Source organism: Nicotiana sylvestris, chromosome 11 (genome assembly GCF_000393655.2).
Source record: "Nicotiana sylvestris chromosome 11, ASM39365v2, whole genome shotgun sequence".
Lineage (NCBI taxonomy): Eukaryota > Viridiplantae > Streptophyta > Magnoliopsida > Solanales > Solanaceae > Nicotiana > Nicotiana sylvestris.
This window is the reverse complement of record NC_091067.1, coordinates 107280232-107352320: the sequence shown is the minus strand read 5'-3', so window position 1 is coordinate 107352320 and position 72089 is coordinate 107280232. Positions and strand designations below refer to the sequence as shown.

Sequence of the window (72089 nt, the reverse complement as noted above, 5' to 3'; positions counted from 1 at the left end):
ACCTTGCCATTTTGGTGGCTTCAGTGGTGCCTTGTCTGGAGACAGATGTTCTTTTGGTAGAGGCCATGCTCCTAGGCCGATTCAATAAGCTCTTCAGGTAGCCTACAATGCTTCTGGCGGTTGTGGTTCTTATGGGTTTCGTCCTAAGAAGCCAACAATATTTAGTGCACCTTCATCTCTTATCACTGCACCACCTCTTCAGAGTTACTATGGCTGCTATCCGGTCAAGCAGGGTCAGTCTCAGCTTCATCAACCTCAGCAGTCGAGAGAGTGCTTGAGTGTGGGGAAATAGGTCATATTAGGAGGTATTGCCCTAGGTTGTCGAGCAGCAGACCTTTGCAAGGTTCTCGTGCCATCATACCGGTACCGATTGCTCCACTGCTTGCACAACCAGCTAGATATAGGGGTCAGAACGTTAGAGGTGGAGGTCAGGCCATTAGAGGTGGAGGCCAGCCAGCTAGGGGCCACCCGAGGGGAGGAGGTCATAGTGGTGGGGCCCAGCCTTATTTTTATACATTCCTAGCAAAACCTGAGGTAGAGTCATCTGATGTCGTCATCACAAATATTGTTCCGATTTGCCATAGAGATGCTTTAGTTTTATTTGATCCGGGCTCAACTTATTCCTACATGTCATCCTATTTTGCTTCATATCTGATTGAGCCTCGTGATTTCTTAAGTGCTTCTGTATATGTGTCTATGCCTGTAGGGGATTTTATTGTTGTAGATCATGATTATCGCTCGTGTGTGGTTTCTATCGGGAGCCTTTAAACTAGTGTAGATGTCCTACTTCTTGATATGGGGGACTTTGATGTTATCTTGGGTATGGATTGGTTGTCACCCTATCATGCTATATTGTACTGTCATGCCAAGGCGGTGACCTTTTCCATGCCTGGATTACCCCGATTAGAGTGGAGTGGAACTATTGGCCATTCTTCTAGCAAGGTTATTTCCTATGTGAAGCCTCGCCATATGGTCAAGAAGGGATGTCTAGCATATTTGGCGTATGTTCATGATTCTAGTACGGAGGTTCATTTCATGGATTCAGTAGCAGTTGTGTGTGAGTTTCTAGAGGTGTTTGCCACAGATCTCCCGGGATGCCACATGATAGGGATATTAATTTTTGTATTAACTTGGCTCCAGGAACTCAGCCCAGTTCTATTCCATCATACCGTATGGAGCCACCTGAGTTGATAGAACTGAAGGAACAGTTGCATGATTTTCTTGATAAGGGATTCATTAGACCTAGTGTCTCGCCTTGGGGTTCGCCAGTGTTGTTCGTGAAGAATAAGGATGGTTCGATTAGGATGTCTATAAACTATCGGCAGTTGAACAAAGTCATTATCAAGAACAAGTATTTGTTGTCGAGGATTGATGACTTATTTGATCAGCTTCAGGGTACCAAGGTGTTTTTGAAGATTGATTTGAGGTCTGCCTACCATCAGTTGAGGATTAGGGCCCTCGATGTCCCTAAGACAACTTTCCGGACCTAGTATAGGCATTATGAGTTTCTAGTGATGTTATTTGGCTTGACAAATGCCCCAACAACATTTATGGACTTGATGAACCAGGTATTTAAGCCCTATTTGGATTCTTTTGTGATTGTGTTCATTGTTTATATCTTGATCTACTCCCGTAGTCGAGAAGAGCATAAGCAACATCTTAGAGTTGCACTTCAGACTTTGAGAGATAGTCAGTTGTATGCCAAGTTTTCAAACATGTGAGTTTTGGTCTAACTCAGCTGCCTTTTTGGGGCATGGTGTATCGGTCGAGGGCATAAAAGTGGATCCTAAAAATATTGAGGCAATTCAGAACTGGCCTAGACCCACTTCACCTACAGAGATTCAGAGCTTCCTGGGTTTGGGAGGGTATTATCGTCGGTTAGTGGAGGGGTTTTCATCCATCGCAGCCCCATTGACTAGATTGACCGGGAAGGGTGCCCAATTCAGGTGGTCGGATGAGTGTTAGTTGAGCTTTTAGAAGCTTAAGATTGCATTGATTACAACTCCGATGTTGGTATTACCCACGAGTTTGGGATCCTATACGGTGTATTGTGATGCATCGCATGTTGGGGTCGGTGCAGTATTGATGTAGGATAGTAGGGTGATTACATATGCGTCGCGGCAATTGTTAAGTTCACGAGAAGAATTACCATGTCCATGACTTGGAGTTGGCTGCCATTGTTCATGCATTGAAGTTTGGAGGCATTACCGCTATGGTGTGTTGTGTGAGTTATTCACGGACCATCGAAGTCTATAGTATTTGTTTAAGCAGAAAGATCTCAATTTGAGGTAGCAGAGATGATTAGAGCTGTTAAAAGACCATGATATCACCATTTTGTATCATCCTGGGAAAGGCAATATGGTGGTCGATGCCTTTAGCAGAAAGGTTGTGAGAATGGGCAGCCTTGCGTATATTCCAGTTGGTGAGAGAACGCTAGCGTCAGATGTTTAGGCCTTATACAATCAGTTCATGAGCTTATATGTTTCAGAGCCCAGTCATGTTCTAGCTTGGATGGTCTTCATTGTATGAGCGCATCATAGTGCGTTAGTATAACGGGCACCATATGCTTGTCCTTATGTACACGGTGCAACACGATGATGCCAAACAGGTTACTATTGGTGATGATGGGGTTTTGCAGATGCATGATCGTATTTGTGTGCCAATATGGACGGGCTTCGTGAGTTGATTCTTAAGAGGGCCCATAGTTTGCGGTATTTTATTCATCCGAGTGCTGCCAAGATGTATTAGGATTTGAGGCAACATTATTAGTGGATAAGGATGAAAAAAGATATAGTTGCATATGTAGCTCGATGTTTGAAATGCCAATAGTTAAAGTACGAGCATTAGAGGCCTGCTGGTTTGCTTTAGAGGCTTGAGATTTCTTAGTGGAAGTGGCAGCATATTACCATAGATTTCGTTGTTAGGCTCCTACGGACTTAGAAGAAATTTGACGTTGTACGGGTGATTGTGGACGGGTTGACCTAGTTGGCATATTTCATTTTAGTAGCAATTACCTATTATTTAGAACGGTTGGTAAAGATCTATATTTGTGAGATTGTTCGTCTGCATGGTATGCTGGTGTCCATTATTTCTGATTGAGGCACGCAGTTCACATTTCACTTTTGGAGGGCGATACAACGTGAGTTAGGCACACGGGTTGAGTTGAGTACACCATTTTACCCCCAGATGGACAGATAGTCTGAGCGCACCATTCAAATATTGGAGGATATGCTTTGCACTTGTGTTATGGATTTCGGAGGTCATTGGGATCAGGTCTTGCCGCTCGCAGAGTTTGGCTATAACAACAGCTACTAATTGAGTATTCAAATGGCTCCCTATGATGCACTATATGGGAGGTGGTGTTGTTCGCTAGTTGGTTGGTTTGAGCTGGGAGAGACTCGGTTGTTGGGTACCAATTTGGTAAAGGATGCCTTGGAAAAGGTCAAGATGATTCAGGATCGACTTCACACAGCTTAGTCTAGGCAGAAGGGTTATGCCTATAATTGGGTTCGTGATGTTGCATTCATGGTTGGCGAAAGGGTTCTTCTCCAAGTTTCACGCATGAAGGGGTGATAAGGTTTGGAAAGAAGGGCAAGTTGAGGCCTTGGTATATCAGACCTTTTGAGATTCTTGAGAGAGTAGGTGAGGTAGCCTACATGATTGCATTGCCATCCAATTTATCAGCAGTCCATCCGGTGTTCCATGTGTCCATGCTCTGAAACTATCACTGTAATCCATCCCATGTGTTAGATTTTAGCTCAATCCAATTGGACAAGGATTAGACTTACGAAGAGGAGTCGGTGGCCATTCTAGCCCGACAGGTCCGGAAGTTGAGGTGTAAGAGTTATCCTTCAGTTTGAGTGCAGTGGAGAGGTTAGCCAGTTGAGGAATCTACGTGGGAGTCCGAGTCCGATATGCGGAGTAGAACCCATACCTTTTCACCAGTCCAGGTACTTTTCTATGCCCGTTCAAGGATAAACATTTGTTTTAGAGGTGGAGAATATGATGACTCGATAGGTCATTTTGAGATCCAACCTCTATTCTCATGTTCCATTACCTCGATTAGCTCCATTTAGCGTTTCTTGATTTGCATACACAATCCGTATCCCATTCCAGAAATCTTTTATGTGAAAAACATTAAAGAAAATATGAATTTTTGCCTTCAAAATGGTCTAAGTTGACTACGGTTAATATTTTATGTAAACGGACCCAGATCGATACTGTAACAATCCCTATTAGTGCGTATCGTGATTTGGGACTTGGGTGTATGGTCAGAACTGAATTCGGAAGTCCCTAACTTGTTTAGACTCATTTTGCCGAAAACTAGCATTTTTGAAAGTTGAAAATTACTAATTTTGACCGTAAGTTGACTTCTTAGATAACGAGTTTGGATTTTGATATTAGAACTTGTAATAGTTCCTTATTGCCATTTGAAACTTGTCTGCAAAATTTGGTTCAATTCAGAATTAATTTGACATGATTCAAACGCTTAAATGTGATTCTAGTATTCTTGAGTTTCATTTTTAAAGTTCATTCGTTTTGAGGATTGATTCATAGATTTAGATATTATTTTGGTAATTTCATTGCGCGAGCAAGTTCGTAAGATGTTATTACACTTGTGTGCATGTTTGGGTTGGAGCCTGAGGGGCCCGGGTGAGATTCAGACGTGTTTCAGATGAGTTTGGCCTAAGGCTATGACTGTTGGTGCAATACTAGTGTTGGTGATCTGCGAGCCTCACTTTTGTGAACAAGTGTTAACATTTGTGAGAATGGACTGGATTGGGTGGTTTCGCATTTGCGAGGATTTGCGAACTAGGCAATGATTGCAATTGAGATCTCAAAGTTGCATTTGCAACTCAGTAGTCTTCCCATTTGCGAGGAAATGGTGTGCAATTGCGAAGGTTGGGATTGTGCAATTGCGAACCAAATGCCGCACTTGCGACTACTATGAGTCTGAGACAATGTTTGCATTTGCGACCTCTTTCTCGCATTTGCGATGTTCGCAATTGTGAACAAGACTTCGCAATTGCGACATCCGTAGTTGGGTAAAAGAGGGGACTTAGCTCATTTCTCACAATCTCTCAACCCTAAACACCCTAGAGGCAATTTTAAAAGCGATTTTCTTACCTAAATTCATTGGTAAATGACTTTAATATATTTTTTTTCAATTACCCATTACATTTCATGAGGTTTCAATATCAAATATAGGATTTTCATAGTAGAAATTAGGGATTTGGGTTGAATTAGAATTTTTTGAAAACTTGAGATTTAGACCTCTAATTGAGGTCAGATTTCAAAACAAATTGCCTAATCGGGCTCGGGGGTGAACGGGTAATCGGGTTTTGGTCCGAATTTTGATTTTGACCAAGCGGGCTCGGGGTTGACTTTTTCAAAAATGATCTCAAATTGAACCTTTCCTTTGTGGATAGTTTCTAAAGCTTATTTTGGATCATTTGGTCAACAATTTGCTAGATTTAGTTGGTTTGGATGTTTGTTCAAAAGGCAAGGTCGTGGTTGATTGATTTTTTGAGTTGTGAGTGAGGCAAGTGTTGGATCTAACCTTGATTTGAGGGAGTTAGGAACCTTTGAGCTACGTGTTATGTGAATTATGTGTGGAACGACGTATATGCGAGGAGACAAGTGTATATGCATCGTTTTGTTACTTGCTTCAATGTTTCGTTACTTCTTATTATAACTTATTACATGCCTTAATTCCTATATGCTTATTTGAAATGCCATAAATGTTACTTGTCATTTAGTTATCCATGTATTAAATGATCCATCTCTCCTATGATTCCATGCTTAATTGTTAATTGTCTCTACTTGCTTTACTTGCGTATTTAAATTGTCTCATGCCTTACTTGTCTTTAGTTTTGTAATAATTGTGTTCCTTCTATAACGTAGTTACACCTGTATGAATACCGATGCGTTGTTGAAGTTGAGACACACGAATTGTTAGGGGTTACTGGGCTTAACGGGTTCGGGTTCATCTAGGTAAAAAATGAACCTTAAGGGTTACGGGTCCAAGGGGCCAGGTCGGGGCGGGTTAGTTTTTTATTTATTTATTTATTTATTTTTGTATTTTGTATAACTATTGTAATTTATATTAATATAAAGTAAAAATATAAAGAATACAATGAAGATGGAAAAAAATTACACTTATAAATTGCAAGTGCTGCATTTATTTCAAAATTCAAACTTACAAATTGAAAGGTTTACATTTAACAACAAGCAAATTAACGAAAAATGAGCAAAATTCAAAGGTTTGCATTGCCTTAGACTCTAAAACATTTAAAAAAATTAATAATTGAAATCTAGCCTTTAAACCGGTCTGGGCGGGGCCGGGCCGGGCTGGTTAACCGGTTCTACAGGGATTTTGGTTGATCGGGTTTGACCGGTCCGGTTAACTAAATGAATTAAAGTGAACGGACCAACCCCTCTAACCCTAGTAACCCAGCCCACCCGACCCCTTAAGTATCGGTCGGGCCGGCCCTGGGTCAACCCGGCCCGTTTGACACCTCTAACAATTACCCATACTACCCATGAATAATCAACAGGGATACAAGTCAAATATTCATGCACATATAGTTCTAATGTAACATTTGAGCTTCAAGAACTGACTTTACTCATCAAGGACTCTTGTTCTATCATGTAGGTCATGGTGAACTCCAAACTCTTCCTCCTCTACTTTTCATTTCCCAAGCTCACTTAAGAAATTATCACTCAGCCTTAGGAATCATGAAAGGTTCACTCATCATTCACAAGAGAATGTCACAAGTACGGCTTCTAGTTCCATATGCTTGCTCCTCATGTAGATCGCCATTAATGTAAGCTCACTCGGTTTGAAATCAAGTAGGACTTCTTTTGGGATGTAATGAAGGATTTTGGATTAGGGTAGGATACCATATGGGTAAGTGGTTATACCTTTTCTTGAGCACTTCACATTTACTTTCTCGGATCACAATTGCCAATTCTTAAAGGCACTTTCTTTTCATTAGGAATTAGAGAGACTTAACATCACTCTTTCTTGTTCATTTCATTCTTTTTCTCTCTTTTTGTTTTCTCATTGCTTGGGATCATTACTTCTTTTTTTAATCCAACAACCCTTCCACTTATTCACGTTTTACATTTTTTTTTTGTTCTTTTCTTTTCTTGCCATCTCTTTCATAGAGATCATTTCTTTCCTCTTTTTGTGCCTTTATACCTTTTTAAAATTCCCCATCTCTCCCTGAAACTTAAGTTCTAAACCACTTGTTTCACAAGAGTGTTATGGAAAGTCCGGGTTCCAAGAGAAGGTCACGACAAAACGAGTAAAGGCTTATAACATGGTTATCAAATGAGAAATACTAGAGGCTCAAAGTGGTTGACTAGGGATAATGACATTATTTTGCAATAGAAAGCTAAAACAGGCCAAGGAAAGCCAACAATCACTTCTCAAACCAAGTAAAACTTAGGATTTCGCCTTAAAACACATGCGAGGCAAGTTCTAGACTCTTCGCACGGATACTTGTACTAGCAACAATTCATTTCATCCCTCACGCAACTAGATTGTAAAAGAGGACAGAGTCGAGAGCCTACAACAACCACATTCAAGTTTAAAGATCATTATGGTCTAATTAAACCACTCGATGATTGCCAAAGTCAACTCAAGAGTCACAAAGTCACTAACTAGAGCTATTTCTTTCAAAAATCTTGTTTCTAACCGTAAACACGTAGTTAAGTGTGTTGGTGCCAATTGAAGCATGGTTGACTCTTTGTGCATGATTTAATTAGGTTTTTTTATTCATTACTATAGTATTATTACCTAAACATAAAAATAGATTCATTCCCTTAAGAAGGTTCTCATGCCATCCGACGTTGGGACGTGTCACCCGGTTCACACAATAATTACCTTTGGAAAGGCCGTGGTATTAAGAAAACCGAAGGCTTATTATCTACAAAATCATAAAAAGAAGCTACTTATTAAAGCAAGAACTAATATGGAAAAGATAAAGAAGCTAATAAGCAAAAACAAAGATAAAGAAGTTAATGAGCAAAAACTATTAAAGATAGAATATACATAATAAGAGAGAGAGAAGATAGATAAATACAAATAAGAAACGGAAAAGTATCATCAAATTATTACTGACCAAATATATCAAAATGTACCAATGTGTCAAATAGACTCCTCCTCTCCCCCCGAACAAAAATAAGCATTGTCCCTAATGCTTAACAAAATAAGATTAAAAGAGGAGAGGGTGAAGAAAACTCCCTATGGATCCTTGAAAATCTCAGTGTCCCAAGCAATGTCATCACCCTCAGGATCATCCAACTGAATCTAATCATTCTTACGCACAGCCTCAGCAATGTCGGCGAACATCTCACGTATTGTCTCAGCAGTGTCGGCAGCAAGGTCTGGCTCGTTAGACTGGCCAACTGGTACGAATCAAGTAGCATGTTAAAAGGAAGGTCGCCAGCTGTAGCAAGTCTAATTACCTCCCTCGGGAGCATGTCCTATGATTTCTTACTTACCTGGGACTTCCTCATCTTCTCTACTTCCTTTCCCAACTCCTCAATCACTTACCCATGTTGTACCGAGGTATCCATGATCATCTTTTGGTTCTACAAAATCTTCCTCAGTGTCTTATCAATGTTAGAAGGAGCCTATGGTACATGATAGGTGGACTGCGTGGCAACAATACAAGATAGGTTAGACAGCTTAAAAGTAGTTGTCTATATATAGTTGGTGAGACTCGCCAATGTTTGGGAGACTCGCAGCGCAGATAGTGGGGTTGTAGGCATGGGCACCAGCTTTAGAGCAACTCTAGGGCCTATTGTCGGAGCTGGAGATAGTGGTGGAAGCATAGCAGCGGCACTGGTAGAAGGCTCAGCATCGGTGGATGGAAGATCAACTGCCTCAAAAGCTACCACTGGTGGCTCATCAGACTGGCCTGTGGTAGTAGAAGGCTGGGCTTTCTTCTACGGGTTGCTCGCATCCATAAGTGAATACCAATCGAAAGGCTTCTTCGCCTTCACCTTGTTATCAAAATCCCTCGCTCTACCTTTACATCAGTGAGATATTCTATAATAGTGTTGGGAAAAGGGTAGGACAAGTTATCCTGTCGTGCTATCACTAAGATGTTGGCCGACATCACCACACCCACATTGATTGGTTACCCGGCCATAATGGAAGCCACAAGAACTGCCCGAGGAATAGGAAGGTGAGTCTCGTTCTGGCACAGATCTAACTTACTACAATCAAAGGTCTGCCACCTTTTTGCCTCAAAACTCAAAGTGTTTCGCTGAATGGGAACCCCAATGACAATCCATGGTGGTGGTGTCCCTGGTGGTGCTAGAATCTTAGCCAATCAAGGTCGGAATTCCTCCTGCAGTGCGGAATTCTCCAGATATTCCTTCAGCTCAACATCCTCAAAGCCCAAATACACATTTAGCGTATGCTGATCAAACCTCACCTTAAGGTTGCGTACTTCGGTTACCTTCGTCCCTTTCTCTATATGAGCCATATTGTCATAGTATTCGTGTACGAGGTATTCTTTGGCATCCTCTAACCTCTAGGTAAACCACATTCACCCCTTTCATGCACTGAACTGTATTAATATCGATGGGTTGCACTTCCCCAAGTATTTCAACAAAAACTATCACTCAAGAGGTAGCGACCTCACTGGCCACCACATACTACAACTTGTGAAGGCGGCTAGGCTGACAAAGAGATCCTCCCAAACCTTTCTCTTCTTTGATCTTTCAAGGCCAGAAGCTGTAGCATATCCCCCTCTTCCATCATCGGGATATTAAGTGTAACATGTACCTCAGGGATTGGTGCAGTCGATGACTCAGAAGCGTGACTAGCACTCTCCGATCCGTCGGAAGTGCTATGAGATGAAACTGGCTTGTCCCTGAGCTGGTATCTCCCCTGCAGCCTCGATTGTATGGTCGGCTGCTCCTCTTGAACAAAGGCTGAGTTACCTTCTGACAATTTTCTGGACGGGACATGTGAGCTATACTCGGAGAGGTCGGTACCCCTCCCTCTGCCAGTTGTTGCATTCTTTCTTATTGTCTTTTGTTGGCCAATGGGCAAGTCACTTTTGCCTCGATACCAAGAAGATCCACCTTTCCTTTTTGAAGTGTCGCCTTGTCCTCTTGATCGAACCATTATCTGTATCAAGCAAAGGAGATTGTTAGTTGAAATTCGATATTCAAACACATACAGGAGACATGTGAGTAAAGAAGAAACCATAAGACACAGTGGGTTGTATATTAAGTCATGCCTGCAGGGAAAACGATCTGCGGTCCACACAATTTCACTTGCTGCCATAGATGGGGACTCACGGATTGCACATTTTTGTTATGCGGCCGCAAAAGTAAAGTGCGGTCCGCACAATTTTACTAGTAGTCACACCTCTGAATCCGATAAATGCTAACTCTGTGATGACAGAGAAATGACCAATCTGCGGCCGCAAGAGGATTTCTGCGGTCCGCACAATTTAACTTGTGGCCGCACATTGGAGTCTCAACGTGAGTACTCTCTAATAACAGAGAATGTGCTGATATGTAGCTGTAAAGGGAATTTTGCGGTCCGCACGTTTTAACCTGCGGCCGCAGATTCGTTCTTCATTGAGTTGCCCAAATTCAACATTTGCGGACCGCACAAATTCAAGTGCGGCCGCAGATTTCAAAATTTACGTACAAACCAAATTTTTCTTCTTATGTTTTTTCTGTTTCATGCACAATTAGACATAGCAACATTGTAAAAACATGAAATTGTACTAACCCAACCCCATTAGAGCATTTATCAAGTTTATCCAATTCAGATCTACCCCACATGGACACACAATTGAACTCTAATAACGAATGGCCTAAGAACTAAAAGTCTAAAAAATTTAACATGAAATTGAAGCACACCATATAGAATGAGGTTAATGAGTGACTAATCCGGTGGCTTTATGTGTGGACAGTGAAAATCTTCAAGATAACTTAGCAGGGCACATTGTTTGTTTAAAGCGGGAAAAAGGTAAAGTAAAGCCTATAATTCTATTTATACCAACTGTGTGATAAGGGGAAGAAGGACGAGTGCGGCCTCACATTTTCATGTGTTCTGCAATATTTCACCTGGAGGCCTCATCTCAGAACTTAATTTGAGGTCCACACATTTCCAGGTGCGGCCGCAGATTTCATGTGCGGTCGCATATCGACCTCCGCACTGAAAAACTTAAACTTCAGAGGGTTGGTATTTTTGACGTTTCAAATGTGTGGTCCATAAGAGAAATGTGCAGCCGTAATGCTCTTTTGTTGTGGCACATAGAAATGTGCGGTCAGCACAAATAAAGTGCGGTCCGCACAAATTTTGAACACTTAGCCACATTTTCGTCCACGATTCCTGTAAGTCACACTCAATCCTATAACACACTTCAAATCAAGTTAGAATAAAAATATCACCTAACTACGAAAGAAAAAGGAAAAGAAACAGGGGTTGCTTCCCAAGAAGCGCATGATTTAATGTCACGGCATGACACAGAATACCCTTAAGTGAAATGAATGACCGCCACGATGTGGCTATCTCCAACGTTTTTCAAGTAGTGCTTCATCCAGTGACCATTGACTCGGAATACTTCATTATTTTTGTTCTTCAAGTCTAATGCACCAAAAGGTGTCACACCCACAATTTCAAATGGATCACTCCATTTAGATTTTAGCTTCCCGGAAAATATCCCCAACTTTGAGTTAAATAACAATAATAAATTTCCCACCTTGAATTATTTGTTCCAAATGTATTTCTTATGAAGATATTTCATCTTTTCTTTGTACAAGGACAAACTTGCATAATCATGGTATAGGAACTCATCCAATTCATTCAAGTGTGCAACCCTCAAGTAAGCGGCTACATCCCAATCAAGATTCAACTTCTTTAGAGCCTACATGGCCTTATGCTCCAGTTCCATCGGAAGATGACAAGCTTTTCCGAACACCAACCGGTATGGTTATATTCTGATAGGCATTTTGTAAGCCGTCTGATAAGCCCATAATGCATCATCAAGTTTCTTGGACCAATCCATCTGATTATCATTCACCCTTTTGGACAAGATACTCTTTATTCTTGTGGTTGGATAACAAGATACTCTATCTTGTGGGTGATAGGAAGTCGTGACTATATGAGTAACACCATATTTGCTAAGTAAAGTGTCAAAAGCCTTGGTGCAAAATGTGACCCCCCCCCCCCCATCGCTTATAATTGCACGCGGAGTACCAAACCTTGTGAAAATATTCTTCTTCAAGAAAGCCACCACACTTCTCACCTCATTGTTGGGCAAAGCAACGGCCTCAACCCATTTGGACATAAAATCCACCGCAGCCAAAATGTAGGTGTTTTCACAAGAACGCACAAAAGGGTCCACGAAGTCAATAATCCACACATCAAAAATATCAATCTCAAAAATGGTTGTGAGAAGCATTTCATTTTTCTTTGAGACTCCACCGGCCCGTTGACATTCATCACAGCTTTTCACTAACTCACTTGTATCTTGTAAAGAGTGGGCCAATAGAAGCCACAACTAAGCACTTTGGTTGTCGTTCTCGCTCCACCATGATGACCACCATATGTTGAATAATGACAAGCCCCAAGAATTTCACCACTCTTCTTATATGTACACATCTTCTAATCACACCATCCTTACAAATACGGAAAAGGTATGGTTCATCCCAATAATAATCATGACAATCTCATTTGAGCTTCATCCATTGGCTTGAAGAGAATTCATCCGGAATAATTCCACACATAAGAAAATTTGTGAGATCCGTGAACCATGGAACCTCTTTCATTGAAATTGCCAAGAGTTTCTTTTTGGGGAATGAGTCACTACTTTCAAGTCCATCATGCGGCCTCCCCTCCTCCTCCAAACGAGACAAGTGGTCCGCCACTTGGTTTTCACTACCTTTTCTATTTCGGATTTCAATATCAAACTCTTGTAACAAGAGCACCCATCTCATCAACCGAGCATTGGAGTTCTTTTGCTCATAAGATAACGAAGCGCTACATGTTCTGTCTAGACAAGGATTTTTGCACCCATCAAGTACGGGCGGAACTTTTTAATTGCAAACACAATAGCAAGGAGCTCTTTCTCCGTAATGGTATAGTTGACTTAGGCACTATTAATGGTCTTACTAGCATAGTAGACTGGATGAAAAATCTTGTTGATGCATTGCCCCAAAACAACCTCAACCGCTACGTCACTTGCATCACACATGAGTTCAAAAGGCACACTCCAATTTGGAGCGGTGATGATGAGAGTAGTTTTCAACTTGAGCTTCAACAATTCAAAATCTCTCATGCAATACTCATTGAAGTTAAACTTAGCATCCTACTTAAGAAGCTTGCACAACTGGTTCACCACCTTAGACAAATCTTTTATGAAACACTAGTAAAAACCCGCGTGGCCTAAGAAATTCCACACACCCTTCACCAAGGTTGGAGGTGGAAGTTTAGAAATCACCTCAATATTTGCCTTGTCAACTTCATTTCCATTCCTTGAGATTTTGTGGCCAAGGACAATGCCTTCCTCAACCATGAAATGACATTTCTCCCAATTAAGCACCAAATTTGTTTCTTTACATCTAGCCAACACTTTGTCCAAATTTCAAAGACAATAATCAAAAGAATCTCTAACCACCGAGAAGTTATCAATGAAAACTTCAAGTTACTCCTCCACCATGTCCGTGAAAATAGCCATCATACACCTTTCAAAAGTCGTCGGTACATTGCACAGACCAAATGGCATCCACTTGAAAGCGAAAGTACCATAGGGACATTAAAGGTAGTTTTATCTTGATCTTCCGGAGCAATGATAATTTGGTTGTAGCCTGAGTACCCATCAAGAAAGAAATAGAAAGCACGAACGGCCAATCTATCGAGCATTTGATCTAAGAAAGGAAGTGGAAAGTGATCCTTCATTGTGACTTTGTTGAGCTTTGGATAGTCCATACACACCCTCCAACCGGTCACCGTTCTTGTAGGAATCGATTCATTATTGTCAATGGTGACCACCATCATAACTCTCTTCTTTGGGACACATTGAACCCAATAATTCCACAAACTATCGGAGATGGGGTAGACAACCCCGGCATCCAACCACTTGATAATCTCTTTTTTGATAACTTCTTGCATAGCCTTATTGAGTCTCCTTTGATGTTCAATAGATGGTTTGGTGCCATCCTCCAAATTTATCTTATACATGTAAAAGGTGAGGCTTATCCCCCCGAATATCCGCCAAGGTCCACCCAATAGCCTTCTTCCTCTTTTGTAGCACCGCCAATGTGGAATCTTCCTACACATTAGTCAAATAAGAGGAAATAATAACCGGTAAAGTAGAACAAGGACCAAGAAATTCATACCGAAGATGTGGAGGCAACGGCTTCAACTCCAAGGTAGGAGGCTCTTCAATAGAAGGCTTTGTAGGAAGAGTTGTCCTAGTTTGAAGATCCAAGGATAATTTCTGGGGTGCATAGTTGTACGACCCCATTCCTTGCAAAGAGTTCACACATTCCACGAAGCCATTCATCTCGTCATCATCAAAGTTGAGCATAAACGGCCTCCAACATATCACCAACATTGATTGTAGCACTTGTTTCATCAACAATAGCATCGGTCACCAAGTCCACAAAAGAACACACCTCATTGATATTTGGTTGCCGCATGGACTTACACACATGGAATACCACTTTTTCATCACCAACCCGGAAGGTAAGCTCTCCGGCTTCAACATAACAAAGATCCTTTCCCATAGCAAGGAAAGGTCTCCCAAGAATAATCGGCACTTCATAATCAACCTCACAATCTAAAATAATAAAATCCGCCAGAAGAATGAATTTATCAACACAAACTAAGACGTCTTCAATCACTCCCAATGCCCTCTTCATAGTACGATCGGCCATGTGCAATCTCATAGAGGAGGGTCTTGGTTGACCAATTCTCAAAGTCTTAAAACTGAATAGGGCTTCAAATTGATACTTGCCCAAAGATCACAAAGAGCTTTAGCAAACTCGGCACTTCCAATTGTACAAGAAATCATGAAAGCACCGGGATCCTTCAACTTAGGAGCCATTGAATGCACAATTTCACTCACTTCATTAGTGACTTTGATGGTTTCGAAATTTATTGACCGCTTATTTGTCACAATATCCTTCATAAATTTTGCATAACCGAGCATTTGTTCCAAAGCTTCAACTAATGGAACATTGATTGAGTGACTCTTCATCATTTGAATGAACTTCTTGAATTGATTCTCACCATTATTCTTGGCAAGTCTTTGAGGGTATGAAGGTGGAGGCTTAAGCAATGGTGTCCTAGCCTTTTGCACCGCCTGCTCTGGTATGTCAATAATGTGTTCCCTAGACGGGTTCACCTTCTCTTGAGTCTCTTCCACACTATCATCAAAATCAATCCGCACTTCATCCTTAGGTTGAACCACATTTTTGGGGATCTCTTCTTCTTGCATCACTTGATCATCATAAACAATTTGCCCTCCACTTGAGGTGGGTGCATTCCTTCCATTTTCATTTCTTGTGATTACTGCCATGGCATTCCCCGTGTTGTGACCACCCTTTGGGTTTACCACTATGTCACTTGGTACTGCCACCTTAGGGCAAGAATTTAGAGTTTATGAGATTTGCCCTATTTGAACTTCTAGGTTGCAGATTTATGTATTGTGTGAGGCAAGTTGGGCATCCAAATCGGCATTCTTTTCCATCATTTGCTTGAACATATTTTCAATTCGCCAAATCTCATTGTTTGAAGAACTTGAACCATGGGAAGGATAACGAGGTGGGTTGCTTGGTTGTTGATACATTAGGGGCCTTTAAAAACCCGACCCCCGATTGCCTTGATTGTTGTTCTATCCGCCTTGATTGTTACCTTCCCAATTTCCTTGGTTGTTTCCACTCCAATTTCCTTGATTGTTGTTGTTATTCCAATTTCCGTTATTGTTGCCTCCACTCCAATTTCCTTGATTGTTAGAATTCCAATTGCCTTCATGTTTTTGAGGTCACCATTATTGTTGTCTTGGGATTTGGAAGTTGTTTCTTTGCCCTTGAAAATTGTTCACATATTGCACTTCTTCTTCTTGTTCATTATAGGAATCATCTTGCTCAAAACCACTATCTTCTTGCACATAGTTCTCCACTTGAGTTTGCCCTTGTGGAACCTTAGTACTCCTCTTGTTTGCCATCATGTTCGCCCCTTCCATAGCATGGACTTTCTTAGGAGCTTGAGCTTGACTAAGTTGGGCCTTTGCTAGTTGAGTCATGGTGGTTGTGAATTCGGCAATGGCGTGCCCGTGGTCTTGCAATATTTTGTGAAGGTGGATCATATTCGAGTCACATTGTGAAACATTGGCCCGAGATTTCCAAGCCAATGACATTTCCTCAATCTCATCTAATATCTCACACGCCTCCGCATAAGGCGTAGTCATAAATTTCCTACCGGCAAGTTGATTCACTACACGTTAGTTGGTTGTGTTAATCCCATGGTAGAAGGTTTGTTGAATCATGTTTTCCGTCATATCATTGATGGGACATTCCTTAACCATTGTTCTATAGAGTTCCCATATCTCGTGTAGTGGTTCATTCGGCTCTTGCTTGAATGCAAAAATCTCATCTTGAAGTGTAGCCAAGTGTGCGGGAGAGAAGAACTTAGCAATGAACTTTTCCTCCAATTCATCCCAAGTGTGAATTGAATGGTTCGTCAATTGTTCCAACCAATCTAAATCTTTCCCCCGTAAAGACAAGGGAAAAAGCCTTAGCCTCAATGTATCCTCGGAGACATTTGTTTTCTTGCTCCCCCAACAAGTTACCACAAACCCCATCAAATGTTTATAAGCATTTTGTGTTGGAGCAATGGTGAACAATCCCCGTGATCAAGCAAATATAGCATCACATTGGTTATTTTGAAGTTTCCCACCCTAATGCGGGGAAGGACTATTGCACTAGCATAACCTTCATTGGGCAATATCCGGTGTGGAGCCACTCGTGGTGGAGGTGGGGGTGTACATTTTCATGAGGCACCTGGCCTCTTCGATTGGCTTGAGGTTCAAGAGGTACCTCCTCGACTTACTCATTCTCGTCGTCTACATCCCCCAAAGGGACATTTCGAGATCATTGTTTGCCGCCATGATTGTACTTAAAATTTCTCACACAAGTTAGTAACATAGAAGGAAAAGAATATATTCCAAAAACAAACCCAAATATATAGCTAACAAGATTTTAACTCCCCAGCAACATCGCCAAAAATTAATCCACGTCCAATCCGCACTCAACAGTGAGTGGAGACGGTCATTGGAAGAATAGTACCCAACAAGAGTCGGGGTTGATATCCATATGGAGTTACTATGGTGTTAGGAGTATACACTTGAAGAAAGTGAATGGATTAACTAAATTTGCACATCCACAAAAGGATTCAATTTCTACTTCTACTATTACTCTAACAATAGTAAGCTAAGGAAAAGAAATTAGAAACGAACGATTGTTTTTAGTGTTTTTCCAAATAGTTAAAAAGCCTAGGGATGTGACCATAACCTAGGTCTTAGCCTAATGGGTTAAATACATTAATACTTATTTTGTTGATTGGGATATATTATAGCCCTCAACTCTACGTTACTCATTCAATACCTCTCGGTCAAAGAGTGATTTTGCCCAATATGGCTTTCTCAAGTCCAAATGGGTATCAAACAAAATAGCTGATATGAGCTCAAGTCGGGTTCTTACTATCTCTAGTTTGAACCCTTTAATTAGGCTAATCAAACTCTCAATTAGCCCAATTCCTTGTTAGCCAAGTTATCCTAGACTAGGTCCCTCTTTCTCAAGTAGCGACTAAGTCAAAAAGGCATGAATGTTTGCAACCATTAATTCTAAAATTGAAGCATGAACTAAGCTAAATAATCAACACACAATCATAAATAAGCATTAAATTAAGTACCCATAAAGTTTACACACAAGGGTTGGGTCACAACCCTAGTAAAAGTCTACCTACTCATAGTGGGAAAAATTAAAGAAGAAATGCTAATTAAACTCATAATCAAAGATTAAAATAATAAAATATAATGTTTAAATACTAAAATAATCATAAACTTCCTAAAATGACAAAATGTAACGACTACAGCAGATCAAATTTCGAAACTTGACCTAAAAATGTGAAACACTTCTATTTATAATGGCCCAAAATTCACCGACAAAAATGCCCCTCGGAAGGTTCTGCAGTCTCACAATTCTATGTGCGGTCCACAGATTTCTTCAGTTGGCGAGAACTAGGTTTCTGCAGCCGCACATTTCTGGATTGCGACTGCGAAGCATCTTCTGCGACCGCACAATTCTTTTGTTGTCCACACTTCAACAAGGCGTCCGGACATGGTCTTTTGCACACTCTCTAATCTTTAAATAATTTGTCAATGAAAACCTTTTTCTTGGGATGCACAATTCATGTGTCGTCCACACACGGGCCAAAGTTTTGTTGGGTGCTTTTATTTAGTATACGGCCGCAGAAATACTTCTACGGACCACACTTCTTTGCTTCTGCGCCCTTTATTGCCTTGTGAACCAGAAAAGTCCTTTTTGAGTCGGATAAAATCATGGGAGATAAAACTTCCAATATTCAGCAGTTTGCACAATTTCATTAGTTTCGGGAATATAAATTAATACTTTCAAACTAAAATAAAAGCAAAAAGGTACTAATAAGTAGTCAAAATCCCCCGTTATCAGTGAGCCTTACATTTGAAATAGGTTTTGAAAATAAAAAATTTTTTTCGAAATAGCTACATGTACTTTAGCCCATCTTATGATGCCGTGTGACTTCACGTAGTTCCCCTACAAGCAACACGCACATGAGTCCCACCTTATACCACTGCATGCATATCAAATTTAAGCCTTATACCGTTGTATACACGTTAATATTACATTACAATACCAACTCGTACCACAAGTGCCCATATATCATAATTTTCCAACAATCCACAATATAAATGTTTCCACAACAATAGACCACGGCTCCACTACAACGGGTACAAGAATATCAACAACAACAATGAATGTAAAATACTCAAAAAGGAAGATGTTTCAATGATAATAATTTCGCCTTAACATGACAACGGCATTCACAACTTCAACACCAACAACCCAAAAATTAGAGACAATGCATAACCACAATGTTAAATAATAATAACTTACAATGGAATAGATAACGTGGAGCAATGATTTCAGATAATGGAAGTTAACAATGAAAGATTTAACATGAATAATAACTTCAATTTAATGATATTCAACAAAGAAAGAGATAACATGTATAATGACTTCGAATAGAGATGATTAACAATGAAGAGATAGCTTGTGACAATAAAATAGGCAACAAGTTCAACTAAAGCGTGAGACCAAATTATCAATTAGGAGGTAGAACAAGTGTTAACGAAATCATTTAAGGCATGTGAGGATAGATAAACGCAAGCAAGAATAGATTGACTAAAAGAATTAGAACATGATATGGCATTCAATTAAAGCATGGAAATAGTCTAAGTAACCTAAACTGAACAAATACCACATACAACCCGTGTACCCACTCATTACCTTGCGTATACAGATTTCACTTAGCACAATTGAATCAAAAAATATCAACCCTAAGGGTGGTTCCCCCGCACGAAGATAGGCCAGACAATTACCTCAACTAGGCCAAATCAACACTCGGAAATAGCTTTTCCCTTAAAATTCGTCTCCACACGACTCAAATCTAATTAAAAGCAACTTAATATCATCAAACAATGTTAGGGAATTCAATTGCAATAGATAAAGCTAAGATCCTTACACTTTTTCCAAAAAGTCAAAAGTCAACCCGGGGCTCGCCCAGTAAAAACCCGGGTCCAATGGTAGATTCCGACTACCCATGACCCCACGAGTTCATATAAGTGATTAGTTTCAAAAATCTAAGTCCAAATCGACTCTCAAAACTCAATTTCTTATTTTTTAAAAACTTGACAAAGTTTCACAATTTTTTACTTTGATTCACATGATTTTGATGTTAAAATCTAAGATATGTTGATGGAATATAAATAGAAATAAATTACAATCACTTACCCAAAGTTTGTAGAAGAAAATCCCCTCTCCAAATCGCCTCCTACCGTTTCTAGGTTTCAAAAATATGAGAATGAGTTCAAAAATCCCGTTTTCCAACCCTTTAACCAGCTGTAGATGTCGCAATCGCAAACCCTCTCAATTGTGGACATGCCTCGCATTTGTGAACCCTAACAATTTTATGCTTCATCGCAATTACAAGAAAAGGCATCGGAATTGCGAACTGGCCCTATTCGCAAAAGAGAACTTTTTTTCTCAAATGCAAAAACACTAAAATCCCGTTGCCTTCGCAATTGCGACAAGTGCCAACCTTCTGTCACCTTCGCAATTGCGACACCAGAGCACCAGACACCAGATTTTGCCAACTTCAATCCAAAACACTCCGGATCATGTCCGAAACTCATCCGAGTCCTCAAGGCTTCATACCAAACATCCTTCCTAGTCTAAAAACATCAAACGAACTCGTTCGTACGATCTAAACACAAAAATAACATCTAAAACTGTGAATTGATCTCGAAAATGCATGAATTTGAAAGAAATTTTTAAGAACTTCTACAAATACAACTAAATGTCTGAATCCTTTCAAATCAACTCCAAACGACACCAAATTTTGCAGACGAGTTCTAAGTATCATAACTGACTATTTATGTCCCGAAATTGAATTCCATGATCGATAGCTAAAAGTCAACCTACGATTAAACTTTTCTACTTCATATTGTCAAATTTTGGCAAATCTATATAAATCAACCTAAAGACGTCCAAAATCAATTTTGGGAATTCGTCCAAGTCCAAAATCACGATACAAAGCTATCGGAGTCATAAAAATATCTGATGTCGTTTTCACAAAAGTCAAAGTTTGGTCAATATTTTTAAAATTAAGGATTCTATGTCTAGAATCAAAGGTCCAAATCAACCTAAAAGCTCTACAAAACGAAATTAACCAACCCTACAATTCATAAAAGCATAAACACACCAGTGTGAAGCAATAAAAAGGGGTAACATGGCGCAATTACATAAAGCGACTGATCGGGTCGTTACATTCTCTCCCTCTTAAAATAAACGTTCATCCTTGAACGTGCATAAGGACATACCTGAAGTGGTGAATAGATAAGGATAACGACTCTGCATATCGTGCTCAGACTCCCAGGTCACCTCCTAGACCGGACGACCCCTCCATTGAACCTTTATTGAAGCAATACTCTTTGATCTCAACTTCTAGACATGTCGGTCCAAGATAGCCACATCCTCCTCAATATAAGTCAAATCCTCATCCAATTGGACTGTGCTAAAGTCTAAACATGAGATGGATCACTATAATACTTCCGAAGCATCGAGACATGGAACACTGGATGAACCGCATATAAACTAGGTGGCAATGCAAGCTTGTAGGCCACCTCTCCAATCCTCTTACGGATCTCAAAAGGTCCGATATACCTAGGGCTCAACTTGCCCTTCTTCTCAAACCTCATCACACTCTTCATGGGTGAAACTCAAAGCAAGACTCGCTCTCCAACCATGAATGCAACATCACGAACCTTTCGATTCGCATAACTCTTCTGTCTATATTGGGTTGTACGAAACCAACCCTGGATCATCTTAACCTTCTCCAAGGCATCTTGATTCTCGAAGCAATTCTGTGCCTAATAACTTAGCCTTCCCGGCTCAAACCACCCAATTAGGGAATGACACTGTCTCCAATATAGGGCCTCTTAAAGAGCCATCTGAATACTCGACTAGAAGCAGTTATTGTAGGAAAACCCTGCAAGTGGCAAGAATTGATCCTAAGCAACCCGAAATCCATAACACATGCACGAAGCATAACCTTCAATATCTGAATAGTGCACTCGGAATGTGCATCCATCTGAGGATGAAATGTTGTACTCAACTCGTGTGCCTAGATCATGTTGTACAGCTATCCAAAAATGCAACGTGAACTACATACCCCAGTCAGAGATGATAGATATCGGTACGCCATGAAGTTGGACAATCTCGTAGATATAGATCTGAGCTAGTTGTTTAGAAGAATAGCTAGTCACTACTGGAATAAAATGAGCCGACTTGGTCAACCTATCCACAATCACCCATACAACGCGAAATCTCCTCTGAGTTCGTGAGAGCTCAGCAACGAAATCCATGGTGACACACTCCCATTTCCATTCAGGAATCGCAAACCGCTGAAGCAAACCACTCAATCGTTGATGCTCATACTTCACCTGTTACCAATTTAGGTACCAAGCTACATACTCCACTATGTCTTTCTTCATCTTCCTCCACTAATAGTGCTGCCTCAAGTCCTAATACATCTTAGCGGCACCCGGATGAATAGAGTACCGCAAACTCTGGGCCTCTTGAAGAATCAACTCACTCAAATCATCCATATTGGGCACACATAACTGGCCCTGCATCCGCAACACACAGTCATATCTAATAGTAACCTCCTTGGCATCGTCGTGCTTAACTATATCCTTAAGGACAAGCAAATGGGGGTCATCATACTAACGCTCTCTGATACGATCATATAAAAAAGACCAAGAAACCATGCAGGGAAGAACTCAACTGGGCTCAGAAACATCCAATCTAACAAACTGGTTGGCTAAGGCCTGAACATCCAATGCTAATGGCCTCTTCGTTGTCGGTAGGTATGCTAAACTACCAAACTCCCCGCCTTTCGACTCAAGGAATCAGCCAGTACATTGTCCTTTCTCCAATAATATAGAATGGTGATATCATAGTCCTTAAGTAGCTCTAACCACCTCCGTTGTCGCAAGTTAAGATTTTTTTGTTTGAACAGATGCTGCAAACTCCGGTGGTCAGTAAGGACCTCATAAGGGACACCGTACAAATAATGTCGTCAGATCTTTAATGCATGAAAAATAGCTGCCAACTCCAAGTCATGGACTGAATAATTCTTCTCATGTGTGTTTAACTATCGAGACGCGTAGGCAATCACCCTACCGTCTTCCATCAACACCGCGCCAAGACCAACACGTGACACATCACAACACACAATATAAGACCTTGAATCTGTAGGAAACACCAACACTAGGTTGTGATCAAGGCAGTCTTGAGCTTTTTAAAGCTATCCTCACACTCCTCGATCCATCTGAAACTAGCACCCTTTTGGGTCAATTTGGTCATAGGTGCAGCTATTGATGAGAAACCCTCTACAAAACGACGGTAATATGTGGCCAAACTATTCCTAATCACATTAGATAAAGACGGTCTCGACCAACTCTGTACTGCTATAATTGAGATCTACATTGATCCCCTTACTCGACACCACATGACCCAAAAACGCCACCAAATCAAGCTAGAATATCCACACTTTGAAATTTTGCAAACAATTTCTTCTCTCTCAAGGTCTAAAGCACGATCCTCAAGTGCTGCTCATGATCTTCCCGACTGAGGGAGTACACCAAAATGTCTTTAATAAACACAATGACAAATGAAACAAAATAGGGCCGGAATACATTGTTCATCAGGTGCATAAATGTTGTTGGGGCATTAGTCAGCCTAAATGACATCACAAGGAATTTGTAGTAACTATACTGAGTCCTAAAAACAGTCTTCAAAATATCCAGATCCAGAATCTTCAGCTGATGATAACCTGGCCGCAAATCGATCTTTAAGAACACTCTAGAACCATGTAGTTGATCAAATATGTCATCAATGCGTGGTAATGGATACCTGTTATTCACTGTAACCTTGTTCAACTGTCGATAATCAATGCGCATAGAACCATCCTTCTTCTTTACAAACAAAACTAGAGCACCTCATGGCGATATACTAGGATGAACGAAACCCTCATCAAGCAACTATTACAACTGCTCATTTAACTACTTTAGCTCATCTAAGGCCATATGGTATGATAGAATAGAAATGGGCTGAGTACCCGGCAACAAGTCAATACCAAAATTGATATCCCTATCGGGCAGCATGCCTAGAAGATCTGCTGGAAATACATCTGGAAAGTTTCTCACTACCAGAATCTACTCCACGGTAGGAATATCAGTGTTGATATCTCTCACAAAAGCTAGATAACCATTACAATCGTTCTCAACCATCCGCTGAGCCTTTAGAAATGATACAACTCTGTTAGGAACATAATTTAATGCACATCTCCACTCCAACCATGGCAAAGATGGCATAGCCAGCGTCATAGTCTTGGCGTGACAATCGAGGATAGAATGATAGGGAGACAACTAGTCCATACCCAAGATAATATCAAAGTCTACCATACTAAGTAACAATACATCAACTTTGGTCTTAAAACTACCAATAACAACTAAACACGACCGATACACACGGTCCACAATAATAGAATCTCCCACATGCATGGACATATAAACATGAGAACTCAAAGAATCATGAGATATATCCTAATACGGAGCAAAGTAAGATGACACATGAATAAGTGGATCCCTGATTAAATAAGACTGATGCATCTCTATGGAAAATCAAAACCATACTTGTAATGACTGAGTCTGAAGCAATTGCCTCTATCCTATCGGGAAAAGCATAGTGTGTGGCCTAGCCTCCCCCTATAAGGCAACCTCTGATCTATGCACCATCCCTCATCCCTAGCTGGATGCGTCGGTGGAGCGGCAATTGGGCAGCAACCATGGCCTGGGAAGTCTGCGGACCTAACTGAATCTGTGGAGCCTGAGTAGCCTAGAGAGGTACACCTCTCCTGAGTCTGGGGCAGTCTCTAGCCATGTGGAAGGTATCACTACACTCAAAGAAAGATCTTGATGGGCATGGCGGTGAGGACTAGCTCAGGCCTGGTCGGCTGGACTGACCGCTGAAGGCACCCCGTGCAGGAGGTGCACTAAAATGTGGCTGAGCAAAGTGTGCAACCTGAGACCTTGGATATACCGGAGCACCACTAGAAGATGGAAATGTTGAATGAACTGGACGACTCACATAGCCTCTACCATGATAGGTTGTAGTTGCAGCATGACGACCACTAAATCCTCTCGTACCATGAGGCCTTTTGGCCTCCTTGTCATCTCTCTCATAGCCCTGCATACCCTCCAACCTCTGTGCAATCTCAACCACCTGCTGATATAGAGTATTTGTCTCTAACTATATAGACATATTGAATCTAATACCATAGTTGAGCCCCTCAATGAATCGATAGACTCCCTCTCTAACTATAGAAACCAACGGAAGTGTGTGTCTAGACAAGTCACTGAATTGGACAACATACTCTGACATTGTCATAGTACGCTGGTGCAACTGCTCAAACTCTAGGGGCCATGCATCCCGAAGGTTCTGAGGGACAAACTCTCTTAAGAATAACTTCGAAAACTTGACTCCATGTAAGTGAAGTTGCCTTGGTTGGGATACCCTCCTCGTACACTCGTCACCACTTATATGACACTCTGGATACTTGGAAGGTAGTAAAAGCTACTCCATTTGTCTTCACAATACCCATAGTGCGGAGAATATGGTGGCACTTCTCAAGAAAACCATGTGCATCCTCTAAAGCCAAGCCACTAAACGTAGGAGGGTGACACTTCTTAAACTCTCGAGCTAAACTTTCTCCTCATCAGATGTTACTGCCCTAACAACGGACTGAACCGAAGCAACAGGCGGTGCCTGTATAATGTCAGGAACCTGGTCAACCTGGACACGTTGCTCTAGGGTATGGTTCACGGGAGTCAGTGCTCCTCCCCTAGCATGAGATGTGGCTGGTGCAAGTGGAATCAACCCTGCCTAAGCTAAGGTACTGAACATGTTCAAAAACTGTATGAGGGTCTACTTAAGTGCTGGGATGGAAACAGGAGCCGCGGGTGCATGTCCCACCAACTATAGCTACTTTCTGCGATGTGCCCCTCCTCGGCCTCTACCCCAACCCCAGCCTCTCGCCGGTCTAGTAAGGGATGTGGGTGTTTGATCGTCGGATCCCACACTGCGTGTCCTCACCATCACTGAGAGAATAAACAGTCAAAGGTTTAGTTTTTGGAGTCAACCAATTCGTATGATATGGAATCAAAGAACTGAACTTTTCCTAATAGTTCTGTAGCCTCTAAAAGATAAGTACATATGTCTCCGTACCGATCTACAAGACTCTACTAAACCTGCTTATGACTCGTAACACCTATGAACCTAGAGCTCTAATACCAACTTGTCACAACACCAATTTTTCTCCGTAGGATGTCGTGATGGAATCTGGTCTCTACGACTAGGTAAGCCTAACAGATAGTAAAAACTTGGCAGAAACAATTATCAAAACACTAAAACAAGTGGAATAACTGATATAACCTTCCGGTACAAAACATAATCTCAACAATACGCTCCACAAAATCGGTGGAACTGATTCATAAGATCTATAGAGTAAAGCTAGGATAACTACTACATCATTGTCGGAAAAAACTACAACAGTAAACAGAACAGAAGGGAAGGTGACTCTGAGGCCTACGGACATGGAGCAGGTATACCTTGAGGTGTCCCAATAAGAAACTCAATCAACTCTAGCGTCTGGCACGGGCAGACGTACCTGGATCTGCACAAAAATATGCAGAAGCGCAGTATGAGTACACCATAATAGAACCTAGTAAGTATCAAGCCTAACCTCAGTAGAGTAGTGACGAGGCTAGGTCAATACACCTACTAGGATATAAATAAGCAGTATGAAAGTGTAATAAATAACTGATACGAATTAAGACAACAACATGAACTAATACCTTAAATTAAGCATGGAAATAACCTAAAAGAAATAACCAATGAGAAGTACGATGATCATACATGGACGACAACTTCTAGAACAAGAAAGAATGAAACAACAATAAATGTTCCCACCAAAACTCCTTGCAACATGAAATAAAAAGAAAGAATCACAAGGAGGTGTTGCCTCGTGTAAAATGAAATCACAACCGAGGTACCACCTAGTATTCATATTTCTCAATTTCAATCACAATCTTTCCTTATATCGCCGTCTAAGCCTTACATTTAAAATAGGTTTTGAAAATAATTTTTTTTTTTTTGAAATAGCTACATGTACTTTAGTCCACCTTATAATGTCGTGTGGCTTCACATAGTTCCCCTACAAGCAACACGCGCATAAGTCCCATCTTATACCGTTGCATGCACATCAACCTCAAGCCTTATACCGCCGTATGTATGTCAATATTATATTACAATAATAACTCGCACCACAAGTTCTCATATATCACAGTTTTCCAACAATTCATAATATTAATATTTCCACAACAATAGCTTACGGCTCCACCATAACGGGTACAAGAATATCAACAACAACAATGAATGTAAAACACTCAAAAAGGAAGATGTTTTAACGATAATAATTTTGCCTCAACATGATAACGACGTTCACAACTTCAATAAGAATAACTCAACAATGAGAGACAATGAATAACCACGATGTTAAATAAGAATAATTCACAATGAAAAAGATAACGTGTAGCAATGACATAAAATAATGAAAGTCAACAATGAAAGAAGTAACATGAACAATAACTTCAATAATGATATTCAACAACGAAACAAATAAAATGTATAATGACTTCGAATAGTGATAATCAACAATAAAGAGATAGCAGGTGACAATAAAAGAGGTAACAAGTTCAACTAAAGCATGAGAGCAAATTATCAATTAGGAGGTAGAACAAGTATTAACGAAATTATTTAAGGCATGTGAGGATAGACTAACACAAGCAAGAATAGATTGACTAAAAGAATTAGAACATGATATGGCATTCAATTAAAGCATGGAAATAGTCTAAGTAACCTAAACCGAACAAATACTACATACACCCATGTACCCACTCATCCTCTTGCATACGCAGATTTCACTTAGCATAATTGAATTAAACAATACCAATCCTAAGGGAGGTTCTCTCATACGAATTTAGGCAAGATACTTACTTCAACTAGGCCAAATCAATACTCGAAAATAGCTTTTCCCTTAAAATTCGCCTCTACATGGCTCAAATCTAATCAAAATCGACTAAATATCATCAAATAATGCTAGGAAATTCAATTGCAATAGATAAAGCTAAGATCCTTATACTTTTTTCAGAAAGTCAACAAAAGTCAACCGATGGACCGTCCGGTCACCTTGTAAGTCTAAAAACATCATACAAACTCGCTCACGCGATCAAATACAAAAATAACATCTAAAACTATGAATTGAATTCTAAAATGCATGAATTTCAAAGAATTTTTTAAGAACTTCTAGAATTTCAACTATACGTCCAAATCCTATCAAATCAACTCCAAACAACACCAAATTTTGCAGACAAGTTCTAAATATCATAACGAACTTATTTCATATCCCAAAATTATATTCCGAGCTCGATGGCTAAAAGTCAACCTATGGTCAAACTTTTCAACTTCAAATTGTCAAATTTCGGCAAATCAACATAAATCGACCTACAGACTTCTAAAATCAATTTCCGACATCCGCCCAAGTCCGAAATCACGATACGGAGCTATCGGAGTCATAAAAATACAGTTCCGCGATCATTTTTACAAAAGTCAAAGTTAGGTCAATATTTTCTAATTTAAACTTCTAAGTCAACAATCAACGATCCAAATCAACCCGAAAGCTTCCTGAAACGAAACTAACCAACCAAGCAAGTCTTAATACCATAAACATACATGTGTGAAGCAATAAAAGGGGTAACAGGCGAAATTTCACAAAATAACTCATTGGGTTGTCGCACACAGTGAAACTTAGCTAGCATGTGGTGATTCCCAAATTTGTTTTAAAAAATCTCATTAGAATGAAGTTTGGTTTGAAGATGAAAATATGTTTGGACATAATTTTTTAAAACATATTTCACTTTTTTTTTGTTGATAAAACATGAAATGAGACTTATACCCATAAGTTTTAAAAAATATCAAAAATACCCAACAATACCAAACAAACAAACTTGCAAATCTTGTATACGCAGAACCTTCATCGATATCATTCATTATCATTATTACAAATCATAGGCCTCAACATAGATAAGTTTGGCACAAAATTATTATTTTTATAATGAACTACGTAATACACTATCCTAAAACCATAACCTTGTATTTTAATGTCAACTGCTAATAATATAATTACTAGCCATTATAATTCGTTAAATTGCAATAGTATTACAAGTTCCATCAATCCAAAGGAAAAAAATAGTAATTAGCTGGTGTTTAGTTGGGTCATAATAGATGACGAGTTTTTTATAAAATACAAAAGTTTTGGGTAATTTTTTAAATTGTTAAAAAATCCAAAAGTGATATTTTGGACAAAAAATATATCTATAGCTAGTTTTTGGATTTGAGAATTTTATTTTCAAAATCTGTCAAAACACGGATAAAATCTATAAACATACATGTTTTGCCAAAAAAATTTAAAAAAACTTGGCAAAATTTATGGTCAAAATCATTTATGAAGTCTTTTAGTCTGTATTCTTTACTTCAGATGTTATACAATGACATTTAGGTTGGACAGTCAACATTTACTTATACTTGAATTAAATGAATCTCAGCATTATCGGATAAAAGAAACCCATTCAACTAATGTGATTTTCTTCTCTTCACTATTAAACTAGGAGTAGGAATTATTTCCAAATTTAAAGTAAAAACAAAACTTGTAGGAGTTGCCTAGCACTCATTCTTTAAAGGCAGCTTAAGTTGGGGAAAAATACAAAAGCTAAACCAGTGTAATAAAAAACAAACAAGAAAATCCAAATCAGAGGAAGTGACAAAAGTTAAATATAGCATCATTTTGAGGTTCCCCGCACTTGTGCATGTTCATGTAAGAAGTACAACAGTCCAAAGTGTGGTGGATGACAAAGCTGGAAATGGAATAATTGAAGATTCTCACATACATAAATTTTGCAACCACAGTGACTACGTCAAGATCATTGCCAGAATCTCATGATGAATGAGTTCTACGTTGCGAATAAGGCGATGCAACCTATATATATATATATATATATATATATATATATATATATATATATATATATATATATATATATATATATATATTACACTTTCACTTTGGTTTCACTTTATATTGAGTTTTGGACAAATGTTTTGAAGTAAAGAGTTTTCACCAATGTATGGATTAATAATATGTTTTCATGACTTCATTCAAGAAATTTAAAAAAAAAAAAAAAACTTAATTTTCATAACTCCCACCCACACCCACCACCCCTGGAAAGTAGAAGACGCATTGTCCTCCTTTTTGTACATATGCAGAATATCGGAATTGACCTTACTACCAATAATTAAATGAGTCCTAGTGAGAGTTTTCACGAGGAAAATAATTTAACATAATATTTACAATTAAAATTTGAATAGAAAAAATTAGCTGCAAATATCTCTTATATTTTATTTTCTAACATATTACATGTACAAATAAAGATGTCTTTAGATGATTTGACATAAAAACTTTTAAAAAAAATTATAATGGGTCAAAAAATTCCATAGACTCGAGTTCGACATGTCTTCATTCTTCTTTCCCATTAAAAGAATGAATTTTTATATCAATTGAGTCCAAACAAGTCATGTTATTAGGATAAAAAAGGAATGCTAATTATTATAAATTATTTTCAGATAGAGAAATATTTTTTTAGAAAGACTAAAACATGTGTCACATGAAATAGGATAGAGGAAATATATAATAACAGTATGAGAGAAAACAAGAGACTTAAGTTCAAATTAATCTCCAAATTAAAGGTGATGGGGCTGTCTAAATGGACACCTTTAGGGTTATTTCGTTTCTAGACAAGTTATGCTGGGATTAGTTATATAGGAATTAATTATGCTGGAATTAGTTATATTGAAATTAATTATGCTGGAATTAGTTATATTGGAATTAATTATGTTGGGATTTTTATCCTGGTGTTATTTCTCCTGGGATTATTAATTTTACTGCTTTATTCTGGAATAACTTATTATGGAATTTCTATTTCACCCTCTAACATGTATAAATTATTCTGGTACTATTTGTAGTCATGAAATAACTTGTCCCAAAATTAGTACGAAATCAAACAAGAGATAAGGAGTGTATGGGTCAAAATCTTATCAAGGAAACCTCGCCTAAGAGAGGACAATTAAGGGTCGATTGGGTCGAGGTCATGCTTAAGAAGTAACATTGGCGAGCCGAGCAGCCAAGATCGTGGTCGAACATTCAGATCGGCCAAAAACGGCTAGTTTATAGTAATAAGATATTTTAAAGGAATATTCTCCAGAATATTCTCTACACTTGTAATTTTGGTAGGTAAGGAATATGTCTCATATAAATAGGAATAGAGAGAGAGAAGAGAGGGAGATGTAATATTCTATGTGATAAGCTCTCTCTAGAAAGGTTGACTCTCAAGTAACTATAAACACTGTATTTACAAAAGATTCGATTTGTTGTTGGAGAGACCCTAATCGACGGAGCCCTAAATTGGTTATAACGACCCGACCGGTCGTTTTAAGCTCTAGCGTGTCATTCGGCGGTTTGAGGCCATAAGCAGCTTCACTTCAGGTATTATGACTTGTACTCGTGGTCGGATTGAACTTTGGGAAGTTCGGAGTTGAATTGGAAAAAAAATTCTCATTTTGGAATGCTTTAAGTTGGAAGAATTAACTAAGATTGGATTTTAGAGTAAACAGCCTTGGAATCGGGATTTGACGGGTCTACCGGGTTCGTATGATAATTTCGGGCTTGGGCGTATGTTCGAATAGGTTTTTGGATGACCCGGGAGCGTTTCAGCGCCTATTGTGGAAGTTAGCATTTTGAAAGAATTTCATAAATTTGGGTTGAAGTGCATTTCAATGTCATCAATGTCTGTTTGGAATTCTAAGTCTGAGAATAGCTCTATATGGTGCTTCCGGTATTGGGAGCGCGTCCAAAAGTGGATTTAGAGGTTCGTAGGTCATTTTGGAGTCGTTTGGCGAAAGTTAGAAATTTGAAAGTTTTTGAGAAGTTTAACCGGAAGTGGACTTTTTGATATCGGGGTTGGATTCAAATTCCGGAAGTTGGAGTAGGTCTGTAATGTCAAATGTGACTTGTGTGCAAATTTGAGGTCAATCGGACGTAATTTAATAGGTTTCGGGATCGAATGTAGAGGTTTGAAGTTCTAAAGTCCATTAAGCTTGAATTGGAGTGAGATTCATGATTTTTAGCATTGTTTGATGTGATTTGAAGCTTCGAGCATGTCCAAATTATGTTTTGGAACTGGTCGATGTGATTTGACGGGGTCCCGAGGGCCTCAAGTGGATATCGGGTGGTTAACGGATTGAATTCGGCCTTATGAAGATTTCTGAGCCTGCTGTCATCTGGTGTAACCGCACCTGCGAAGTTTTGGCCGCAGGTGTAGAGCCGTAGAAGTAGCCAAAAGGGCACAGATGTGGTTTGGTGGGGAAGTGCCGAGAGCGCAGATGCGGTCATCTCGCCGCTAAAGCGAGATCGCACTTGCGAAAAGGAAGGCGCAGAAGCGGAAGTGGGTAACTGGGGGACAGACCGCAGAAGCGGTAGTTGGGCCGCACCTGCGGAACCGCATATGTGGTCAAGTGACATTAGGCGCGAAAGGCGAGGCTGGTAGTGTCTTCTTTAAAAATGAGGGTTTGGCTCTATTTCATTCCATTTTCGCCCACGGGAGCCGATTTTGGAGCACATTAGAGTGCCATCTTCATCAATCATAATGGGGTAAGTGCTTTCTTCAAAATTTTGAGCTAAACACATGAGTTTACGTAGATTTGAACATGGAAACTAGTAGAAACTGAGTTTAGGCAAAAAAACCTAGGAATCTTGTATATTCGGATATTGACCACGAATTTTGGACATGGAATTGAGAAGAAATTATATATTTGAGTTCGTGATATCATGGGCAAAGTTTGTCTTCGAAAATTTTTGGAATCCGAGCACGTGGGCTCGAGGGTGATTTTATCGACTTTTTTCCCTTACCCAAGTTTTGTCCCAATTGGGTTTTCTTGGGGAGGTTTTTAACGAGGCGACGAAGAGAGCGTCTCGAAGTTAAGTATTAAGTACATCGCTCGACCTCTTAACTCCTTTTCCAGGTCGACCAATGAAGGGACTAGATAGACTGGGACTTCTCCAATGTATGTATGAACATAGCAACAACATTTAAACTTCTCTAATGAATATATAAACAAAGCGAGATACGCAAACACATGAGTTTTTAATTTCTCTACCAAGTTCATACATTACACCAAACTAAAAGTCAACATTCGACCTCACTCGAATCGACTCACATTCGACCGCATTCGAATCACTTAAGTGTCAACATTCGACCTCGCTCAAATCGACTCGCATTTGACTTGTTTGAATTTATTAACATTCGACCTCATTCGAATCAACTAGCATAAGACTTTGCTCGAATTAATTAAGATTCGGCATCGTTCGAATCAATTAAGAGTCAACATTCGACCTCGCTCGAATTGACTCACATTCGACCTCGCTAGAATCACTTAAGAGTCAACATTTGACCTCGCTCGAATCTACTCACATTCGACTTTGTTCAAATTTATTAATATTCGACCTCGTTCGAATCAACTAGCATTCGACTTCACTCAAATTAATTAAAATTTGACCTCGTTCAAATCAACTAAGAGTCAACATTCTACCTTGCTCGAATCGACACACATTCGACCTCGTTCTAATTTATTAACGTTTAACCTTGTTTGAACCAACTAGCATTCGACTTCGCTTGCATTAATTAACATTCAACTTCATTTGAATTACTTAACATTCGACCACGTTCGAATGAACTAAGAGTTAAGAACCCTTACAAAAAAAACAGTCGAAGAAAAGCAAAAAGAGCCAAGAACATACAACAAAAAGTAATAGTCATTCCATTCCAAAACAAATATCATACAAAAAGCCAGAAAGACGCCCCCACCAAAAAAAAAGAGAAGAATAAGAAACAAATAAAAGAACAAAAACTAAGTACAAGAGTATAAGAGTATCACACTACATCATCTCCGCTTGCACCATCGCCACCTTCATCGCCCGGTCCAGCAGCACCATCTCCACCATCACCTGCACCATCAGCATACCCATCATCATACCAAGCATCAGATGCAAGCCCGTCTAAGTCCTCTTCATCATCGCCGATCCCTAGCGTGGCGGGGTCATAACCACAGGCAAGCCTGGCATTACGTGCTTTAACAAGGGCATCTTTGAAACCGGCCTCAAGAACCCTTCCCGTCATCTTCAATTTCCTATATATGTCCAGCTGAGCCTCGACATGGATCCACATCTCGTATAAATCACGAGGAACGTCGAGGAAAGCAGAAGCGAGGAGGAAGGCCGAGTCAACAACCGTGCCGTCTCGGCCTCAAGGGCGGCAATTTGCTCACTTAGGCTCGAGACATCTCTCTCAAGCCCACCAATTCGTTCATCAAGTCGCACTTTCCTTAGCACAACTACTTCTGCATCAGTTGCACGTTCAGACTTGAGGATGAAGATAGAGCCCTCTAATGCCGCCGCCTTTGCCAAAGCCGCTACCTGAGCCTCCTCGGCCCTCACCAACTCTATCACTTTCTTAGTCAACTCACCACTCAGGCCGACTACTCTAATTGATCTTTGCTCAAGCTCAGCCTGCAGGATCGCCACCTGTACTTGAAGGTCGATGCACTCGGCCACGACCCCCTTGCTCGCCTCGAGCTCGTCGTCCTTGGCCTTGAGCAACCCCTCGAGCTCCTTGCATCTTCCAATAGTTCGCACAAGCTCCTCGTCCTTCTGAACCAATTCGTCTCTAAGGGACTGGTGGTCACCACCTACTCTAAACCGTGCATGAATTTCATGGTACTTGTTACGATAACGGATGTACTTCGAAACCATCTTCTAAAAAATAACCTTCCACTTCTCTTCTCGGCGGGCACTCTCGATCTCCAAATGAAAGTCTAAAAAAAGAAGAAGAGAATAAGAAGAAAGGCCAAAAATTAGTAAAGACAAAAAGAGGAAAAAGACGCAAATTGCAAACATGTTGAAAGAAACTCACCCTGAGAACCATCTAAGATATGCCCAGTGACAGGTTGGAATATTGGAGCGCCTGAAAGGTCCTATTTTCGGCAGCAGCGCAAAGAGGGTCAAAGTAAGAGACCATGCTTACCGTATCCTCCAACAAATCGCAGTCCAAAGGGATTATGATCGAGAGAGAGGATCCATCCGTTCTCACCTCCACTCAAGTAAGCCATTTGTCGAATATTCTCACTTCCTCGGGATTGACATCGGAGCCAAATTTGTAATCATCCACGACGACTCATTTCGCCCTCTCCTTAGCCGAAGCGGGAACGTTGGCCGACATTGACGGATCACTCCTCAGAATGAACGCAGTCGTCTCCAGTTTCTCCCTTCCTTCCATGGAGACGACCTCCACTTCCGAAGGAGGCACGGTCTCTGTACCCAAAGGCGAACCACCCCCTACCCGGCCGAGGTTAACTCAGGTGCACCCCTCACAACCTCCTCATTCTCAATTACTCCATCGTCAACCTCTATCATTCGCCTCTTCAGCGGAGCCTCTTCATCTTCGCCATGCGACGACTCGTCCACCAAAATGAAACACTAAAGAGGGCAAAATCTCCACTAGTAGGGCAACAGCTTGGCGGCTAGATCCACGTACGACCGGGGTCCGAGAGGCAACAGCAGTCTGAGCAGGCTCGCTTGTGGCCACAGCAAGTATAGGCCCGGTCCAAGTACTCGATTGGCGAAAGGCAGGAATAGGAGCCCTTGCCCTTCTCAAAGCCCTCCGACCTACAAGCAAATAAAGACAAGTGATAAACGGAAGGAAAGAAAGGACGGTACAAAGGCCAAAAAGCCAAAATTACAAGGATCAAAGTGAGATGACGGAACGACCGAGGGTCTGCGCCAAAACCTCTCATTAAACGGCAACCACTCACGAATCCAAACCGTATGGGGCAAAATCTAGCTCACCCAATCACAAATGTCAGCGACCAGCGAAGGAGGATTCTTCTCGGCTACAAAAAATGGTGAACGATCAGATCACCAAAAAGAAATAAAAGCCATTTGAGAGAAACACTTACGAGTGAAGTTCCACTCCTCAAGGAACCCGTTGGGGTTCGACACCACATGCTCCGTCCTCACATAGAAGAAATTGGCCCAAAACAACGATTAGTTTTATCATCCATCTTCACCACCAGTCCCTTGGTCCCACGGTGGCGCAGGTGTATCATCGTACCCCTATGAAAACTTGGGACGAAGAGATGAAGCAGATTGTGGAGATAAATATCATAGTTGGCCAGCTCTGCGTACTTGATAAACATAAGGAAAAACTTGTATATGTACGGGGAGAGCTGAGTCGGGCACACACCATAATAACGACAAAAATCTTTCGCCAAGGAAGGAAGAGGAAGTGTATAGCCAATGACGAACGGGTACGCGTAAAATGCACAGTACCCTAGGCGATGTACCTGCACTACATCGCTACCAACCGGGACAAGTTCGATGTGGGTCGGGATTCGCCATTTAGCCCTAAATCCAATGAGCTCCGCCGCATCTATCTCAAAAATGATGGGTTCAGGATCGTCATCAGGTCAGTTATTGAAGTCCGATCTTGCATTCCTTGAACGTGGAATTATCTCATCCACGGTGAAAAAATTCTCATCTTCTACCACGGTTGTTCCTTCTTCATAAGGAGGTATGTCTACAGCCAACGCTATAGGGTCAGTGGCCCCCTCCAGAGTAGATGATGTACTAGCCATTTTTCTGATTACAAGTATGAAAGGGAAATACAAAGGTGAGAGAGATAACTATGGCGAAAAATGCTAAAGGAAGGGAGAAAATACAAGCGTAGGAAATTTAAAGAAGAAGGAGAGGCTTGGGTTTTCAAATGCTCAAGAAATGCAGCACCTTAAATGAGGAACCCCCATCCCTATTTATAAGAATATTGGCACCCCGATTGAGAAAGACAAACGTTGCCGCATTGATTTTTCGAAATGGAAGGGGCACGGAAAACGACATAACATATCGGGAACATGCTCCATAATGACGCATGATAAAATGACATCATTTCGAACTGACGTAACGGTCAAACGTGGCACTTAAAGTGCCATGTCACCAGCTCACCATAAAGGGTCACTCCTCGGCCAACATGTTGAGATTCCTCAAAATGGAAACTGGCAAAGTTCGCCCATCGAGCTCGTCCACAGACAACCCCGATGGGTGGAGGGACTAACTGTGTGGGTCAAAATCTGATCAAGGGAACCTCGCCTAAGAGAGGACAATTAAGAGTAGAATGGGCCGAGTTCATGTTTAAGAAGTAACATTGGCGAGCCGAGCAGCCAAGGTCAAGGTCGAACATTCAGATCTGCCAAAAACGGCTAGTTTAGTAACAAGATATTTTAAAGGAATATTCTACAGAATATTCTCTGCACTTGTACTTTTGGTAGGTAAGGGATATGTCCTATATAAGTAGGAATAGAGAGAGAGAGAGAGAAAAAAAAGAGGGGGAAATGCAATATTCTATATGATAATCTCTCTCTAGAAAAGTTGACTCTCAAGTAACTACAAACATTATCTTTACAAAAGATTCGATTTGTTATTGGTCCTAAGCTTTCTCACATCAAATCCGAGAAAATTTTCTATATTCCCACGTTTGATTGCATTACATCATTGTCAGAGAGAGGATCATCCACCTCATTGAATATTTGGGTGAATCATTCTCTATATTTATATTTATTGTTATTTATTATATTTATTGCTTGTCATTAATTCATAACAATATCATTAAACACCACCTGATATTTAATAGCTTTGAATGCGGTTTTTATATTATTGACATCCGTTGATCTTGGATGTAGGATTTATTATATTTAACTAGAATTTACCCATTATCATTTTATTTAATTAGTTTAACAAAAAGGCTTAATTTTTTGGTCAAATAAAAAGGTAATAGTTTTTTTATTCCAGGATTAATTTTGTTTATCCATCGCACCAAACGACCCTATAGTTGACTTGGACAAAACTATTGAATCTTCTTAGCTCCATCTTGGATTTAAGTTCTAGATTTTCCAAGGCCAATCCCCATCCATAGACTTCCTTGGACGCCTATAGATTTCATATTCCTTTGTTGCTTTTGTCAAATAGAATCATATAGTAAATTATTTATTACAATATAATCATGAATCTTCTGAAATGATCAAAATGATTATGTGAATAATAACTAGTGACTAAAATATCATTCATCACAGTAATATCTCAAAATATGATTAATGTTCCCTTTCACCATGTATTCATCTTCTCTCTCAATTACTTTTTGGTAGAAAGTCTGTCACTCCTAGGATATTTTTTTCCTAAAAGAAACAAATTACCAAACGCTATGCCAAGAAAAGCACAAAATTTAAGAATATCCAAAAACCATCGATCACATTACTAGTTCGGTTTAGATATAATACTAGTACTTGTTAAAGTTTGAAGGTCAACGCTAGCTAGTGGTGGAGTCAAAACTTGTAATCCGAGGATTCAAAAGTTTTAATTTTGCGACCTAAAGTAAGTCAAGGGAATTCAATTTTATACATATACAAAAAAATTAATTTTCATATTTACACAGTACAATTTTCAAGGAATATGATTCAATTGAACTTCTTCGTTCTCAAAAACTTCACTACCTAGTTTGGTTAATTGTTTGAGGACCTAACGTTTTTCGAACAGCTTTCTTTTCCAATGTAGGAAAGTAAACGAGATATGCAAAAGGAAGGAAGAAAAGAAATACAGACGCAAGGAGATTGCAGAAAAGAAATTCAGAGAATAGAGTTATAAGCATATGTATAATTATATATATATGGCATGCTATCGTTTTATCTGCAATTCGGTCTTTCCTATGTACTATGTAAAGCTGCAGATTCCATGAACCCTCTGTTGTCTTTGGCTCTGTCCCTCTCCGTAGTATTAGCTGCTATTGACTAATGGTAATACTATATGATGAGTTATGAGTAAATTAAATTGAAAACTTCCACTAGTGTCATTTCGTTTCAATCACATGCATGGACTGACATTAGTACTCATTATACCCACATGCACATGCAAAATCAATGTCCCCTCTCTTCACCCCCTCAACACCTCCCCTCAAGTGGGGGTGCAAAAGAACATAATTCTTAACCGAATCGGTTCCTTTCTATTTCTCATTATCTCCGTTTCCCTAGTTTTACTTGGACGAAAAACGTACGTCTCATTTTAAAAATAATGAGTTGTTGGGTTAAAACTATGGTTGTGTAAGGGGAGGGTATTACCTGTATCCTTACCGGTCCGTACCGATATGGACCATACCGCTCGGGATTGGGGGTAAGGGAGTAGGATTTTGGTAAAGAGTAAAGGTAATGATAGTGTATCCAAAAAAATATTGTCATGTGATGACCCAAAAGGTCATCTCGTGTTTTAAACCTAATCCGAGGTTTCGAAGCCTTCAAGATCTTATTTTCTTTCTTCTCGATTTGTGTGCGTAATCTAGGTGCGCTTCCGGAAAGCTTTTAAGTGAAAATTTGAGAAAAATGCCAAACGGAATATGAGACTTAGACATATGCCCGGAATTGAATTCCGAGATCCCTAGACCGAGAAAAGAATTTTTGAAGAAAATTTTTTAACTGAAAAATATAATAAGTTTGGAAATTTAATAATGTTTGGATGTGATAGTATCGGGCCGTATTTTGGTTCGGAGCCCGATACATGTTTAATATGGTATTTAAGTTGTGTCTATAAAATTTGGTAAGAAACGTAATTAATATGACGTGATTCGGACCCTCGGTTGTGAAAATAGTAACTTTAGGATTTCTTGAGATTTTCATTGATTTTGATGCTAAATTCGTTGTTTAAGATGTTATTTGGGCTATTTGATCGCACGAGCAAGTCCGTGTGATATTTTTAAGTTTGTGTACATCATTGGTTTGGCGCCCCGAGGGCTTGAGTGAGTTTCGGATAGGCTTCGGGGTATTTTTGACTTAGAAAAATCTGGTATAAGTTGTTGTATCTAGAGTCTGTTGCACTATGCTTCGCGATCACGTAGTCACTCTTGCGATCGCGAAAGGGAAACTAGGTTGGGGAGGATTTTACTCTACGCGAACGCGAGACCAAGGTCGCGAATGCGGAGTATTGGAGGAACTGCTCTACGCGAACGCGACCGGTCAACCGCGAACGCGTAGCTTTAGGATGGGCTAGTCAGGGAACCTAGGGAAACCTATGCAAACACAACCCCTTTATCGCGAGCACGAAGGCAGAGCTAGGCTAAACCTTTGCGAACGCATATCCTTTCCCCCGATCGCGTAAGTCCTCAGTAGGCAACTCTTCGCGAACGCGACAGTGCTCACGCGAACGCAATGAACACTGTCGCCCAGCACTTAAAACAGAAGCAGAATGGGAATAGGCCACAATTTCATATTTTCAAAAACTAGAAGGCATAGAGGCGATTTTCAAGAGACAAGTTCTTTCCTAAAGTGTTGGTATATGATTCTAAACCACTTTCTTTCAATTACCCATTGCATTTCATCAATTTTCATCTAAAAATCTAGGGTTTTCATGTTAGAAATTAGGGATTTGGGTGGAGTTAGGGCTTTTTGTATAACTGGAATTTAGACCTCGATTTGGGGTCGAATTTCGAAACATCCCCTACCCCCTAATTTATGTTTTTAATTGTAATGATCCGGCCAGTCATTTTGAGTATTTTAGCCTCAATCCCCTATTTATTGCCTCCTTTATGTTGTACTATGGACATGTGATTTGCCGGGGGTGTTTGGTTTTGGTTTCAGATGAGTTTTGGAGTGGAATGGGACATATAGTCCTTAGATTAGAGCTTTAAAATGAAAAGAGTTGACCGTAGTTTGACTTTTATGTAGACGACTCCGGAATAGAGTTTTGATGGTTCCAATAGCTCTGTATGGTGATTTTAGACTTAGGAGCGTATCCGGATGTCGATTTGGAGGTCTGTAGGTCGTTTCGGTGTGAATTGGCAAAAGTTAGAAAGTTGAAGGTTTGGAAGGTTGGGAAGTTTGACCGGGAGTTGACTTTATTGATATTAGGGTTGGATTTCGATTCCGGAAGTTGGAATAGGTCTGTCATATCATTTATGACTTTGTGTGCAAAATTTAAAGTCAATCGTAGTTGTTTTGGTATAAATCAATATTCGTTTCAGAATTCGGAAGTTCATAATTTCCTAGGCTTGAATTTGGATTGCAATTCATAGAATCGATGTTAATTGATTAGATTTTTGGCCATGAGATCTCAAATGAAGGTTAAAACTAAAAATGACATATCGGATTATCACACTAGCGATCCCAAAAAATAGATACTTTCAAGTTTCAACTGATTTAAGGGTCAACACTCAGTACTTTTTCACGCAAAAGGTCACTAGGGAAATTTCTTTACCATGCACACTATACTGTATTAATACTTGACAATTGTCATGAACACAAAAATAACATGTATTTGCGTCCTAAGAAATTAAAAATGGATTAAGAAAGAAGATAGCGTGAATAGTCACTTTATTTCCAGCAAAAACAAAAGTACTCGTATATAGTCCACTGTCTTGCTTTCTTGTTCTCTGTTTTTTCCTCTTCTTGTTTTCATATTTTAGCGTGTTCTTATTGTATATTTCTATAAAAATGATCTTCAAAAGCTTTTTTTCCATGATAAAATCTGTAAGATCTCTCTAATGCAGGATTTTCGGTCTTGTCAAGTTTTTAAAATAAATTTTGGTGCTAGAAAGGCTACTGTTTGGACATAGATTTTGACTGCTTTTTTCTTAAGAAAAAAATTTAAAAATAATATTTGCTCGTGGAAGTTGATCAGCTTATGGAAATAAAATGAAGATAAATTTTCAAATTCCAAAAACCGGTTTGGGCCAGTTTTAGTGTGAATTTTTTTCTTTCATTCATAAAATTTCAATATTTTTTTTAAAATAAAATGCATGTCCAAACACAATTTCAACTTTCACAAAACTATTTCTCAATACAACTTCAAAACTCTCTCTCAGCCAAATTTATGTCCAAATGCTAGCAAAATTTGAAGGAGAAACTATTATTTTTGAAATTAAACATGAAATATCTATTAGTACTATCTTTATTTTTGGTTAAGGCCTAGTTTTAACTAATTAAATTTAGACCATTAATTTAAAGTCAGATATGCATCTCTTATTCATGTAAGAATTTAGAGAAATTGAGAGAAGTAGAGCCCTTTCGGACAGAAGAAATTTTTTCCAAAAAATTTTAACTTTTTTTCGAAATCAGCGTCTGTTCATAAAATTTTCAATTTTCACTTGAAGATGCATTTTGAAAATTTTTGAAGTTTGAAAAACTCCAAAAAGCTATTTTTCAAAATTTTCACTCAAATCACTCACAAAACTTCAAAAACAATCCAAAATTATATTCATGTTCAAATACAATTCTAAATTTCAAATATCATTTTTAGTTGAAATTTTTTTTCACTTTTTTTTTTTTAATTTTACAATTTTTTTGTCCAAACGCCCACGTAAAATCCATCTAAGATCAGAAAGAAGAAGATGAGAAATAGGAATTGGGAGTTCCGATCGCACTTGAGTGTGAAACTGAGAAGTCATGATGATGGTATGATGACGAGATGGAAAGATCCATCCTTTTATATGGAGTGCAACTTTTTAAGAAAAAAAAAAAGGAAACAATATTTGCATGAATTTGCTTTCAAGTCAAGTCTCATTTCAACTATCTCAAGCGGGGACACACCACGGACTACAATTTCACTAAACAAACAAAAAGAAAAGCCATTACCACTTGCTCTAATGGAAAGGAAAACACAAACGGGTCCCCGAAAGGGATCCTTTTTCAACTAGAGTCCTTTTTTCTTTAAATATTTGAAACTCATTAATTTAGATCAAATAGGTCTATGAAAACTCTTTCTACGCTTCGAGAATTAGGCTTAGTCAAAACTTATTAAATTTTTGTGCTATTTTTTTCTTTTCTATTTGCTTTATTTGTGATTATGTATTATTAGTTAATCCACAATCTTCAGCAATAAAAGTGTAAAATGTTCCTCTTCAAAAAGTTCTCCATTTATAGGGCTTAAATTCGAGATCTCTGGTTAACCACACTCCTCGATGGTTGAACTAGAATTCCAAAGCTGGATGAGTTTAAAGGGTATGACAAAATCAATCCATATTCACGTAATAGTGTACTCATCTTCTTATAATTTTGGATCTGCCCCGGTGTAGTGTAACTTCACTTTAGGTCAGAGGCGGACCTACATGGTGGTTTGAGGGATCACGTGACCTCGTTAGTCTCGGTATAAATCCTGTATATATATATTATATATATTTGTGCATATATATGGGACCCCTTAAATATTTTAAATGTACCCCCTAAAACAAAGAGTACAATGTAATTTATATTTAATAGCAAATTGCTTTATCTTTTACTTTTATCTCTTTTTTTTTCAATACACAATAGTCAACTTAATTAATTTTATTCATTCTCTTCCCATATACATACATACATACATACATACATACATATATATATATATTTTATCGCTGGTGATTAGCATATAGTGGTGCCCCATCTTGCTCAAATTCTGGGTCCGCCTCTGCTTTAGGTTACCCGATATAACACTTACTTGTTTATGTGCCTCAAGTTCATACTAATGTCTGTCTAAGAAACTTCATTCGCTAATCCTAAAGTATGTATTTGTTCGCAGACTAAAGGTAAAATCATGAGGAATCTTGACAGTTCATCTCTCTTACTATCAATTAAATTTTTCTTACAAAGGGGAAATGGGACAATTAAACCCGGCTCCTTCCGACCCTAGCTCCTTGCTTCAACTTTTTTTTTCTTTTTATTGTTGTATATTTCTATATTTCCAATCTTTTTTTTTTTGCGGCAGTTAACTTAATTATGCCTAACTTGATGTCCACGACAATTTTACAATGCCATCATTAATTATTAGAAATAGGTTTCTATCTCTTAAGGAATAAATGTTTAGTTTATGAGAACTAGCTACTTATATGCTAAGAGACCAATGCTCTAGCGCACACATACAAAAGAAAGAAAGCGCTAAAGGTATCAGTTAGTTAATTCAAGATAAAATTATCCAGAAATTATAATCTCACCTTCTATATGAAATAAATAATTTCGAGATTTTTGCTTAAATTTCGATTCTGATTTTAATTAATTTTCAAAACTAAGCACTGCACAAATTTAATCCCGAATTTTATATCAGGATAACCACAAATCCTTGTGACCTAATGGCCCCAAGCTAATTAAGAAAGAGAAGTTGACAGTATTATACATATGGAGTTAGCTGGAAAAGAATAAGATTCAGCTTTTTAGCAAGAGAGGCAGCAATGGCTTCCATTTCTGAGATCACTCATTAAAAAAAATAAAAAAAATTCTCAAGTACAAGCATTTGAGTTTTTGAACAATAACTATAGTACAACAAAATTGCAGAAATAGTTTTAAATAGTTAGACAAGTCATTAAAACGGTACAGTTGGTTTGCAGGGAGGGTGGGAAGCACATGCTCCATGCTTCTGAATAGTAAAGCATTGGGTGAAGGAGAAAACTCAGAGGAAGAAGAGAATGTCTTCTGTAGTTTAGTGTTTTGAGAAAACGCCATCATGTTTTCCAAAACCTCCCTTTTTTTCTTTTCCTTTTATGTCATTCATTTCTTTATAATTGCCCACCTAGTATTTTGAGCCTTTCATTGCACTCATATATAGACAGTGTATATACTACTAATACTAACTAGTACTATACTATAACCCTAATGTATATAGACTAATTATATGTCATTACGTTATTCCACTGGTAATTGTTACATACAGGTCACTTTAATCTGATAGAGAAAAAGATTACTCTTCACTAGGTGATAAAATAGTTAAAAGAAAATAGTTATCTATCCATATTATCTATCAAAAAATATGTTGAATAATGAACCATTTAAAAACGGGTCGAATATGGATAAAGAACCGTATTATCCACTTAGAAAATGGTTAACCAAACGGATAACCAATGGATAACTAATGTGTTTAACTTTTACATTTGTAAAGTCTCAAATTGGAGTTCCTCAAGTATGGAAGACTAGAAATTCTCTCATAAGTGATCATATTTAAGAAGTCATAAATAATATGAATATCCATATTATCCGCCAGATAAACCTGTGTTTTATCTGTCTCAAATACGAATTGGGTCGGATAATTTATCATTTTTTTTAAATTATCCGTTTTAACTCGCTCATACCCGACCCTACCCCGCCCGTTTGTCACCCCTAGCAAACAGAAATATGCTCTTTTCGTGATAAATGTGCCAAAACATTAAATGCCAAGTAATAAGGATTGACAGGATTACCTTTGATTATTATTGTTGGATACAGATATCATGTAGACTACATATATTGTTGAGTTTTTATCAGTCACTAGAAAAAATCTAATGGCTCGTTGGTCACCGGCAGGAGTTTGATAATAAGCGAAATCTAGGTGATTTAGCTATTGTTTATGCTTCCGCTTGATTATATTCTGATGTCATATTATGGTCAATTAATGAAAATAGGCTCTAATTGTGATATGTATACATTGCAGGATGAGGAGCCTAAATAATGCTTTCAAGAGGATATTGGAATGATTTATGAGCAAGAACAACCCCTAGGAGTCGAGTGTGTGCAAGGACGAGACGAAAAAATGGACGGAATCGAGCTTCAAAAGCACGCTACGTATCGCGCGAACTCCAAACGTCGCGCAGTAGTTCGCGAGCTTTTCTGCCTGGAATCCAAGAGAAACGCGCGAAGTAACGCGCGAACTCCATACTTAGCGCAGTAGTTCGCGCGTGTCCGATCCGGAGAAACGTTGCTTGGGGGTAAAATTGGAAATCTGGAGGGAAATCCACTTAACCTATATAAAGTCAAGCTCGCCCAAGGTTAAAGGGGGGAAGTTTTTCATAGTTTAGTGGAGGAGATAGAGAGGCAAGAGGCAAGGACGAGTTTTGATCATCAAAGTCTTCTTTTCTTCTTTTGTTTTTGCTGTTTGTGATGAAATTGAACTTGTTTATGATGAACCCTAGTATGAGCAGCTAAGACCCATTGTTCTAGGGTCGTGGGTAAAATATGAATGTTGTTGTTTGAAGTTTAATTTGACAAAAATTGGTTTATCATATTGGGTTATTTATTTAATTATGTTCTTAATTATTTTGCTGAGTAGCTAACAGTGAAATACTATCTACGAATCTTCAGTTGAACTCGAAAGTGGGAACTTTAGATTACATATAGAATTAAATAGATCAAGTTCTTGAACCCGGGCCTCGGGGAATAGATTTGCAATTAGGATAGACATATACCCAATTGCCTTGTTTGGTTGGAATACAGGAATTGTAAATGCGTTCTTGTTAATCTTAATTCCATAGACATATAGGCATTGAGTTGACTTGAATAGGCGAGTAAGAACTCGATAGATTCTTATGAGTAATATCAACCCTGTCAATCAATAACCCAGATATATTGATTAGTCATTTCGAGCCAAGAACACAACACGAATGTAACTATGCCCGTGACCGTGGAATATCTTCTCCTATTGTTTGTTACTTGTGATTGCTATCTGTTTGGTTACTTGCTTTAGTTAGATTAATTCTTTATAGTTAAGTAGTAAAACAATTACATCTCTCTCTTGTGAACAATCTCTTGGGTAGATAAAGAAATTGGGTTTGAATCAGTCAACAGTTGATCATAAGTCTTCGTGGGAACGATACTCTACTCACTACTCTATTACTTGACGACCGCGTATACTGGCGTGTGTGTTTGGTCGCAACAGAGTTATATGAAAATATATAGTTTCGCTATATAATTCAATATTATTTTATACTTTGTTAGTTGCTTTTTTCATTTTTGGTAGAAGCATTAAGAAACATGATGATGATTGAGAATTAAAAGAGAAAGAGGTTTGATCTAAAATCGTTTAGTATAAGATAGAAAATAATGGAAGTTGAACATCCCCATAGGTGATTCCAGTTTTCTTAGCTGATTAAAAATATAACCACTACAGTATATTAGAGAACTCTTACTGCGAAATAATATGCTAATACGGAGTATTGGAATATGATGGACTCAAAAAACACATTTATGATATTAAAGATTCATTTCGGATTGAGGTATAATTGTTGTTGTTAAATCTTGTTATAATCTTATACCGGTTATACATGGATTGTGATAACAGTTCAAGGATCAGCTATACGTGGATTATGTAAGTACATTGACAAAATCGCCCTTCTGCCAGATTTATTCTTAATAGAGCCAAGTTAAAATTGAAAACAAAAATTTGTCTAAATCTATCCAGTTTTAAGATAAAAAAATATTAAGGTTATAATTGAAAACAAAAATTTATCTATATATTTAAGATTATACCTCGTACGCGTATCACCTTTTAATTCAATAAATCAAACAAATCATAAGTACTTACTAAATAATTCTAGGATTATTAATCCAAATTTATCAACCGTAGACTATAGTTTTCTGTACAAATTATATTGGACAAACAAAACGATTAACTTGTTGGGAAATTTTGTAAAAAGGTGAACTTTTTCTTGAAGATTTTGGAAAGCCTTAATTTCTTGCTTATGAGTAGGGGTGGCAAAATGGTTAAAAGAAAATAGTTAACCACTCATATTATCCACTGAAAAATAGGTTGGATAATAAACTTTTTAAAAACGGATCAAATATGGATAAAACCATATTATGCATTTAACCAATGGATAACCAGTGAGTCTAACTTTTACATTTGTAAAGCCTCAAATTGGAGGTTCCTCAAGTTAGGGAGACTAGGAATTCTCCCAAAAGTGATCATATGCAAGAAGTCATAAATAATATGGTGGTTGCTCATATTATCCGCCGATTAACCCGTTTTTTATCCGTATTAAATATGAATCCGATCGGATACTTTATCCGTTTTTTATTACCTGTTTTGACTCGAACTATATCCGACCCGACCTGCCCGTTTGTCACCCGCTTATGAGTATCTTTCTCCAGCTAAAGTCTTTGATCTTCCTACGAAGCACGTACCGTGAGAAAAAATAGATAATTTTTTAAAAAAAGGCAGCAAAAAGAAAAAGAAAAAATTAGCAATTACTTTTTTGTGTGCATTTTATGTTTTTTCAAACTCCTACACTAGATTACCGGCATATATAAGCTTATTTGAATGAACAAATACTTGTACTAGAAAATCTTTAATGAAAATGAAGTTACCGTTTTGTCTAAAAAGCTTCATTGATCTGTAATCTGCTTACACGGAATGGAAAATTAATTAGTAAGATTATATTTCTAATCAAACATGAATTGAGTGCAAAAAAGAATTGCGAATTCCAAGCAAGGTTTAGATGCCCAAAAGACATGGATTAAAAGCTAAAAAGGACCTTTATGTGATATCTGGAGAAAGAGATAACTTTTGTGATAATTTGGGGCTGACATTCTCTCTCTCCACCCCCTCCCCTTCTCTCCACCCGGGGGTGGGGGGGGGGGCTGCTGCACTTTTATAAAGGTGGAACATGTATTTCTTTCATTAATTAAGTCAAAAGATCAATATTGGTATAGACCTTCAAAAAGATTAAAGACATATATAAAAGATGATATAGTAGTGGGTGTTTGCCTGACCTTAACCTGGCTTATAAATATCTTTTGGCTTATTTATGTGTTTGATAAACATTAAAATGCTTGTAAGGTAAAATTAGTCATAAGTCATAAATTTGTCACCCCCAACTTATGGTTTTTCAACTTATAAGCACTTTTAGTTTGACCAATACTTTTACTAGTTTATCCTTAATAATATTTTCTAATTCACAAAATACTTTTTGCAAAATAATTTTTTTGACTTTCTCTCCATTCCATATTCGTTGTTAATTCTTTTCTTCATATAGAAATTTTTTAATTTATAATCTTTTAAAAAAATTCAAGGGTATTTTAATCATTTTAACAAAAGAATAGCTTATCACCTTTTTTTTTAATCAAACACATCAACTGCTTATTATTAATTTTAGCACTTCTATCCAAACACGTAAATATTTATTTTAAAAATCAATTTCAACAATTAAAAATACTTTCCAGCACTTCAAACTTATCAGCTATTTACAATCAGCTAATCCGAATAGGCTCATATGATTGTACAGACGAAGTTTTACTATATCAAATTACCTAAAATATGAATACTGTTTACAAGTAACATGGTGACAACTCGTGTAATAAGTGAAACTAATTGCATGAAAAATAAAGTAGTAATTTGCTACAATAAATTAAATTACACTAAGAGCATGGATAGTGTAAACATTTTTGATTTGTTAGTATATTTTTCCTCCGTTTATTTTTACTTGTCCGTTATACTAAAAATATATTTTTATTTTTACTTGTCAATTTTAGCAAATCAAGAAAAAATAAAAAAAAAGAAATCTCTTTTACCCTTAACTAATCTTTCCCTAAATCATTTCCTAAGACTTCTTAAAATGATATTATTGTTATGAGTGTTATTTAAAATGTATACTTTATTTATCATTTCTTAAGGGGCGTGACAAGTCCATTTGGACAAGTAAAATGAACGAAGGGAGTACTTATCGTAGTTAGTAACACTTCTTTTGTCTCAATTCATGTGATAGAATTTGACTAGATACAAAGTTTAATTTTTTTTAAAATTTAAGGTCTAAATAATTAAGCCGTAAATATTTATGTGCTCATAAATTAATTATTTTATCTCATTAAAAATAAAATAAAATATTTAAAATTAAATTATTTTTAAATATAAAAATATACTATTTTTTGTTATAGATTACAAAAGAAATACCATTATATAAATTGGACGGAGAGAGTATATGTTATTTTATAGAGAGAGAGAGATGTGCAAGAAGAATATAAAATAATGTCTTCAAGTGACTGACCACCATCTATTTTTACCTCTGCGAAAAAAAAACTATTTCATCCCTTACAAGCTTCCAAACAAAGAGAATTAATGGAAAGTGAGATTTGCAGGTATTATTCTCCTCCTTTTCCGTTGATGTTTTGTCGAGGATAAAAACAGCACATATATTATAAAAGAAACAACTTTAGACACAGTTTATCCTCTGCTAGTCAATGGGTATCTCTATCTCCATAATAATACCAAGAAAGCATGGTTTTTCTACCCAGAACCTCTAAAGCAGATCTCTCTTCCTTTTTCCAATTTGTAGAGTTGAACAAGAATATCTCATTTATCCATGGCTTACATTAAAGAGATTTTCAACAACAGCTTCTTCTCCTTTGTGGGTTTTGGTAATTATTACTTTGGGGGGATTTCAATATGACCATGATTAATCCTTCTCAAAACCTTTCTAAACAGAATCATCAGAGCAGTGTTTATGGTTATTACGAGAGTTTTAGTCGTATGAGCCAATTAGCAGAAGAAGGATATGAATATTATAGCCAACGTGCAGGAGATTGTTTATTAGGATCTGATCTAGCACTGATTGAACCAATGGCTGAAGATGAATCAAGAACCGGCAGTATTAACGAAACCGGTTCTACTTCCAAAGATAACAACGATATTAACAATATTCAAGAAAAAGCTAAAGACAAGGAAGAAGATGAAGGGTGGCTTCAGCTGAGTATTGGCACAGCCACCAACAAGCCACAAATTAGAGGACCAGTGGAGCTTGATCTGTTGCGTTCTGAATTACAAGGAAAATCCATATTTCAACATCATAATAATATTCCTGAATTTAGAGCACCTCCACCTCCAAAACAGCAGCTTGTTATGACTACTAGTACATCGTCATTGTTTTTGCAAAATCCCACTTCTTCTACAATGTTTCCTCAAGAGATTAACTGGGGTTTTAGACCTATGCAAATCCAACAGAATATCGATCCTAATTTTATGCCTCTAGTTTCAGCAGCAGGATCATATTTTAGCCCTCGGCCATTTCCAGTACTTCATGCCGGAATAGGAGTTCCTGGACCAAGTACTAATATAGATTTCAGGGTCATTCATCCTCCAAAAAGACCACTTTCTGGGTTATGGTTTTCCCTACAAGCATCCTTAAACCAGTAAGTTTACAACAAAAACAAAATTGTTGCTGTTTTTTTTTTCATTTTTTCCTTGTCTTTCTTCTTGCTGATTTACTCTCTAAATTCTATTTTACTTCAAAGTATGCATGACTAATTTGTCTACTTTGCTTTATGATGCAGAGCAAAAGAACCCTTTCTGCCACAGATATCCAAGAGCTACCTTAGAATCAAGTAAGAAATATAATCCATCTACTTTGAAGTTTTCCTTTTTAATTTTTGGACTTCATATTTCTTTCATTTTGACTCAACTTATTTTTATTTTTTTAAAATCTGGTTGGTTCCTAATTGTTCAAGAGATGGGAGGATGACGATACGATTGGTGTTGAAGTATTTGGTCAATAAGCTCCAATTGGAAAACGAATCAGAGGTATGTAAACCACCATTTTTGCTCTACAGCTGTTCCTTTATTTATTTTCCTTATATTTGGTGTTAGTATAAATGCTTCATATTTGCCTGAAAAACCGTTAACTGTAGGACTCCAAGGTAGAACTAAGACCAAAATGTTTGGACCAGTAAATCCATAACATGTTACAACGGTTGGTGGGCATAAAAAAATATGAAAGAAACAGCAGAACTAATTAATGGTTTATTTTGGGTAATATTTATGGATTAAGAGAACTTCATAATTAGGTGGGAAGTACATTTCTAGGTAGCCATCTACATTAATTCTTCTCTTTTTGTATTATTAGCTTAAGGTCGATCTTTACTAGTTCCATCTCGCACGTTCACCGAAAAACTATTGTCTTTTCTCTTTAAGGAAATGGACATCTAAAAATTATATAGGGATCGTTAGTTTCATGCTTATTATTCTATTGCTGAATGATTTTAGAGTATGGCTAAAGTAAGAAACGCAGGAGAAAACAACATACTACCTCATCAGCCCCAAAATCACTCAAATAACATAACAATAGGAATGAGCCTTAACACATTTCTTTTGATAACTTTCACGGTTCGCTTCGTTCTTACTTCCGAGAAAATAATATTCCAATCTTTCTGGAATGACATCTGCCATTTTCCTCTAATAGCTTTGAGATATACAAACTCATAACTAGATCGAGAACGAGTTCTGTGGATCCAACTAAATCTATCATTTTCCGTTTAAACTATGTATACATATAATAATATATTTAAAATATATACATATATAAGATCACAATCATTATTTACTAGCTAATTCTAGATCCTGCATTCGCCTGGTATAATGTTAGCAATGAAGCCGTTAAGGTTAATAGCAATACTTCGGATAGAAACAAGTAGGGCGGCATATCGTTAAATTAAGTGTGTCTATTGTGAAGCTCATAACGACTTGTTTAATTATAGAGAAAAGAGAGTTAGAAATAATCTTTTACGCCCTCCGTTACAATTTATGTGAATCTATTTCCTTTATAGTCCGTGCCAAAAAGAATGACCTCTTTCCCTATTTGAAAACAATTTACCTTTATGCAATGATTTATAGCCACACAAAATATTTGTGCTTCATTTTACACTACAAGTTCAAAAGTCTTCTCTCTTTTCTTAAATTCCGTGCCCAGTCAAATGGGTTCACATAAATTGAAACGGAGGGAGTATATATCAAAGAAAAAAGCATCATTAACGAGAAAGAACAATGAATATTATTTGACGATGTATATAACTTAAACTCTTTTTTTTTTCTTTTTCTTTTTTTATCTTATGTGAATCATGGCTACTGTTTCTTTTGGGGAATAGTTCTTTTTACTCATGACATCCCATGACTCGCCACCTTTCCTTTTCATCCATGGCTCCAACCTATATGTTCTTTTTCCATTTTGATGAGGTGCTCAAAGGGAATATGGAAGCTTAACACATTAGATATCTATTTAGATGAAACCTTCTTTTTCCCTCTTCTGTTCCTTTTCCTCATTAGACCAAACAAGTCGATCGCGTAGAGTTTTCAAGATCAGTGTCAAGAATTCGCATAGTGATCGGTCACCTTTTCCTTTTCTTCTCCTTGGTGAAGAAAGCAGTAAAGTTCTAATTAGAAAAGAAATACTTAGCATTTACAGGTAAACAATATGCTAATGGGAACTTTTTGTTCCTTCAAAAGAAATATAATGCAGTACTTGTCTATGTGTTCTTACTCCTTTAGACTAACAAATTTTCTTCTACTCTTTCCCTGATCATACTGATCAGAAATAATTTACTTTTTTTAAATTGTTCTCTTTTTTGCTTACCAAATATGTTTATCCTGAAAAGATTAGGTTTTTTTCAAGTTCAGAGATCGGAGGAGAAGGTCAAGCTTAAGTTGTAGGATAATAGTTAAATTATAGGTAGATGCATACGTGATATAGTGCACGCTAGCATTTCGAAATGTTTCCAAATTATATCATTTATCACTCTCAATAATTTCAATATCCGTTTTTGCATTTACCTTAGTTAGAACAACGGATAATTTTCTACTCTTGGTTCTTGTCGAGTGTTGGGTTTTTAGCTACACTTCGTTAATGACTCTTTCTTTTCACTTCCCCTTTCAAAAGAATTGCATTTAATTAATGACTTAAATGCATTAGAAGAATAGAATAGAAGATGGCTATATTTGTCATTTTAGTACATCAATGGGAAATTAATGATTTTTAATTTTGTTATATATATGGTGTTGTAGATGCATATGATGTTTGTGTCTATTTTCTGATGAAAATAAATAGGAAGCTATATTTACCGCTTATTGTCTCAACATCTCGCCAACTTCTCTTGATAATCTAAAGACAAAAGATTAGTAATCTAAATAGGAAATCAATTTGTTATATGAAAATTTGTTACTTGCCCTCAAGGCTAACTGTTTTTTAATTACTTATAAGAATGCCAAGATGTCTGATGAATGAAGATGTTATAACTTTTTCTCTTTCTCCTCCTTTGACCTTAGTGATTTGCATGCATGTAGACAAAAGAAGCCGTCACTCATGTAGTTGTTGTTCTTCTTCAATTAGGAGTATCGTTAAGATTCATTCTATATTAATTACTAAATGATACTCCAATATTATCTGGAAACAACCAGCTGTGCTTGAGAATCTAGATATACATACATCTAACGTTTAATAAATAATTAGCTAACCTTTCATTCTCTTTTCCAAGTTACTTCTACGGAATAAAAATGAATTTTTCCTCCACCTACCTGAAATAACTGGTATTAGGGTTTTATCTAAAGCGCATACTAAAAAATAAGACCTTGTATACATTAATGTTAGGTTGTTAGGATGTATGACACATAACATTCTTTTTCCTAAACATTCCATACTACTTATTAATTAGGACTTATTATATGTATCCACGAGGTCAACCCTTGTTCTTTCCTTGCACTACATAATAAAATATCCTGAAGAGAGTACCTAAATAGATGCTTCAAAAACAATCTCTATCTAAACTCAACGAAAATATTTCTTTACGTAAACTATTAACCAAGTAAATAAGAAAGAACCAATTCTACTTCTATGTGTTACTCGCTGCATATATATTTATTCGTAAGCATTCCTATTATGTAATTGTGACCTCCTTCGTAGAATGTAGCTTTTATTTATTTTAAAAAATGTTGCTTCTTAGTATTCACGAACGGCTACATCCTTGCCGTCTTAATGTTATTTGGCCCTTCTTTTAATGTCCTACCCAAGTTGACTTCAGTTTTTTGGTATCATATGGACATGGTTATCATGTCTATGTTACTCAAACTTCGAAAAATCCACACGTCATGGCAACTAAGTGACCAATGATTAAAGTTTTAAGTGGTAGGGAATAAGATATCAATGATAGTTCATGTTGTAATATTATCTTTCTTTCCTTTGCATAATTCTCTCTTCTCCCCTGACCTAACCTAACCCTGTATTGATTATATTAGAGGCGCATCCAAAATTTAAAGGTAACGGGTATATATTTTCATTCAACCAAAATTTACTTTGTATATAAGGTGTCACTACTAATATATTACTATTTTTTAATGATATATACATGTATATATAGCTTTTTTTATCGAACTAAACCCCTCATTGTATAAGATATGTCCGCCTCTGGAATTAGATCTAAGCTGTTAGGACCATTGACATGATGCATATAACCATATCAGGAACTCACATATACCCTTCTTTTTGTACTCAGAATTAAGCGTGTAAGAGACGTAGGGTTTAAATTTTTCACATAGAAAGACAGACATGCAAATAGCTTAAAGAGAAAAAAGTAGCTTAAAGAATCTTAAGAATGATTTGGAATGAGACACCACTACCTTTTTTGGCTTAGGATTACTTCTTCTCATACTAATTGCTCTAATGTTTTGTGGGTGTGTATGTACTTTTATATATATCATGTGTGTATTTTTTGTCTCATAATTATCATTAACCACAATGTAGGGAGCATTTTGATACTAAGGATAATAGTCTTAAGCAATGAAAAATATATGAGAGAGAGCAAATGTCAAAATCAAGATTGGTAGGTTGCTTTTCTTTCCCTTTTCTACAGTCTGCTTTGCGCTTAATAATGATTTTGTTGAGCGCAAATGTGCATTGACTTTTAAGTAGGGAAAGAGAAAGTGAACATGTTCGATTTATCTTTGTTTGGACGGTTTTAATATCACCCATTATCAAGAATAATTTCTAAGTACTTGACTCATGAAAAGATTAAGTGTGCCTATGATAGGAAGTAATTAAGAGCCTGTCTGGACATAAGAATTTTTTCACTTTTTTTGCTTTTTTCAAAATCAGTATTTACCCATAAAATTTTCAGTTTACACTTGAAGATGAATTTTGAAAATTTTCAAAAAATGTTAAAACTCCAAAGAATTGTTTTTCAAAATTTTCACTCAAATCACTCAAAAAAATTCAAAAATAACCCAAAATTTTATTCATGTCCAAATGCAATTCTAAGAGCCCATTTGGACATAAGAAAATTTTCCCTTTTTCCCAAAAAAATTTCACTTCTTTTTGAAATCAGCGTTTCTCATAAAATTTTCAATTTTCACTTGAAGATACATTTTGAAAATTTGAAAAACTCCAAAAAGCTGTTTTTCAAAAATTTCACTCAAATCACTCACAAAACTTGAAAAATAACCCAAACTATATTCATGTCCAAACACAACTCTAAATTTCAAATACTATTTTCACTTGAAAAAAATTTTCACCCTATTTTGGAATTCTACAATTCTTATGTCGAAACGTCCACTATTTTCAAATACCATTTCACTTGAAATTTAAGAGATAAAATATGTTTTTAATTATTTAATTATATTGTATCTAAACAAACCGTAGGTAAGAAGTTTGATGTTAACAAGGCATGAAATCGTATCGTAGGGTCACGAAAAACACACGTGGACCCTATCCTTTTTCCTCCATATGTCCTTTTCAATAACCCAAATTTGCATGCCCTGTTATCAATATTATGACTCTATATATGCCTATGAGTTTCGTCATGCTTTCGCTTGTTTCAACTCAGCTCTCCCATGGCGGAATTGTAGGACCCAACTCCCTCTTATTTTTGGATTAATATTCAATAAAACGTTTCTTTTCTTCCTCTCTTTTTCCTCTAAGTGCTGCACTTTGATATAATCAAAAAGATCCCATCATCTCATCCACGACCAACCATTTGTCCATTTAAAAAAAAAAAACCATAAGGAAAATAAATTAAATTAAGAAGAAAGAACACGTCGGAGGAAAGCAATGCATGAGCTATTTAGTCTACAGCAGAATCATTACGAATGATTCAGAAGAGACAAAAGTACGATGAGATTAATATAAATAAGTTGTCGACAGATTTAGACAAGGAATAAATGTACCAGTCAATAAATATTTAGTTCCGCTTAATATAGGGAATATTTTTGAAAAAAATAATGAAACCAAGTTTTATGCTTAATTTTTTTTTTTAAAAGGAGAGAGTCACCTCATGAATCATGAAGGAATATTGACCTTCATTTTAATTTTTAATGTTTTTTTTCTTCCCTTTTTTGGTTTATAATAAGGTTATTCTCTTTTGAAGAAAAGAGAAGAGAGAAAGCAACGTGAATGAGACGTGCATGAATATAGGATAATAAAGCAACCGATATGTACAAGTCATGTAGAGTTCCCTTTTTTTTTTATGGTTAGGTATATGATTTTGATAATTGGAGTATTAAGTATGGAAAAATATTATAAACGCCGATTCCTCGCCGTACTTTTTGGACCCTTCACCTTTTCTTTAATTTGTCTTTGTTTTTTCCTGTAAATTATTTATCTGTTAATGTCAAGATAAATAAATATTCACTGAATTAATAAAATATGGGAAATCTTTGCATCATAATCAGGGAGTAATATTCATTTGAAAAAGTCTAAGGTATAATCATTCTGGATAAAGAGCAAAGTCTAAATGGGCATGTAACATGATTAAAGTTGGGGTAGTTTTCAACCATGGGAGTGGGTGGGCCGCCCCAGCTCCGACCCATTTGGTCGGTTTTCATGGCTGACCTCTCTTTTCTCACTTGCTTTTATTTTTTCCTGTATTTATAAATTGCATGTTGATTTCACTAGTATATATCATTAGTGTAGAAAAGATTTCATTATCAATTTAATTTAACATGTTATTGATATATTTTTCAAGTTATTAGTTTCACTTTTTATGGGAAGTTACATTCCGTTACCTGTTAGATTATATGATTGTATAAAGAAATTGCAATATTACTGTATAGAAGTTAAATGGTCAAAAAAGCAGTAGGTTTGTGACAAACTGACAATCATGCCACCAATCTTACTTTTAACAAAGCAACATAGATTACATCTTCCTCGTCTATTTTATGCTTTTGTATGTCTACATGTATATTTTAAATCACCAAGTGTACATCTAATGTGCAATGTTCATGTTGAAGCAAAGAAAGAAGTGTTTGCTTAATCTTCATTATATATACATATATATATATATAAAAATCCTTCTTTATTAATAAAGATTTTTTTTTGGTAGAAAATAAAATCTTTATTTAATCATCCCAAAAACACACATATACAATTTCACTTCTCCTATCCTTCTAATATTCCATACCTTCACTATATTTCAATCTATCATTTTCCTATACAAAATATTTTTGTTCCTATCTATATAACTTTTCAAACCAACTCATATTTCCCTTGCTCTTCTCCTTCTGTATTATCTCCAAGCATTTGTATTTGCATGCATGTTGAATATGTTCTAACACTACTTGTGGTCGAGATACTCTTTTCCTCCATATAGCTTTATTCCTGGCTTTCCATATATGGTATATGACTGCTGCTAGAACTGCCTTCGTAAATGATCTTCCAATTTTCCCTTTTGCAATTCTAGTCATCCTTCTCCATATCCCCGTCACTTCCATGTTCTGTATATTCATCCCAAGCCATTTTAACACTTCAGCCAAGCACAATCTTGATTATTTTTATATTTTGCTTATATTGATCTTTCATTTGCTTTAAAATCCCACATTTAACGAGTGTATCATAGGTGTGAGTATTTCATGAGGATTTCTTAAAATTCCCTGAACTTTAGCAAAAAGGTTAAAATGTCCCCAACTATATCCATACTGAACTGCAAACACTCATAACAGACACATATACGCGTAGTTCAATCCATGTTACCTAATTTATACTTAATCGTGAATCATAATTACTATTGCTTGATTAAACTATAGCAAATAATAATCAATTTATGTATTTTATGCTTTGTAATTTATTATTCTTAAGTCGAGGGTCTATCGGAAACAGTCTCTCTACCCCACAAAGATAGGAGTAAGCTTTGCATACGCCGACCTTCCCCAGACCCCACTTGTAGGAGCATACTGAATATGTTAGTTGTTATATGCTCTTTAATTGATATACATGTTTTGTCTGCTATCAATGTAACACAGTTTATACTTAATCGTGAATTATAATTACTATTGCTTGATTTAGATTATAGTAAATAATTAACCACTTTGGTATAACTGGTAAAATTGATGTCATGTGACCAGGAGGTCACCGGTTCGAGCCGTGGAAATAGCCTCTTGTAGAAATGCAGGGTAAGGCTGCGTAAGATAGATCCTTGTTGTCTGGTCTTTCCCCGAACCCCGCGCATAGCGGGAGCTTAGTGTACCGGGCTGCCCTTTTTAAAATAATTAACCAATTTATGTATCTTATGCTCTGTAATTGATTTTCATGTTTTGTTTACACTTGTATTTAAAGTTGTTTAATTTCACTAATAGAGTTGAGTTGGTGGTGTTTGGTGCATGTAAAAATTTGGTGGTGGTGATGGCTTTTGCATGGAATGGGAATGACTCTGTACGTAATTTCAGATAGAGATAACATGTAGAGGCCAACAGCTACAGCCTTTCTTGACATTGCAACATGTAAGAGATCATATATGGAGTACAACTAATGCTGCTGACAACACAACACCTTCTAATCATGTCATGGTTCTACATTATGGTAGAACAATTGCTGCTTAAATTAACTGCCAATCAATTTCCTCTTTTTAAATTATTTCATTTTTTTTTATCATGGTAATATTGTTAAACTATTGTTACTCCATCCACTTTTCTTCACTTCCCTTACTCACCTTTATCGCTATTCGCTAATGTTTGTTAATTATCTTTGTCACCAACAAAGAGTAGTTTTAATTTTTCCTTCTTTTGGAACTTGTTTTTTTTCTCTTTTGGGGAGAGTGTAGGGATCAACTTTCTTCTCTAATGTCTAATTAGATGAAGAAAAGGAAGATGTTTTGTTTTACTCCAAAACACGTGTATAAAGTTTTGGGCTGACAGCTTAACCAGATTGTATAATTTACCTAAAACATAAGGGTGTGGAGTTAACGATGTTTTTTTTTCCTTATCAATTAATTAGTCGATTTACTTTATCGTGTATACTGTTTTTCCCTTTACTTTCATGCTGTTCATGAAGGAGATTCTTTTTCAGAGAAAAAAAGGGCATTTAATTTGCCACAAGGAGAAGTGCTAAAAATGGATTAGGAAACTTAATGCACTTCATCCATTGGTTACAAAATCCATCCCTCCAACAAATGGTAAAGCTTTACTCGCATCGCATATTTACACCAATTGTTTACCCTGAAAATGGTAATTACAATTAAATTTGATTTTATGATTCTAAAAATACGTGATTTATTTTAATGCTAGCTGTTAGGCGATAGATGCTAAGTGTGAGTTAGGGGGATGCGATAAGAGCTCAAGGGCAGTATGTTATGCAAACCAAATAGCCGTAAATCAGGGTCTCGAGCTGGCCTATGCTAGGCCTGGAGGTCGAGCTAAAGCGCCTGATTGAGGATGGTCGATGAAGAACTAACAGTTCTGAGGGCCTTGATGGTGGCTCTTTATGATCAATGATGAGCAATAAATGAAGAACAATCAATAAAACACAATAAATATAAGCAATAAAATCAAATGAGCGACAATAGAATATGTTTAAGTTAAAGAGCAAAAAATGTTCTTGTTCTTGTATTGAATGTCATGTGTGCAAGAAATAACAAGGGTCCCCTTTATATAAGAGGGGGAATCCCAACGTGGTACATGTATAATTATATATGAGCACTTTAGTTGGTCAAGGAATGAGTAGGCGCTAGAAACAATGTAGTGTGGCAAAAAAAGTGCAGGCGGTCACTTCATTTCCAGCTGTGTCCAATTGACTTTGTACTGCTATGAGGGAACCACAAGGGTATCAGGGCCTTGTTTGGTTTCCTAGCTCCTGAAGCTGTAGCAGTTCACATTTAGCTGGAATCCGTGAAACTTGCAGTATAGTCCAAGTAGGTCAGGTTCCCTATCTGGTTCTTAATAGTAAGTTTGTTAGATCATCAAAACATAAGGCAAGGACATTTAAAACCTATCAATTTCCCCCTTTTTGATGATGACAAACTTAACATTGATAAAGTGGATTTAGAGCATTGAGAACCAGATTAAGTAACGTCACAATTAGTTTTCCCTGACTTTATGCCTTTCTTATTTCTCATATTTAACTACTACACATTTTTTAGAACCAGATTAAGTAATAGTTCCCCCTGACTTTATTCCCCATTTTGGCATCATTGAAAAGGCACAAACAGATAAACACCATAAAGAAGTCTAGCCGAGCTAACTCATACCACATATGTGCACACAACATGATAGAGAAGAGAAACATAGAAATTTAAGCATTGAGTTAATAAAAGAGGATAGATTTGATATTGAAAAAAATTTATATACCTTTGGTTAAAAAGCAAAGGCAACATTGGACTGTTAAGACGGGAGCAGCACTATTTCATCCCAACCACATAAAAAAAAAACATCTGCCAAACGAGAAAAACTTAAAAAAAATATTTTCATAAAACTGACCACTGAAAGGGTACTTAGGGGGCACTAGGAGTAAAAGGCTTGGAAGTTGCAGCAAGTGTTTGGAGAATAAGGTCTATTCGGGCATTGGCCGACTTTTGCTCATTGAGCAGTTCTGCTTTTAGGTTCTCTACTTGCGCCTTGAGATCAGCGTTGTCCTTTGTCAACCAAGCTACTTCATCATTTGACGCCGGAACCCCTTGGGCTTGATGACCTTCCAGGATAGCATTCTTGGCCTTCAACCGATGAATTTCCACAGCTGCATTGTTCTGAGCATTAATAAGCTGTGAGATGGTTGATGTACTTCCTACCCTCCCATTCTTTTCTAAGCACTCGCATTCTTCCAAAATTGTCTGTGAGAAAGTCTTCTTCTTAGTCCCCACCTTGCCTGTCCCAGTGGCACTTCAAAGAATTTAAACACTCGCGTAAGCAAGAACCCGTAGGGAAGGCCATGATTACCATCTTTGAAGGTGGCAACCTTTTGCATGTGTTCAATCATAATAGCATGCAGACTCACATGAGTAAAGCTATCCAGTTGCTCCATCAAGAAAATGTCAGACTTAGAAGTCACTGACCTCCTCTCAGCTCGAGGTAATAGAACTTTGTTGACCAATTCAAACAGTAGCCGATAGACGGGAAGTAGATCTTTCTTATGGATCTGGTCCCCTTTTGGTTTGCATTGTCTTTTACCATGACATTTCTGAAGTTAAACTGACACACATCCTTTACACTGGACACACCAACTATAGGAACTTTAAGAATCTCTCCAAGCAACTTTACATCGAAGACGATGTCCACTCCATTCACCAAGGCATAGATGTGGTATGTTTCAATGGGAAAGAGGCTAGCAAAGAAGCTTTGTACCTCATCCTCATATACCTTAGGTGCAACAACAACAACAACAACAACGACCCAGTATAATCCCACAAGTGGGGTCTGGGGAGGGTAATATGTACGCAGACCTTACCCCTATCCCGAAGGGTAGAGAGACTGTTTCCAGGAGACCCTCGGCTCAAAGAAGCAATAGGAGATGATATATTAGTACCATAAAAATGCGTAATAAAAATAACAACAATATATAAGAGATACGAAATATGAAATACAGGATACGAAATACGAAATACGAAATAGATGGTTGGTATAGTACAACTAGATATACCTTAGGTGCATCTATTTGGAATAGATGCGCCCATCATTGAAATTCAACCATTTGAAGAATTTGTTGCATACCAGCCATCTTAGAGATTGCTGGGTCAAAAGTATGACCCAGCAGAACTTTTTGGTGCCTCAGGCATTCTGAGCCAAGGCTGAATTCACTTCTCATTCTCTTCACAGAACCAGGTTCCTGAACAATTTCAGACTTGCGTTTGCCGGACTTCTCACCACTTAATTTCCCTTTTCCCTTGGATTTGACGAACACATCCTCATCAGACATCGAGAACTCTCTCACCACCTCCTTCAACTTGGAACTAGAGGTTGACCCCTTCTCTATTGAAGCATGCTGCTTCTTTTTCTGAGACCGTCTAACCAGTGAACCATGTTCATCTGGGGTTTCCTCTTTCACCTCTACCACAGGAATTCCCATCTTTCACCAGCTTCCTCCTTTGATTTTTACTACTTGTTCTTCTCTTTTGAAAGGCATTCGTAGGCCTCCTTAGCTTGCAACCTAGTAGTAGGTCGTTTGGTGGATGACTCAGTAGTGGATACAATCCTTCGCTTAACTATGAACGCATCATAAGCCACGTTATCTAGGTCCTCCTCATCACTGGACCTCATCTTAGGTACCTGTATGTCCAAAGGCACAATATCGAATGCAGGAGCAGAACTGTCCTGGTCATGAGAACCCTAACCTGGGTCCTTCAGAGAGGGATCGGGTTCCTCATGTGAGGGACCAGTAGCTTCTGCTAGTACAGTGCCTTCAGTAGTTACAATGGTCATTTCGTCCCTCACACCTAGTGCCTCATTTTTCTAAGAGATGATCTCATGCAATACACCATCAACAGACACCAGAAAGACGGTTACAACCTTCTCTTCCTTAATTGGCATTACTTCCACCACAGAATCGGTAGCAACAATGGCGGAACCCTCTGTGACCTCAGGGTTTTGACCTTGTTCACCACTTGGTCTTTGACTAGTGGGATCCACAGAAGATGGAGAGAACGGATCAACAACTTTAGGGGTTTCTGACATATAGAGATATAGAGAATCTGGGTGAGGTGTGATTTTAGCAGGAAGGGTAAGAATGGGTAAAGAAGGCTCAGTAGGGATGGAAGTCTCCATAGGTTTATCAGTAGCATGTACGACTGAGGCAGGGAGGTCAGAGTTTGTCCAGCCATTGAAAACAAATGGTGTGAAAAGGCTTTGGGAAGTTCTAATAGAGGACTTATGGTTTGTGGAGAACAAAAAAAAGGTTTTTATAAGGAGAGGATAATTATGAAGAGAGAAGGATAGGCACCGGTTCTGAAACGATGGTTGGGTGTAGAGAAGTGCAACATTTCAGAGGGAGATGGAATGATTTGAAGTGAAGAGACGTGACAACAGGATCTGAAAAGTTGAATGACATGGCAGTTGTGTTTTGTACCTTTTTAAGACATGTATTAAAGACTGTATATAAGAACCAGGTTCTTGACCTATTATTTGAAAATATTAATCCTCATTTATCATCTATGAACTGCATCTATAGCTTCTATAATCATCATGCATGTTTACCTGCAATGGTACTGAAGTGAGTTAGACATGGCCAAAAAACACTTTTAGCAGTTTTTCTTGAAGGTGATTTTCATAGCCAACCAATGAGGAATCAGGTTCTCAATTGGGCTTTAAAAGCCCCAACTTCACTCTATTTCTTTCAAAATATTCCCTACTTAATTCCTTGGTGAAAATGTCTGCAATTTGATCTTCTGTGCTACAGAACTGCATGCATATCAATCCTTTCTCCACATTGTCCCTCAGAAAGTGATGACTCACATCAAAATGCTTGGTCCTTTTGTGCTGAACTTGATTCTTGGCCATGTTGAGTGCACTGGTGTTATCACATAGAAGGGGCACACTCTCAGTGAGTACCACAAAATCCTCCAATTGCTACTTAATCCATAAAAGTTGAGCACAATAGGATGTTGCGGCTACATATTCTGCTTTAGCTGTTGAAAAGCCGTTGAGTTTTGCTTCTTTGTGCCCCAAAAGATAAGACATGATCCTAGGAAATGAGCCATTCCAGAGGTGTTTTTCCTGTCTACAAGATAACCTGCATAGTCTGCATCAGCATATCCAATGAGATTAAAGCTGTCACATGAGGGATAATAAAGCACCAGGTCCTGTGTTCCTTTGAGATATCTCAGAATACTTTTGGCAGTCTTCAAATGAGATTCCTTGGGGTTTGATTGAAACCTTGCACATAGCCCCACACTGAAGACAATATCAGGTCTGCTTGCAGTGAGATAAAGAAGAGACCCAATAATGCCTCTATACATAGTTTGATTCATAGGAGGCCCAGCTTCATCCATGTCCAGTCGAGTGGCTGTAGCAATGGGAGTGTCTATCACCTTTGATACCTCCATTTCAAACCTCTTTAAGAGCTCCATGATGTATTTTTGTTGACAAATGAATGTACCATTTGGGGACTGTTTACTTGAAGACCCAAGAAGAAGTTCAGTTCCCCCATCATACTCATTTCAAACTCACTTCACATAAGGTTTGCAAATTCTTCACATAGAGAATCAGTTGTTGCTCCAAAAATGATATCATCAACATAGACCTGAACAATGAGCATGTTTCTTCCCCGTTTCTTTAGAAACAGGGTGTTGGCAATTTTCCCTCTTTTAAAGCCATTTTCCAAGAGAAACTTTGACAGCCTTTCATACCAAGCTCGAGGAGCCTGCTTCAGCCCATACAATGCTTTGTCCAGTTTAAACACATATTTAGGGTGTTCATGATATTCAAACCCTTGAGGTTTCTTCACATAGACTTCTTCCTTAAGAAGTCCATTCAAAAATGCACTTTTGACATCTATTTGGAACAAGGTGAATTCCATACGAGATGCAAAAATGATTAGAATTCTAATAGCTTCCATGCGAACGACCGGAGCAAACGTTGCATCATAGTCAATCCTTTCCTCCTGATTGTAGCCTTGAACCACTAGCCTCGCCTTATTCATTGTGGTATTTCCTTGTTCATCAAGCTTGTTCTTGAATACCCACCTGGTTCCTATAATGGTTCGATCTAGGGGTCTGGGTACCAGGTGCCAGACATTGTTCCTTTTAACTGATGTAACTCGTCTTGCATGGCTGTAATCTAATCTGCATCTTTCAAGGCTTCCTTGATATTCTTGGGCTATATTTGGGAGAGAAAGGCTGATAAGGCATGTGAATTTATGGCTTTTGACCTAGTTTGTACTCCGGAATCTAGAGGAGTAATTATGTTGTCAAGAGGATGAGAGCTTTTGTGTCTCTAGTTAGACGTCTGGGGTTCATTTAGAGAGAATGTGGGTACATTTGACTGGTTTTCCTGTATTCTTTCAGGTGCTAGTGGAGTACCCTAAACTGCATCAACCACTCTTTCTTCAGCTTCAGTGATTGTAATTGAAGTACATGGTTCCATTGAAGATGAGGTAGTGTTGTCTTCACTCAGGTCTTTTACTTGGCTCATCATGTATGCCTTTCCACTTGTCATGTTAATGACTTCACCAGGGACTAGTAAGGGTTCTCCATCTTGATCTTCTTCAACACTCTTCTCACAGGATGAATAAGACTCATCAAAAATAACATGAACACTTTCCTCAACACATTGAGTCCACTTATTATATATCTTGTATGCTTTGCTTTGAGAAGAGTAGCCCAAAAATATTCCTTACTCACTCTTGGCATCGAATTTACTAAGCTGATCCTTTCCATTATTGAGAACATAGCATTTACACCCAAATGTTCTTAGGTAAGTCAACTTAGGTTTTCTTCCATTCAGCAACTCATATGGGGTATTGTTCAGGAGGAATCTAATCATGCACCTGTTCACCAAATAGTAGGCAGTGTTGACTGCTTCAGCCCAGAAGTTCTTTGCAATTCCACTGTCGATTAACATTGTTCTTGCCATCTATTCCAGAGTTCTGTTCTTTATTTCCACTACTCTATTTTGCTGGGGTGTTCTGGGAGCTGAGAAGTTGTCGGTAATGCCATTTTCATTGAAAGAACTCATCAAATTTGGCATTGTCATATTCTGTTCCATGATCTGACCTAATGCATGCGACTCTAGACTCCATCTTCACTTGGGTTTTCTTCACAAAGGCCACAAATACTTCAAAAGTTTCATCTTTAGTTCTAAGAAACAGAGTCCATGTGAATCTGGAGTAGTCATCCACTATCACAAAGATGTATCTTTTTCCTCCTCTGCTTTGCATTTTTGTAGGACCACATAGGTCCATATGCAAAAGTTCTAGTGGCTTTGAAGTGCTCACATCCTTTTTAGACTTAAAAGAGGACTTCACATGTTTTCCTCTATCACATGCAACACAATTTTTTTGCACCTTGAACTTTTACATGGGCAGACCATGGACCAGGTCCTTCTGAATTAGTTTGTTCAGAAGAGAAAAGCTTGTGTGCCCCAGTCTTTTGTGCCACAGTTTAGCATCATCATCAACGACTTTCAAACAACTCAGATGACCACTTTGTAAGGACTCAAAATCGGCAACATAGATGTTCTTGTATCTCTTAGACACAAGTACCACTTCACCAGTTACTAGATCAGTAACTGTACATATTTTGGACAAGATTTCCACCTTGTTTCCCTTATCGCATATCTGAGAGACACTCAAGAGACTGTACTTAAGGCCATTGACATAGTACACATTTTCAATAGAATGAGTGAGTGACTTCCCGGCTTTCCAACTCCAAGAATGTATCCTTTTTTCCCATTGCCAAAGGATACACTCCCTTCTTGCAGGGCTTTTAGTGAAAGAAAGTCCATGGTGTTCCCAGTCATGTGCTTTGCATACCTACTATCCATGAACCATTGTTGACCGCTTGCTTTCACTATTCCCTGCACAAGAAGGTCAAGAGTTAGTTTTAGGAACCCAAGCAAGTTTGGGTCCCTTGTAGTAGGCAAGAGGATGAATAAGAGCTCTCTTAGTCCATGCAGGTAATGTGCGCTTTTTGTGAGTGGAACCTGGTCTCTCTTTTGTAGTCACCTTTTCAATAAACACTTTGTTTTTCTGAACAGATTGAACCCTAGCCTGGCAGTTTTCGTTGAAGTGCACATTGTTCCTACAGTAGGTACAGAGCCAGTTATTAGAAATAATGACATACTTGCTGTGAGGGTGTCACGCCCCTTTTTTCCTCCAAGGAGAAAAGTCCGGGTTTTGACGTTCATGGGGTGTAATGACTCATTTTATTTTGGGAATTGGATATTTGAGGAGTTGCCACCTAACGAATTATGGAGCGTTAGGGCAACTAGAGTGATTAACTCTTGAGTTGATTTGCATTACCAGAGATTAGGGTAAGGGCTCGAAGTAACCTCGAGGGGAAGGTGTTAGGCACTCCTCTTAGTCCATAACTATCGGTCCCGACGGAACTTATATTTACAAATTAGTCCCTATAAACAGTTGAATCAAATGAGTTGTAAGTAAAGCATGTTGGTAATTTCAAGTAGTGAGATAAAGGTTTGAACAAGTTGTAAAAGACCAAAAGTTTTATATAAAGAGAGGATTTGGTAGAGAAGGGTCCTAGTTTGTTTGTCCTATAGGATCACCCCACGCAATGTCCGGTAAACACTTCTCGATGAGGGGCTACACGTGACATTTACGCGTAATCATTATATCCCATGTCTACCCTTCCTATTCCCTAATTGGTCATGAAAAGCGAGTGTTTGGTCACTGATTTCTATTGCGTGCTACTACCCGTCCCTTCTTAATGGTCTCGGAGGGAGCTAGGACCTCTACTTATAGGTAGTTCTAGACATACCCTTAAGGTTTAGAAAGGCGAAAAACTCTAAGGCGACAATCAAAACATTTAGGATTTTCACATAATGGGAGTAATTAAGAGGCTCATAGTTTCCTCCTCAAACAAACATACAAGCAGTACATCTCAAGCATAGTTAAAGTCCTTATTAATCAAAGTCCTAAAACAGGATCTCTAAGTGACTATACAGAAACACACCAAACCTTTTATACCCAGAAGTTATAAACTAGTAGTTGCCTAGGGATTCCCTTTTTTAAAAGCTTTATTAGAATCAGAAACATTTAAACTACAGAGACAGTTTCAGAGAAATACAATTTTTTTGAAAAACGCCCTAAGGCTTGCCTATAAGAAGAATACTGGTATTTATGCAGAAACAAACAAGTTTTTCAAAATTAATACTTATAGGCATGATATCTAATGCGATTGAGGCTATTTTGAAAGAACTGGTTTCAGGAAATATTGACACTTAATAAGACCAGTTTTAAGAAGTAAACTAGGTGAAATGAAATTGATTTATAGGCTAATTAGATTATCATACATAATTGCGAATATAAATCCCTATAGGCATGGTATTTAGGCGTATTACTGGTTTTAGTCAATTTGTAGTAACATATGGAAATACTTATTAGAACTGAATCAGAATTAAGTCCTATAGGCATGACATCTACTGATTTAAGACATAATGGTTTGGAACCTAGCAACATGGTTTCTAACATGACAAATGCAGAATCGTATGAAAATGGTTTCTATTTGATGCAAAAGAAATTGGAAATGAGATCTTATAGGCATGATTTCTATTAGGCAAAAGCAATCAGATTCACAAGAGCAAACCTATGAGCATGTTTTCTACTGAGTAAGGCAGGCAAATTTGAAAAGTAAGATACTAATAGCAGGATTTCTACCCATATTACCCCACAAAGTATACATCTACACTCCCTTTTACTAAATATCCCAAATATCTGTTTACAAATTATTACAGGCCAATAAATGAATTACATAAGTAGAAATAGAAATCAAGAAGCTATTCTATAGGGAGCCTGCAATCAGGCCCAAGTTTCCTAAAGCCTCTAATGGTCTCACAAACCTTATTTCCATAGACAAATCAAAGTCTAGGTGCATCAAAGTTCCTTAAGGGTCTTAAAGACCCCGAGCAATGCTTACACCTAGACTTAGAAACCAAGCATTGAACCAGTGCAGTATGGAAAGGCCAACCTCAGTATGCTAGAGTTCAGAGGGCTCTCAAGAGGATCCCAAGACTATACACATACTAGAGGGGGCAGAACTTATTAACTAAGAGTGATGTGAAAGTGCAGGGCACAAGTTGAAAGAGAATTATTAAAGACTGGATTTAAACGTTTGTCTTGAAAGCCATTAGTAAAGCAATAGAAGTTGTTTCAAAAGAGGTTGGAGTGGTAAACAGAGTCAGGCACTTCAGGATAGGGTCACACACAGAATCCAAATGAATTTAGTAGTCGCATATGGGTCAAGGGGTTTGGGGATACACAGACATTTGACTGCAAACACATAACCCCAACAAAGGTCTTAGGACTAGTTTGGACATGCTCAAAAATAGTTGACATTGGCATAATCACAAACCAGTCGGGGAGAACATAAACACATAGAGGGGGATAGGGATTTGGGATTCATAAGATGGTAAATAGAAGACAATTGACAAGGCATGCTTTGAAACATAAATAAGGGAATTCATTAATCTAAAGGGAAGGGGAGACATAATAGCATGCTAGTAATGTAACTCAACTACAAGTTTCACAACAGAACCACAAGTAGAAGCAGACTAGAAATAAGAGAAACTGAAGCAATAAGAGAAGCATGTTGTTGTTGAGGCTTTAAATTAAAACTAGGACATACTAGTGAAGAGAGAAGTAAGTAGAATGAAATAACAAAAGAGCACAGATGATTAGTCTTGGCTTGCAGCCAGCTATTAGCAGCAAATAGCACAAGAGAGAGGGGAGTGCAGAGATTTTTTAGTAGGAGAGGCAGTTTTGAAAACTAAGTGTTTGTCCCTTTCTGTTTGTGAAAGACTTAGAGTATTTATAGTTAAAGGTAGATAGTGAAATAAGGTAATAATCATAGTAGCATAATAATTGAGGAACTCAAAATCAATCAATTAGCGAATCAAGGAAGTACTCCCTTTAGTTAAGGGAATCAAATCAAATGGGAAGATTCAGTATCATATAAGGAAAGAAGAAAAAATTAGTGCATGACTAAATAAGGAAGGAGTCAAGGTTCAGTAGGCATAGAGTAGTCGATTAGGACTAGGTTCAAAAAAACCCAATTAAGGAATGACTTAGTAAAAATAAGGTACCGTAGCAGATAAGGTAATGAATTCAGTCAATTTAAACAAACGAGTAGAATTTTAGAGTTTTGAAAGAAAATCATGCAATCAAGCCATCAATTAAGGAAATCAGAATCAAATAAAGAGAGGGTCATGATTCTATATTGTAACATATAAATAGAGAAGAATGAACAGAAGTAGCGAACATGTAAAGTCAGCCATATCGACAGAAAGAAGCAAGAGACGATCCAACAAAATGAACACAGTCATGCATAAGTGACATAGGTAGACTAAAGACTCAGTAGAAAACACATTCGAAGCATGGTAACCACAGAAGATTATCAAGAATCAAGTAAACAGGCTAACATACAGAACCAAAGTAAAGAAAATCTTAGAAATTAGGGTTTTTTGACATAGGTGAATTAAAAGCAGTAAGAACATAAGATTGGTCAAAATAAGCAAGGAAAGAGGTTTAAATCATAAAGAAAATCGGTTAAAACAAGCGTAGAAAGAACTCCGAGAAAACCCTAATTTTTTAAAGAAAGTAAAAATGGTTTAAAGTTGTGGATCTTGCAGAAGAAGTTTGAGAATAGTGCAAATCATAAGAAGAAACAGACTTAAAGCGTTAAAAACAACACAGATATAAGGGATTCAAATGAGAGTTAGGGTTTCAAAGGGAAACCCAAATAGAACGAAAGAACCTATCGTAAACTTCATCGATCGTGACGAGGTGTGATTTTGCCCAAAATCACACCGGAGAACCCATGAGTAACAAAAACAGAAACCCTAGATCCAAATCGGCATGGCCCAGGATCCATAAAGGCCTTAGAGATGATGAGCAAGGCAGTGGAGTGACCATTGGAGGCTTGGGGTTGAGAGATAGTCGCCGGAGATGATCGAAGAAGGAGGCGGCGGTTGAAAAGTGAATAGGGTTAGGTTGAGAGAGAAGAGGGAGATGATAACATCTGAAGGCGACGAATTGAAAAAGTGATTAGGGTTGGGGGGTTGATTAGAGTTAAAAAAAGAAGGGGCTTGTTTGGACCGTTGATCTGGGAGATCAACGGTTAGGATTCAACCGGGTAGGTGGGTTCCGGGTTTGGGTAGGGGTTTGTATGGTCTGGGTCAGGTTATTTAATAGGAAATTGGGTTGGGTATTGGGTCCGATTTGCGCTACAATTGAAAGCCAAATCTGGCTATTATTTCAATAGCCAGTTTTTCCTTATTTTAATTTATAAAAATAATCGGTAATTTCCAAAAAATAATTTAAGATTATAAAATGATTTAAAATACATAATTATCATTTTAAAAATATAGGGATAAATTTTATGTATATAAAATATAATTATATCTTACAATGAGCTAACATTGCAATTATATGCAATTTAGCTTAAAAATACTAAATTTAATTATAAAAATGCATAAAAATTATATTAGCCATATTTTGGCATAAGTATAGAAATTA

At 37.7% G+C, this 72089-nt stretch overlaps 2 protein-coding genes across 2 annotated transcripts; one reads left to right on the top strand and one right to left on the bottom strand.

The window, feature by feature from the left end:
- The first annotated feature begins 49913 nt into the window (after window positions 1-49913).
- Window positions 49914-59707, top strand: LOC104210933 (uncharacterized). The gene is made up of 4 exons (XM_009759908.2): window positions 49914-51081; window positions 51223-51273; window positions 51397-51469; window positions 59366-59707. Exons 1-4 carry the CDS (start codon window positions 50339-50341, stop codon window positions 59516-59518), a joined length of 1020 nt encoding a protein of 339 aa, XP_009758210.1. The 5' UTR covers window positions 49914-50338; the 3' UTR covers window positions 59519-59707.
- A 4802-nt stretch (window positions 59708-64509) lies between these two features.
- LOC138881444 (secreted RxLR effector protein 161-like) lies at window positions 64510-64968 on the bottom strand. Its single transcript, XM_070161669.1, has one exon. It carries the CDS (start codon window positions 64966-64968, stop codon window positions 64510-64512), a length of 459 nt encoding a protein of 152 aa, XP_070017770.1.
- Window positions 64969-72089: the final 7121 nt, after the last annotated feature.

Coding starts and splice junctions, on each gene's coding strand:
- LOC104210933 (XM_009759908.2), top strand. CDS start 50,339: ATGACCATGATTAATCCTTCTCAAAACCTTTCTAAACAGAATCATCAG. Junction 51,082..51,222: donor CTACAAGCATCCTTAAACCA/GTAAGTTTACAA, acceptor TTTATGATGCAG/AGCAAAAGAACCCTTTCTGC. Junction 51,470..59,365: donor AATTGGAAAACGAATCAGAG/GTATGTAAACCA, acceptor ACGTAATTTCAG/ATAGAGATAACATGTAGAGG.
- LOC138881444 (XM_070161669.1), bottom strand. CDS start 64,968: ATGGAGCTCTTAAAGAGGTTTGAAATGGAGGTATCAAAGGTGATAGAC.